A 72,089-nucleotide genomic window follows, 5' to 3' on the forward strand; every position below is an offset into this window, starting at 1 on the left:
TAGTAGGTGTATCAATCCGACTGAATCAATGCAAAGTCATCAAAACACTAAACAATTAGTTTTGCTTCTTTTAGCTCTTCAATTATAGACGCAATCTCAACATCATGTCCAGTGTTGCCAGAAGCTTCTGAGGAATAGAGTAAATTTAATCTTTCCACTAATTCGACAAAATTATCAAAGTATTGATAAATTCTATCATGAGAATTATTTTTTGCAAATTTCAATAAACCCCATCCCTTCTTTTTACTAATTTTTTTCTGGGAAATAACTTCTGAATCATTTGCGATTTGATTCCCTGATTTTGTTTAACATAGCCTCTTTGATCTAAATGTATGCCTGTAAGTGTTAAGATTTTTTTGTACTTATCCAGATCTCTCTGATTATAAAGATTCGAATTCGGTCTTGAACTGAATAATAACTCAAGTAGACCATGTGTTGAACGAGATCTTCCATTATAAATATCTATATAACCGTTATCAAATATTACTTGGTGATTTCCAATATAATACACATCATCTTTAGAATTGTATGAAATTCCATAACTAATTGAATTATTCAATTTTTCCGCATGAAAAGTTTTTAGATATTGACCCAACAGTTCATCGTTTTTACTAGAACCAAGTAAACTGTTTTCAAATTTAGTTGAGCTTAAAAGATTGCCTGTTGAACTCCCATAGCTTTTATCATAACTCGACTCCTCATCATCAATCTCCATACTCTCTTCTTCCTCTTTTACTTCTTCCTTTTTTGGTTTTACACCATGATTAGAGTGAAAACTAGATTTGTTTTTTCCCAGTTCAATTACGGGCTCTATCAACGGTGAGAGCGTTTTCCTATTGTATTCCTCCGATCGTTTTTCAAAATTAACTAAGCTTTTATGCTTGTCGCTCATTACTTTTCTCAATTTCTTAATCTTATCGATTAAACCAATGTTCTTTCTATTCAGTTTTCTGCTGCGTGTTTTAGACAACATGACTGCACAAAGAATTAATCTCTACTGAATGGTAAGAAACGTATCGAGCAAATCTCGGTACTTGCCACTATCAATTCCACACTCGGTCATAATAGTTACAAAATTATGAGATTTACAATTCCAAACTTTATGACAAAGTTTACTGAAATCTTTATAAGAAATATCTCCTCCAACATGATCTCTGTGAAATTATTTTAGACTCAATAAATCTATCTTGAAGATTATAATCATATTTGCATTGTCCCTAGTGAAATATTTCTGTGTAGCTCCATAACTCTGAATTAAATATGCCGTGTCAATATTACGATGTCGCCCCATAGTAAAATATTCTCTTATTTGAGGTACATGATTAAGTTGTAAATCGTCAAATATAACTAAAGAATATTCTGATATTTTGTTTGGATGAGGTATAGATTCAGAATTGTTGTTTATATGAAATTCAATATCCTTCATTTTTGAAAAGACTTTTCTCAAAAACAAGTACTTATCTTGATACTCGCTTTTAGTATGCAAGTATATAGTTTTAAATCTCAACCCATTCTTTGAAAAAATTAAATTAAATAGCAAATTGGTCTTACCACAGCCTGAAGAGCCTATTATAAGGATCCTTGCATTATGAGGTAACAACTTACCATTTTTACACCATGTTGGCATTTCTTTCTGTCTTATAACATTGTCGAAATTAACTATCGGGATATTACTCATGTTAGACACATGTACAGCATGTGATCTGATAAGGAACTAATCATTTTTTGTAAGTTATCAAGGAGGAGGCTGTGCGCCAGCCACCACATGGGTATCTGAGTGTGTATGGCTTATGACATCGGAATGCAGTCGACAGGTGCTCGCTGTCGCTCTCCCCTTTCACAGCAATGCACTGATAAAAGTTTCTCACTTCAATATATCGTTCCCTCTCTCTCCCGCACCCTCTTTACGAGAATGCATCTGCTGCTCCTCCTTATCTAAGCCTTAGCGAAAGCACATTACGAAAATGAAACTACAGATTGAAATGAGAATGAGAAGCATTTTTTGATGAAGACGTATTATATTTACACCAAATCTTTGTCATATTTACACTGAATGGAATGTATTACAATATGATATTACAATAGATTATTTTTTATCTAATAGTTGACTTCTACTAATATAACTAGGTGTTGAAAATCCAATCCACTTAACAAGCAATCCTTTTTGTCTCGCTTTAATATTTTTTCAATCAGATATACTTGTCTCTCCGATTCGTTTTATTGTGTTTTTTTAATTTCTTCTCCGTAAAACCTACCACTAATTACTTCTCCGTTTAGATCTCACAAGCTGTACGTTACAGGTTGAGAAGGGAATATAGAATGAATCACAAAATACTCTGTGCTCCAATTTATGTTATAAGATTTATCAAAAAGAACCCTTTTCTTTGAGATTCGTACAACATCTCCTAGCTTAAATTTTGGTTTTGAATTTTTCAATTTATATCATCTATTGAATGCAGAATTCAAAGACATTAAAACACGATTACGATCTTTTTTCCTCACATCTTTAGGTTTCATTCTAATTGAAGTGTGCATTGTTGCATTATAATCACAAACCAAACTGTCTAGCTGTGATATCCAGTTTTTGGTTCCACGTTCAGTTAAATATCTATAAATTTTTGCTTTAATTGTTCTATTAAACCTTTCAACTATGGAAGCTTTCTTATCGCTAAAAACATGGTAATGTTTAATACTGTATCTATCCAATAGCGCTTTAACTTTTGAATTAAAGAATTCTGTTCCCTGATCTGATTGAAACAACTTAACTCCCTTATTTTTAGAAATAATTGGTTCGAGTGCATCAAATACAGATTGACTCGACTTGTCTTTTAATGGTACACAATATGCGAATTTTGAAAAACAAATAATAACAGCTAAGATATACCTATAACCTTTATTAAAACGTGATAAACTGCTCATCTTAATGAGATCGGCTTGAAGCAAGTCTTTTTCACTTTTCAACTCATATTTGCGAGTGGGATAGTTGACATGTGGTACACTATGAAGTTCTAACGCTATCTTAGATCTAATAATATTCATATTTTTAACACGAAATCAAAATTAGTGGTGATGGATGATCGTTGTAGGACATACTGAGCAATCAGTTCAGAGCGTTGTTTGCACTCTATAATGTCCAAAAGGTAAAGTGTCCACACCGTTCTCAGTAATATATCTCTTATCATCATAAGGACTCAAACAGATTTTTGCACATTCAATCTGATACATGGTGTGATTATAGGACCTCATCATATTAAATTTTTCAATGTGTTCACTACGTTCAATCAAGGATTTCTTATATAAATTAAAATTAAGTTTTCTACATTTCACTCCAGTCTGTACACCCTTTGCTACACATTTATTTACAGGTTCTTCATTCTCGTTACATACTAAATACAAGTAAAGTTTTGATCGAAGCCCTACAAATTTATGGACAGGTCTTGAGGCTGTCTCATACTTGAACTTTCCTATAACTTTATTTCTCTCCATGGAGAAGCATGGGTGGTAAGGAGGGTAATTACTAGTGTCGAAAAGGTTCAAATTTTCTTTAATCAACTGATACACATCTTCCACTTTTACGTTTAAAAGAAAACTATCGGTATCGGTCATACAGAGTTCTACGCGATCCCACGGTATAATTTTTTGTAATTTACAATAGAAAAAATCATACATATGGAATTTACTCAACTCCAGTACGGAAAACCCGGAATAGACAGGCTTGTTCATTTTTAGTTCCAACTTGCGAGAGAAAACCACGATCACATTCGGACTAATTATTTTCCAGCGTTTGCATAACGGATTTGAAATGTACTTATCTAACCGTTTTTCATCTGTGATAATTTTAACATTGATATGCTTGCAAACAGATTGAATAGTCTTACCAAAGATAAGATTGCAACAGGCCTTAAAGAAGGATATTTCAAATTTATTTTTCGCGTTCTGTCTATTCCGGATATTGAAGTTGATGTAGCTTTTCAGCCAGGGAGATTGGGAAAAGCTAATGATGCGATGTACTTTCGATAATTGCAAACCGAGTTGAAGGTAGAGCTTTAAATTGAGGTAATGGACAATGTACTTTTCACGGTCAAAAAGTGTGTTCATGAGCTTTTTGGTTCCAGTTTGACCGTTCTCATTTGTTTGATAGTTTGACAGCAATTTGTGCAGGGGTGTTTGGTGGAGAGGCGCGAGTGGGAAGCTGGCATGCTTATCATGTAACTCTTTCGGATACTTGAGATCACATTCTATTATATATCCAGTTTCTGAATTGCTGTCCTAATTCGCGAAATCAAGCTTGGAAATTTCTTCCTCTGAGAGGAGTTTGAAATTTCCAACAGGTAAGTTTCGGCTCATAGCTTCCGAGTATAAACTGTTTGCATCGATATAAAGAAGATAATTACTTGGTTTTGAAGGGTCGTATGTCTCGGGTAGATGTTTGTTATTCGCCTCACAATAACGTTTACCGATAAATGACACCCCGCCCCTCATCACTGCCTAAAACATGAGATGCATGTCAGGATGAGTAATCAACTCTAGTTCAACTTTAGTGTGTTTCAACATACAATTCCAGGTGAAGTGCGCAAGGGAAGCAAAATGAGTGACATCAATGCCATATGAGCTAAAAAGCGTAGACCTCATAGATTCAAAAACTCCCGCTAATAGCATCACATCCAAACATAAATAGAAATCGTTATTTTCACCAAGCGATTTCAGCTTGAATGTCGAGAACACTCTTTGTGCATGCTCATATTCTTCGGGAGACAGAGGTGTATCAGTTAAATCATTATGAAAACATTCGATGGGAGGAAGCGATGTTTCCGTGAATTTTTCGGGACAACTCATGTATGAGTAAGGATATATTCCTTTTTTCAACAAGAGTTGCCTGTGTTCGTGTGGTGGGTGATGAAACACTGAAAATAAATGTTCAAACTTCTTTTCCATGTCTGTACCTTCCACCAAATTACGCACCAATACTTCCAAGGATTCGTTCATAAACTTGTAGGAATCTAAAAATTTAATTTTGCCTACTGAAAGTATCAAAAATCTCTCTGACGTATTTGCGATGCAGGAAATTTCTTTTTTGCATTTACAGAGTGCTTTCAGAATGAAATGTGAATCAAACCCGGAGAAATTGTGAAAATAACACGAAATGTACTCCAGAGTACGAGCCGATAAATTACAAGAAACGTGTGCCGCACATAGGTAATTTCCGGTTTCATGCGTGTGGTGACAACATTTAATATCGGAGTCTAAGAACGGCTCAGCGCAAAGCCTGCAGTTTACCAAATTTTGAAATTCGCGCTCTTCACTTTTGGATAAATGTTGCATTGGAATTTCACATTTCATGTCCTCATACAAAATGTCGCCGAGATCTGTAATTTCCTGAAGAAATTTCTCCATGATTTTTTCATCTAAACTACTCGATCTATGGAGTACAGGTCTGTAAGCGATTTCCCCGTTCACATCGATAACAACAAAACAATACCCGCAGGGAATATGTCGTGCTGTTTTCTTTGTATAGCTATGACTGATTTCATCCGAATCGGATTCATCATCATCATCATTATTATCGATATTAACAACGTAAGTTTCTAAATCCACGTGAATGGTATACTTTTTCTTCAACGTGGCACCTAGTTTCTTAAATTTAATTGTCTCTCCGCGTTTAGGATATGAAACACTCTGTGATTGAAACTTGGAACAAAGCTGTTCATGTTTCATCAAATTTGCTTTACCATCATAATTTTCAGATTTGTTCGATATAAATCTATGGAAACAGAAATTGCAAATGTGTACTTGACCCTTGTGTTTTGAAAGGTGGGAGAAAAGACGCGATTATCCGTTTTTCCTGTTTGCGGTATTAATTAAACAGAAATGCGTTTTTCCTGCATTGGCTTTCAGCATTAAAAGATTAATTTGGTGCTGACGAGTGCGGAAAATGCTTGTGCGGTAGGGGAAAAACTTTTTGTTGTCATACGCGATGACGTGAATTGCAATATCCGGATTCAGTATTTCAAATTTCTTAATATCGCGTGTCATCACCGGAAAATTTACACCTCGCATATTAAGTTTGTGAGCAAACTTGCTCAAATACTTTACAGTCAGGTGTGAGTCCTTTGGTTTCTGATGGAAATACGTGAGGACTGACCATGAAAAGCATTATTCGTCAGACAGATTTTTGACATTTATAATGCAATGTTTGTTTTTAAGAAACTGTGGTGTTTGAATGAAACTGGATGTGAATATTGGATTAAATTTAATTACGTTCACATTCAGTGAGTCAATTCTCTTCAAAACCCAACCGCTGCCATGTCGAACAAAGTTGTCAAAAGATGACAGGATTCTTCTTATGGCCAACATGAAATGATTGTTAAAATCTTCATTATTCTCAAGCATGTTTAGCGCTATGTTCGAGTAACTATGAAGATTTATTAGAGATCAGACAGTCTCGCTAACATCATCATCCATCACCACTAATTTATACAACAAAACATTCAACACGATGAACCATTTCACATTCGCATCATGGTGCGCTGCGTGCTCCCTAATTATCTCAAAAACGTGCCGTTTCGATCTCTTGAGCACGTTTTCGATACTGATTTCCTCGAGATTTTTGATGGTTATGCGATGGCAGACCGCTGCAGAATTGACGCCATGTACTCTTCTTTCCCTCGGCATGATGGTGATGTTAGATTCTGAAAAACGAAAGAATAACGATCATGATGACATAGAATTAGAGTGATAGAGTACAACTGTATGTTTTTAAATCAGTTGTGAATTGGCATTGGTAGAAGAAGGCTGTGTGAAAATGATATCTCAAGATCACATAATTATGCATGAAAGATTAAGATTATTATCTTTTGATAAAAGATGGACGAAATCTTCTCCACATTTGTCCGCGGAAAACATGGCGAAATAGGGATTTATATTCGCATGTGCGCCAGACATTGTGCGCTGTGTATTTTGTTCAATTTGTTTGGGAAAATGGGAAGAAAGTGACATACCAGCAATAGAACATGCAAGGTATAGTCCGAACTGTGCATTGAGAAGGAAATATAATATAACAATTGAAGAGGAGAATTTCGATAATAATATTCCATGCCAATATGGAGAAAGATATTTAACTTTCAATCGTGTAGAAGATTCATCCGTTCAAGGAGAGTATTTTGAAAAGCATCATCTACATTGTGACTATTGTAAATCATTATCTGATAAAGCAGAGTATTTTGCGAGAAATGGTTATTTCTTACATAAAAATCACTATCTGCAATGTGTCTATTGCAAATATATTATCGAAAATCCATTTGAAAAAGTAATACATTTACCGTTTTGTTTATATGAAGAGTGCAAGAAAGAAGCGCAGGGAGAGGATTATCCAGATATACCACATCATAAAGATGAGCTAAAATCGCATGCATGCAGTATACTGTAGAAGGTTTTTTGTCCTCTGAGGACAAAAATCCTCCCTCCGAGGACAAAAACTGTCCTCCGATGACAAAAATCCTCCCCTCCGAGGACAAAAATTGTCCTCCGAGGACAATTTTCCTCTCTTCCTCAGAGGATAAAATCAAAGTAAAAATGTACTTACATATTGTGCTGGTTGATGCTGCGTGAATGACAGGTATCTCCTCGACTGTAGATGTACAGGTGTAGATACCGAGTATGCTTCCTTTTGGACTGTGTGCTGACCTCTCAGCTATGTTGCCTCGACAAGAGCTCAACTGGTTATGAGTTGAGAAGCTGAGTTGTGAGGTGAGAAAATGCTGTGAAAACAATTAAATATTTAATAACTGATAATATTAGAAATCAATAAGCATCACAAGAGGCGGGAATGCTATTCAAAATATAGAATGTTTAAATGTTGAGATGTGGAGGAGAATTCACCTTCTAGCAGGTGTGGATATCACTCAGCAGACACCGTCCCATGCTGAGTTCTAGAGGAGATTTTTTTTTTTGTCTTCTAACACATGTCGCTCATGCGAGGATGCTATTCGAAAATATAGAATGTTTGAGTGAATGTAACAGTTTTTTATGATAGGAGAGATTACTTACAAATCTGAATGATGTTGATAACGATGTGGGAGCACGTGTTGTTCTGTGCCTAGGGGAGAAATTTTAATTTTTTCCGCCTTGTAGCACGCTTCGCTCTCACTCGCACGAGTCTGGAACAGAGAGAGAAATGCATGGTATATAAACAGAAGTAATGAGAGTAAAATTGTCATTTACATCAGAGTCAGATTTGAGTATACTTCACACATCATACGAGATGAGTTCTCCATCATCTTCTCCATCGTTCATCTTACCAGATAGCCCACCAGCCCACCAACGCATCCTCAACTACTGGCAACGGAAAGCTGCCCTCGCTGCTGAGTCGTCCGCTCCTGCACCCGTGCCCTCACCCCTCAGCGTGGAACCACCATCGCCGGGCGGCGAGATCGTGCTGGGGGACAGTCCTCTTCAACGTCTAGCTCCAGCTGCTACCTGGGGACCGCGGCGAGCGGTGCTAGCTACCCTGTCAAACAAGATCAAGCAGAAGCAGGGGAAGAGGAAGTTGACGTTTGAGGAGGCTGAAGCTAGTGGGGAAGAGGACGAGGAGACAATCTACTCACAAACAAAGGTTAGTTTCAACAAATATTATCAACTTGTATGTGTACAGATTTTTTCCATGATCGATTGTTAAAAAGAAAAAAAATCTGCCTTTGATTATTATTATTTGATAGCAAGGAAATATTAGAAATTGAACTGATTAGAAATTGAATTATTGTTTAAAGTATTTGATCATGCATCAATTATTCGATAGCAAGGAAATATTATTTGAACTGATTAGAACAAACATGCATCAATTATTTGTTACCAATGGATATTATTTGAACCAATTAGAAATTGAATTATTGTTTAAATTATTCGAAGTAGGCATAGTAAGAGACTTTGAAGCCACTTTTTTGCTCCAAAACCCCCCTCCCCACTCTCCCCCTCGTCAATCCCGCCTCCCCTTCCCCCCGCCCAGAGGGTGGGGGGTGTTCTAAAAATAGATTTCCCCCCTCACTCTCTCTCTCCCTCCCCCTCTCTCTCTCTCTCTCCTTCTCCCTCTCCCTTGAACCTCTCTTGGTTATGTCGAGTGAGTAAACGTGTGTCAGTTCGGCTCCGTCTTCTAACAGATATTTCGTAGGGTTATACAGTACAATTCACTTCAAATTATACATCCAGTTATTCAGTTTCTCGAGCTTAATTCAATAGTAAAATTATATTTTTGATTAACTCACACTCTTTTTATTTATCTTGAAAAAACATTTCTAATTCTTCAGTCTACCTTCTCGCCTGTAAAAGTGTAAATCCACCTAATGGTACACGATGGTTCGACTGAACAGAGGCACGCCGAGGAATGAGGTCAATGCTCCGAAGCCAGGGCCAGCTATTTCTGGATCACTGTCTGAAGAGACCCTCCGAATTATTCGACAGCAAATCGAAGAGTCTGTCCATTGTGCTGTATCAATGGCAGTGAAGTCTATCTTTGAGGAACTTCAGGCATTGAAGGAGGAGAACAAACAGCTGCACGATAGAATTCGTGAGCTAGAGGTGTCTTGTCACCTGAAGGTCGACGACCTTGAGCAATATGGGCGCTGACATTCCATACGTATTTTTGGGATCCCGGAGAGCGACAAAGAAGACACGGACCTGCTGGCGCTCGATGTCTTCAACAAGAAGCTGAACGTGCCCGTGACTCTGGCGGATGTCAACCGCTCGCATCGCGTTGGAAGGCGTCAACCACCTCAACAAGGGCAAGCTAAACCCAAGGACCGACCCATCATAGTACGACTCTGCAGCTACCGGACCAGGAAGATGATCTTCGACGCTAAGAGGAAGCTGAAGGGTTCCGGCGTCACCATTCGCGAGGATCTGACTGCGGAGCGTCTCAAGATCCTCAACGCTGCGGCCGACCGTCATGGGCATAGGAATGTCTGGTCATCGGACGGGAGGATCAAGTTCTCTATCGGCGAGGGAGGATCCAAGAGGGTCCACACAGTCGAGAGGATGACCGACCTTCAAAAAATAAAGGTAAATTAAATCATTTCAGGATTCGATGACTAAGGTGCCCTTCACTACAATAATAGGAAATTCGTATTAATACATTTCACAGTAGATATACCTTGGCATTTTTCATGAGCTGGCTTTCTGTTCTATAAATGAATCTTTCCACTGCTATTTATGATTATACATGAGGCAATTATTTCAAACTAAGGAGATCCACATTTGTTAATACTGATTAATAATTTATCTTGATATTAATTCCCAAAACTACGTTCAATGCATCAACTACTATACTCCAGAGGGTACTTAGAGAATCATTATCTCTATTCTTACTAATAATTATTACATCTCTTACCAAAATTATTTCCATAATTAATAATTTTCGAAATGCTGAATTTCAAATCAATTGGATGATTAACATACGTTATAGATATGGATGTAATCTATAGGTAAAGATAGTAATCTCTTCTATATAATGATATATTCTACTGTTGCCACAGCTTGAACAATAGAAGCTAATGTGTGAAGAATTATTGATAGAACAGAGGGGTGGGTAGTCTGTTCATATGCTTATATAGGGGCTGTGTTTCATTCAACGTTATCTTAGACATTCATCACTAAACTATTACAGTTTTCAATTTACTACTTTTATCGTTATTGCAACTCCCAATAGTTAATTATACTTCTAATACTATATAATATTTTTCATACTTCACCATTCAATACTATTTAAAACTCATCTAAAATAATCTAGCACTTTCTCCATCGTCTCCTCTACTCCTTATTTTTTCTTTCTTGTTTCTCTTCTTGATCTTATATTTATAATGATTACTTGAATATTGTTGTTTGCAATGATGATTATTATTCTTTTCTATTCTTCTTCTTCTTCTTTTTCTTCTTCTTCTTTTTTCTTCTTCTTTTTTTTCTTCTTCTTCTTCTTCTTCTTCTTCCTCCTCCTCTTCTTCTTCTTCTCTTCTTCTTCTTCTTCTTCTTCTCTTCTTCTTCTTCTTCTTTTCTTCTTCCTTTTCTTCTTCTTTCTTCTTCTCTTCTTCTTCTTCTTCTTCCTCCTCCTCTTCTTCTTCTTCTTCTTCTTCTTCTTCTTCTTCTTCTTCTTCTCTTCTTCTTTTCTTCTTCTCTTCTTCTTCTTCTTCTTCTTCTTCTTATTCTTCTTCTTCTTCTTCTCTTCTTCTTCTTCTTCTCTCTTCTTCTTCTTCTTCTTCTTCTTCTTCTCTTCTCTTCTTCTTCTTCTTCTTCTTCTTCTTCTCTTCTTCTTCTTCTCTTCTTCTTCTTATTCTTCTTCTTCTTCTTCTTTTCTTTTCTTCTTTTCTTCTTCTTCTTCTTCTTCTTCTTCTTCTTCTTCTTCTTCTTCTTCTTCTTCTTCTCTTCTTCTTCTTCTCTTTCTTTTTCTTTCTTCTTTTCTTCTCTCCTGATTAATTCAAGATCACAATGCGATGTTCTATTTCTTATTCTATAGTTCAGTTTCATAAGTTCTTCGCGATTTGTGCACATTCCTTCTTTCTCTTCTTTTCTTCCCTATTATTATCATTATTTTCCCTGTGATTTTTCCACTAGCTATCCAGCATGTTCAAATGTTTATTTTTCTTTCTATATCTATTTATCTTTCTACCTTCTCTCTTTCTATCTGATTACCTTCTACTAATATCCATATATTATATTATAATATCCATATATTTATCGATATAATATTCGATTCTTTCCCACATTGAATCATACTATTCCTCTTCAATTTTATGCGAATATTATTCATTATCAGTTATATTATGTATCTTTCCTCTATTGATAACCTTCTTCAAAGATTTTTCGTTTTTTGCTGGCTTCTTCTTCTCTTTTTCAGTTTTTACTGGATCCCATTTCGCTCTATCTCCACCATGAACACGATCTTCCACTACTGGATTTCATCTCTCTCTATCTCCACTTGGACTCGATTTTCCACCACTGGATTCCATCTCTCTCTGTCTCCACTTGGACTCGATCTTCCACTACTGGATTCCTTCTCGCTCTACCTCCACTTGGACCCGATTTTTCCACTACTGGATACCTACTCGCTCTATCTCCACTTGGACCAGATCTCCCATTACCAGTTCTTCCTCAATCTTCATCTTATTCACCATTAGGATTATTCATCACCGAAACTCCACACATCTACATCTTATTGTGTTTAGTGAATTTCTGAACTAGTGCTTTAAATAGTGAAGGGAGCCGAACTGTCAAGGCATACTGAATGCACTCGAATCAAGAGACTTTTTCATTTAGGTTAAGTTTTATCAGTTTCATCCCCATTTCCCCCGTCATGTGTCGTTCTGAGGTCGGTTCACGATTGGTCTGCTGCTTCCATGATGCCTCTTACTGACACGTCAGCTCGCTCGCCCTCAAGTAGGTATGATTATTTCAATAATAGTAATAATGACGCAGGTATGTTTCTAGCAAATAAGCTCCACTCTTTCAAAAAACTTTTCAAGGCTGCTCACCTTAACGTACAATCCCTCAGTTGCCACATTGATGAACTCAGAGCAATCTTCCGTTTTCAGGACTTCAATATAATCGGAATTTCCGAATCATTTTTGAAGCCTAGTATTACATCAAATTTTGTTGCATTGCCTGGATATAATCTTTTCCGGAATGATAGATTGAATGAAGCTTGTGGGGGTGTAGCAATTTATGTGAAAGATGGCATCAAAACAAAAGTTTCAATCACATCTAAACAAGAGTATTGTTCCAGACCAGAGTTTATGCTACTTGAATTATCCTTATCTAGTAATGATAAATTACTCGTTGGTATCTGTTATCGCCCACCAAAAATAGGTCATTTCACAGATTTCGAAAATGCCTTGCTTTCTCTTATGCCTTGTTATAACCGTATACTAGTTATGGGGATATGAACACCGACTTGAACATGACGAATCGTAACTTTGACTACTTTCAACTGACTACAATTTTCCAATGCTTAAACATGACTATTTTACCCCTCGATCCAACTCATCATACTAATGAATCAGACACACTCATTGACCTTCTCATTGTTAGTGATCCCAATGAGGTTGTTCAAGCAGGCCAAATCTCAGTCCCAGCTATTTCTAGACATGATTTGATCTACTGTGTACTTTCCCATAAGATACCCAAGCCAGAACAGAAAATTATCACTTATAGAGACTTCAAAAACTTTGATTTCCTGACTGATGTGGCTCAGACTCCATGGCATCAAATTGAAGCATTACCCTCAGTTGATGACATGGTCAAGACTTTCGAGAATTGGACTTTGACTTTGTATGACAAACATGCACCTTATGTGACAAGGAGGATTAATAGAAAACGACGAGTACCGTGGATGACTGAAGACATACTTAAGATGATGGGACGTAGAGACAAGGCACATAGAAAATTTAAAAAGACATTTGACTTGGACAGTTTGATAGAGTATAGGAGCCTTAGAAATAGGGTTAAACAGGAATTACGGAACTCAAAGATTAGGTACTTGAATTCGTTTATGACAAACAATAGACAAGACTCTAAATCACTTTGGCAGGGAATAAAAGAATTCGGGCTTGGCAAACAGAAATCGAATCCACAAATTGACTTACCATTGAATAATATAAATGACCATTTCGTTTTACACTCTAACCAACGCAACGAAGTTGTCATTGCTAATCATATAGATGATCTTGAAGAGCAGGTTACAAACTTAGATTTACCAATCACTGATCAATTTCATTTCCATCCAATCTCAGAAGAAGACACTTTCAGAGCAATTCAACGTATTCATAGTAATGCTACGGGTGTAGACAAAATTCCTATTAAATTTATCAAGAATATGTTATTTGCTGTTTTACCAACCATTACATACATTTTCAACAAGTCACTTGAAGAAGGCATTTTCCCTGAAAACTGGAAGTTTGCTCTGGTTCGCCCTCTAAATAAAGTTCCATCACCCAATAAAGTTGAGGATTTTAGACCAATCAGTATTTTACCTGCATTGTCCAAAGTGCTAGAAAGACTCATTCATGCTCAAGTTGTAAAATTTCTAGACAACAATAGTAAGCTTCATAACTTTCAATCAGGCTTTAGAAAATTCCATTCAACTGAGACAGCTCTGCTTCGTGTCACTGATGATATAAGGTTAGCTATGGACCAAAGAAAATGCACCATCCTCACCCTATTTGATTTTTCTAAAGCATTCGATACTGTTGATCATACAGTCCTTCTGAATAAGTTGGCTATTCTTGGTTTCAGTCACAACTCGTTAGTTTGGTTTAAATCCTATCTATTAGGTAGGAAACAATGTGTATCTGTCGGTGACAAAAAGTCAACTTGGAAAAACGTTATGCATGGAGTACCACAAGGTTCAATTTTAGGCCCTCTCCTCTTCACTTTGTATGCTAATGACCTTTCTTCCATTATCAAATTCTCCAGTTTCCATACTTATGCAGACGACCTTCAAATCTATTTAAGCTGTCCCATAACAAAAATTAATGAAACAGTTGGAATAATGAATCAGGATATCAATTCGATAGTGGAATGGACAAAGAAAAATGGCCTTAAGCTTAATCCCATCAAAACACAACCCATTATAATTGGATATTCTCGTCTTATAAACAATATTGACCTTGAATCGATTCACAAAATTAGTGTAGACGGTAATGACATTCCTTACTGTAGCTCAGTTAAAAATTTAGGCATTATTATGAATAATACTCTGACTGGTCAGAACAAGTGAACAAAACTTGTAAAAAGGTATTCTCAGCCATGCATGCATTGAAGAAAATGCACGATATCCTCCCTAGAAACATTAAATTATTATTGGTTCAATCTCTCATCTTCCCACATTTAATGTATTGTAATTCTGTTCTTAACGATATGCAAGTCACTCTGAATGATAAACTACAGCGTTGCCAAAATTATTGTCTACGTTTCGTCTACTCTCTCCAACGCCATGATCATATCACCCCAGCCCACATTGCTAGTTCAACATTAAAGCTTCCCGATCAGAGGCTTTTTCGAATAGTCAAGCTTGTTAGAGATATCTTGAAATACGGTAATCCGAACTATTTTAAAGATGATTTCAAATTTGTCTCTGAAGGTAGGAGGATAGATGCTTCACATACTAGAACCGGAGAAAGTACTTTAAGGATACCCAATCATCGAACTACTATTTTCACAAAATCCTTCTTAGTCAGTGCCTGTTGTGCATGGAATACACTTCCTGTTTCTATCAGGTCTATCGAGAGCCGAGCGAGCTTCAACCTGACTTTAAAAAAACATCTTTTGGAACAAATGACTGAAACTGTCCGGCCCTAGAGCGATCACATGACAACCATCCCTCACCCATTCCACCAATATAAACCTTTAAATCATGTTATAGTACGAATTGTATATATATATATATATATATATTATATAAACTCATGTTATTTCAATTATCCACTGCATACTGCTGTATATTACTGAAATTTGATAACCCTGATCTACTTTCAGCCTACCTGATTTTCTGTAAGGTTATGTTGTTTGGCTTCTATCCAGTTCATATGAAAACTAACCCAGGCATATCTGGACACAATATCATGTGCTATCCTGTGTATGAATAAATGAAGATAATCTATGAATGGAGCCAAACACTGCAGTCTCATGACGGAGCCCTCTTCCGAATTTTTAATTGCCTCAGCTATTTCATCACGAACGCTTTTCACAACGACTTCCATCTCGTTTTTCTTAATAAAATCTCCAATATCATTTTTAGTTGCATACTTTTCTGCAATTTGATTAATCAGAATAGCAATGGCATCTTTTGTAATGAATTGTTCAATACCATCCATAATATTAGCTTTTATTGCACTCGCCATTTCAGATAATCGTTTTTCAAACTCTTCCTTTGTTAATGAAGAACTAGTCAATTTCTGCAAAGTAGATTCTAAATATTGCTTATCAATTAGCGATGGCTGTGTTTCATTTACTTTAGTAAAAATTTCTGTACTATGCTGTTTCAATTTAGTATTGAGATAGTTTCTGTCCAGCACCTCCAAATTCTTAATTTTATCTGATATGGCTTTTAATTTCTCATCTAAATAAGCTTTATCAACTTTATCGTTGTTAATACTCACCAACTGGGATGAAAAGCTGTCTGTTAAAGTTTTCACTTCTCCTAGAGCAGATTCTAAAGTTAGAGTTCTCTCTCCAATAGCTTTATCAATATTAGCAGTAAAATTTTGTAATGTACTTAGAATATGTTCTCTTTCAATTATGCTCACTCCAATATTCTTTGTATTTTCCAAAATGAGTTTGGTTATTTGCGAATCTAAATAAAATTTCACAGCTTCACTGATTCCTTGTTGATTTATCGATTCGATTATCTTCTGCGTTATCGAGTCAATATCACATGTAAGATTAGCAACAGCAGGCCCAGCACTTGGTGTATCAATTCGACCGAATCGACGCAGAGTCATTGTAACACTAAACAATTAGTTTTGCTTCTTTTAGCTCCTCAATTATAGACGCGATCTCAATATCATGTCCAGTGTTGCCAGAAGCTTTTGAGGAATAGAGTAGATTTAATCTTTCCACTAATTCGTCAAAATTATCAAAGTATTGATAAATTCTATCATGAGAATTATTTTTTGCAAATTTCAATAAACCCCATCCCTTCTTTTTACTAATTTTTTTACTGGGAAATAACTTCTGAATCATTTGCGATTTAATTCCCTGATTTCGTTTAACATACCCTCTTTGATCTTAATGTATGCCTGTAAGTGTTAAGATTTTTTTATACTTATCCAGATCTCTCTGATTATAAAGATTCGAATTCGGTCTTGAACTGAATAATAACTCAAGTAGACCATGTGTTAAACGAAATCTTTCATTATTAATATCTATATAACCATCGTCGAATATTACTTGCTGATTTCCAATATAATACACGTCATCTTTAGAATTGTATGAAATTCCATAACTAATTGAATTATTCAATTTTTCTGCATGAAACGTTTTTAGATATTGTGACAGCACATCATTGTTTTTACTAGAACCAAGTAAACTGTTTTCAAATTTAGTCGAGCTTAAAAGATTGTCTGTTGAACTCTCATAGCTTTTATCATAACTCGAGTGTTCATCACCAATCTCCATACTCTCCTCTTTTGGCTCTTCCTTTTTTACACCAGAGTGAAAACTAGATTTGGTTTTTCCCAATTCAATTATAGGTTCTATCAATGGTGAGAGCGTTTTCCTATTGTATTCCTCCGATCGTTTTTCAAAATTAAGCAGGCTTCTATGCTTGTCGCTGATTACTTTTCTCAATTTCTTAATCTTTTCGATTAAACTCTCCTTCTTGTTATTTACTATGTTCCTTCCTGTCCTCCTCCTATATGTTTTAGACAACATGACTGTACAAAGAATTAATCTCTACTGAACGGAAAGAATCGTGTCCAGTGAATCCCGATATTTTCCTTCCTTTATATCACATTCTTTCAAAATTGTAACAAAATTATGCGGTTTACAATTCCAAACTGTATGACAAAGTTTACTGAAATCTTTATAAGAAATATCTCTTCCAACATGATCTCTGTGAATTAATTTGAGACTCAATAAATCCATCTTAAAAATTATAATCATATTTGCATTGTCTCCAGTGAAATGTTTCTGTGTAGCTCCATAACTCTGAATTGAATATGCTGTGTCAATATTTCGATGACGTCCCATAGTAAAATATTCTCTTATCTGTGGCACATTGCTCAGTTGTAAGTCATCGAAAATTACTAAGCTATATTCGGGGATACGGTTCGGATGGGGAATTTGGCTCACATCCTCTTTCATGTGAAATCCGATATTTTTCAAACCTGCAAATACCTTCTTGAGAAAAACATATTTTGGTTGATATAAGCTCTTGCTAAATAAGTAAATGTGCTTTAATCTTAAGCCATTTTCAGCAAATACTAAATTAAATGAGAGATTTGTTTTTCCTCCAGCACTGGGAGAAATAATTAACATTCTTGCATTATGAGGAAGTAAGTCTCCATTTTTACAAAATGCAGGCTTTTCTTTATCTGTAATTAATTTATCAAAGTTAACAATTGGTATTTGACTCATGATTACAAACGTACAGAACGTGATCTGATAAGCTACTGAAAATTTTTACAAAAGTTAGATCAGTGCCGCTATGAATGAGAGCAATGACCGAGCACACATGCATTAGCATAGAGGGGCGTATCAAGAGATTGGAATGTAGACACCACTCTCCACCTCCTGTCATCATCATCAGACAGAGGATGGATGTATCTACCTTCTCTGTTCCTCACCCTCTTTTCTGCTTATCGGCTATTGAGTGTGCAAAGATTCTTATATTACGAAATGAAACTATGGATTGAAATGAGAACCAATGTTTGATAATAATACTTCTATTATATTTTCAACGAATGTACATTATGATATTTACAATAGATTATTTACAATAAATGTACATGATATTTACAATAGATTACAAAAGATTATTTTTCATCTAATAATTGATCTTTACTAATATAACTAGATGTTGAAAATCCAATCCATTTCACTAACAATCCTTTTTTATCACGTTTTAATATTTTTTCAATCAAATACACTTGTCTCTCCGATTCGTTTAATTGTGTTTTTTTAATTTCTTTTGCATAAAACCAACCACTAATTACTTCACCGTTTAGATCTCTCAGTGAGTAGGTTATAGGTTTAGAAGGAAATATAGAGTGAATCACAAAATACTCTGCGCTCCAGTTTATGTTATAAGATTTATCGAAAAATAATCGTTTCTTCGAGATTCGCACGATATCACCTAGCTTAAATTTTGGTTTTGAATTTTTCAATCTATATCGTCTATTGAATGCAGAATTCAATGACATTAAAACATGATTACGATCTTTCTTCCTCACATCTTCAGGTTTCATTCTAATGAATGAATGCGTTGTTGCATTATAATCACGAACCAAACTGTCTAGATTGCTTATCCAGTTTTTGGTTCCATGTTCAGTTAAATATCTATAAATTTTTGCTTTAATTGTTCTATTAAACCTTTCAACTATGGAGGCTTTCTTATCGGTAAAAACATGGTAATGTTTAATACTATATCTATCTAATAACGCTTTAACTTTTGAATTAAAGAATTCTGTTCCCTGATCTGTTTGGAACAGCTTAACTCCCTTATTTTTAGAAATAATTGCTTTGAGAGCGTTAAATACAGATTGGCTTGTCTTGTCTTTTAATGGTACACAATATGCAAATTTTGAAAAACAATTAATAACAACTAAGATATATTTATAACCCTTATTAAAACGCGATAAACTTGTCATCTCAATAAGGTCGGCTTGAAGCAGGTCTTTTTCACTTTTTAGTTCATATTTGCGAGTGGCATAGTTCACACGCGGCACGCTATGAAGCTCTAAAGCTAGCTTAGATCTAATAATATTCATGATATTTACAACAGACAAATCAAAATTAGTGGTGTTGGATGATTGTCACGGAACATACTGAGCAATCAGTTAGAGTGTTGTGGGCACTCTATAATGTCCAAAAGAGAGAGTGTCTATCTCATTCTCCGCAATGTATCTCTTATCGTCATAAGGACTCAAACAGATTTTTGCACATCCAACCTGATACATACTATGATTATAGGATCTTAACATACTAAATTTTTCTACATGTTCACTACGTTCAAACAATGATTTCATATACAAATTAAAATTAAGTTTTCTACATTTAACCGCGGTCTTTACTCCTTTTGCTACACACTTATTTACAGGTTCTTCATTCTCGTTACATACTTAAAAGGAGTAAAGTTTCGATCTTAGGCCTATAAATTTACTGATAGGTTGTGAGGATGTCTCGTCCTTGAACTTTCCTACAACTTTATTTCTCTCCATGGAAAAGCAAGGGTGGCAAGGTGGATAGTTAGAAGTATCGAATAGGCTCAAATTTTCTTTAATCAACTGATACACGTCTTCGACTTTCACGTTTAGAAGAAAACTGTCGGTATCAGTCATACAGAGTTCTACGCAGTGCCAGGGTACGATTTTTTGCAACTTGCAATAAAAAAAATCGTACATATGGAATTTACTCAACTCCAGTACGGAAAACCCGGAATAGACAGGCTTGTTCATTTTAAGTTCCAATTTACGAGAGAAAACCGCGATCACGTTCGGCCTAATTATTTGCCAGCATTTGCATAACAGATTTGAAATGTACTTGTCTAATCGTTTTTTGTCTGTAATAATTTCAACATTGATTTGTTTCCGGACTGATTGTATCATTTTTCCAAAGATCAAATTGCAACAGGCCTTAAAGAAAGATACTTCAAATTTATTTTTCGCGGCCTGTCTATTTCTGATATTGAAGTTGATGTAGCTTTTCAGCCAGGGAGATTGGGAAAAGCTTATTATGCGATGTACTTTCATTAAACCAAACCAAGCTGAAGGTAGAGTTTTAAATTGAGGTAGTGTATAATGTACTTTTCATGGTGAAAAAGTGTGTTCATGAGTTTTCTGGTTCCAGTTTGACCGTTCTCATTTGTTTGGTAGTTCGACAGCAATTCCCGCGGCGGTGTTAAGTGGAGAGGGGCGAGGGGGAAGCTGGCGTGCTTATCATGTAAATCTTTCGGGTACTCGAGATCACATTCAATTATGTAACCAGTTCCTGAATTGCTGTCCAAATTCGCGAAATCAAGCTTGGAAATTTCTTCCTCTGTGAGGAAATTGAAATTCCCAAGGGGCAAAGATCTGCTCATAGCTTCCGAGTATAAACTGTTTGCATCAATATAAAGGAGATAATTACTCGGTTTTGAAGGGTCGTATGTTTCGGGTAGATGTTTGTTATTCGCTTCACAATAACGTTTACCGATAAATGAGACCCTGCCTCTCATTCCTGCTTCGAACATGAGATGCATGTCCGGGTCTGTAATTAATTCCAGTTCGACTTTGGTGTATTTCAATATGCAATTCCAGGTGAAGTGCGCGAGAGAAACAAAATGGGTGACATCAAGGCCGTATGAGCTAAAAAGTGTAGACCTCATGGATTCAAAAACTTCCGCTAATAGCATCATGTCCAAACATAAATGAAAATCATGATTTACACCCAGATTTTTCAGTTTGAATGTTGAGAACACTCTTTGTGCATGCTCATATTCTTCGCGAGACAGAGGTGTATCAGTTAAATCATTATGAAAACATTCGATGGGGGGAAGTGACGTTTCCGCGAATTTTTTGGGACAGCTCATGTACGAGTAAGGATATACTCCTTTTTTCAACAAGAGCTGTCTGTGTTCGCGAGGTGGATCATGAAACACCGAAAATAATCGCTCGAACTTCTTTTCCATGTCTGTACTTTCTACCAAATTACGCACCAATACTTCCAAGGATTCGTTTATAAACTTATAGGAATCTAGAAAATTAATTTTGCTTACCGAAAGTGTCAAAAATCTCTCTGACGTATTCACGATGCAGGAAATTTCTTTTTTACATTTACCAAGCGATTTCAGAATAAAATGCGAATCAAAACCGGAGAAATTATGAAAATAACACAAAATGTACTCTGGAGTACGAGCTGTTAAATTGCAAGAAACGTGTGCCACACACAAGTAATTACCGGTTTCATGCGCGTGGTGACGACATTTATCCGTGTCTAAAAATGGTTCAGCACAAAGCCCGCAGTTTACCGAATTTTGAAATTCGCGCTCTTGACTTTCGGATAAAGCTTGCATCAGAATTTCTCGTTTCATATCCTCATACAAAATGTCGCCGAGATCTGTAATTTCCTGAAGAAATTTCTTTATGATTTTTTCGTCTAAACTACTCGATCTATGGAGTACAGGTCCGTAGGCAATTTCCCCGTTAACATCTATAACAACGAAACAATACCCGCAAGGAATATGCCGCGCCATTTTCTTTGTGTAACTACGAGTAATTTCATCAGAATCGGATTCATCATCATCAAGCTTCACAACGTAAGTTTCTAAATCCACGTAAATGGTATACTTTTTCTTCAATGTGGCGCCTAGTTTCTTGAATTTAATTGTCTCTCCGCGTTTAGGATATGAAACACACTGAGATTCACTTTGGAACAAAGTTCCACATGTTTCAACAAATTTGCTTCACCGTCGGTATTCTTAGTTTTGTTTGATGTAAATCTATGGAAACAGAAATTGCAAATGTGTACTTGACCGTTGCGTTTTAAAAGGTGGGAGAGAAGACGGGATAATCCGTTTTTTCCGTTCGCGGTATTAACTAAACAGAAATGAGTTTTTCCTGCATCGCCTTTCAGCATTAAAAGATTGATTTGGTGTTTACGCATGCGGAAAATGCTTGTACAGAAGGGGAAAAACTTTTTGTTCTCGTACGCAATCACGTGAATTGCAATATCCGGATTTAGCATTTCAAATTTCTTAATATCGCGTGTCGTCACCATGAAATTTACTCCTCGCGTATCAAGTGTGTGAGCAAACTTGCTCAAATACTTTACAGTCAAGCGCGAGTTCCTTGGCTTCTGATGGAAATACGCGAGCACTGACAAAAAAAAGCATTTTTCATCAGAGAGATTTTTGACATTTATAATACAATTTTTGTTTTTCAAAAACTGGGGTGTTTGAATGAAACTGGATGTGTATATAGGATTAAATTTAATCACGTTCACATCCAGTGATTCAATTTTCTTTAGCACCCATCCACTCCCATGTCTTACAAAATTTTTGAAAGATGAGAGGATTTTTTTCACAGCCAAGAAAAAATGCTCATTAAAGTCATCATAGTTCTCAAGGACACTTAGCCCTATGTTGGAGTAACTATGTAGATTTATGAGAGTCGAGACAGTCTCACCAACCTGCTTGTCATCCAATACCACTAATTTATACAATAAAACATTTAATACTATGAACCACTTCACATTCCCATCATACCGTGCCGCATGTTCCCTAATTATGTCAAAAACTCGACGTTTCGACCTCTCAAGCACGTTGGTGATGTCGATATCCTCAGGCTTGTCATCGAGGGTGATGCGATGGCAGACTGCTGCGGAATTCACGCCACGTAGTCTGCGTTCCCTCGGCATGATTCTGAAAAACAAAAGAATAACGATCAGGATGAGATAGAGTACAACAGCATGTTTAGTTGTGAATTGGCATTGGTAGAAGAAGGCTGTGTGTGAAAATGATATCTCAAGATCACATAATGTTGTATGAGAGATTAAGATTATTATCTTTTGATAAAAGATGGTCGAAATCTTCTCCGCATTTGACCGCGGAAAACATGGCGAAAGAGGGATTTATATTCTCATCTGCACCAGACATTGTGCGATGTGTATTTTGTTCAATTTGTTTGGGAAAATGGGAAGAAAGTGACATACCAGCAATAGAACATTCAAGGTACAGTCCAAACTGTAGAAGGAAAGATAATATAACAATTGAAGAGGAGAATTTCGATAATAATATTCTACGAGAATATGAAGAAAGATATTTAACTTTTAATTGTGTAGAAGATCCATCCGTTCAAGGAGAGTATTTTGAAAAGCATCATCTATATTGTGACTTTTGTAAATCATTATCCAATAAAGCAGAGTATTTTGCGAGAAATGGTTATTTCTTACATAAAAATCCATTCTTTCTGCAATGTGTCTATTGCAAATATATTATGGAAAATCCATTTGAAAAAGTAATACATTTACCGTTTTGTTTATATGAAGAGTGTGTGAAAGAAGAGCGGGGGTTGGATGTTCCAGATATAGCGTATCGTGAAGATGAGGTAAAATCGCATGCATGCAGTATATTGTAGAAGGTTTTTTTATCCTCTGAGGACAAAAACTGTGCTCCGAGGACAAAAACTGTGCTCCGAGGACAAAAACTGTGCTCCGAGGACAAAAACTGTGCTCCGAGGACAAAAACTGTCCTCCGAGGACAAAAAAATTGTCCTCAAAGGATAAAATTAAAGTAAAAATGAACTTACATGTGTTGATTTGACGAAATGACAGCTATCTCCTCGGCTATGCTTCTCTCAGCTCAGGTAGCTCCTCGACTGTGCTTGTCTCAGCTCAGGTATCCTCTCAACTTAGCTATCTCCTTGTCTATGCTTCTCTCAGCTCAGGTAGCTCCTCGACTGTGGTTGTCTCAGCTCAGGTATCGTCTCAGCTTAGCTAGCTCCTCGGCTATGCTTCTCTCGATGCAGGTATGTTTCCCTCAAGAGAGCACAACTGCTTATGAGACCGGAAACCGAGTTGTGAGGTGAGAAAATGCTGTGAAAAACAATGAAATACTTAATAACTGCAACCAAATATTAGGAATCAATAAGTAAGTGTTATTTCAAAAATATCAGAATGTAACGGATTATACTTACTTACAATCAAATGTCAGCGTTGTGCTGCTGGTAAACCTTTGGGGAGTTGAGTACAGCACACTCCAATTGCACACGCCCCCTCGTATGCTCTCTCTCACTCATACAAGCCTGCAACAGACAGAGAAACGACTTGGTATAAAATCAGTTGCCTCAGAGGAAAATCACCATTTACATTAGAGAAGAGTTAAGTGAACTTATATACCCTACATGAACTTCTCCCTAATCATCATCTACACAATGGATTCATCATCATCTTCAAGCTTCATCATACCAGACAGCCCACCAACAGAGCAGCAGCTCAACTACTGGCAGCAGCAGCAGAAAGCTCGCAGCTCGGCTGCCACCTCCGCTGCCACGGCTGCCGCCTCCGCTGTCTCCGCTGCCTCCTCCTCCGCCTCACCCCTGAAGAGAAAGGGAATCTTCGTTCAACGAGAGAGGGGTGAGGAGATCATGATTCCGGACAGTCCTCTGCCACAATCTACACCGGCTACCTGGGCGCCGCGACGAGCGGTGCTGTCAACTCAACCCAGCAAGCAGCCGGTGAAGAGGAGGCTAGTTTTCGAGGACGAGGCCGTGCTCACTCAATCAAAGGTTAGCTTAAAGAAATATTATTTTTGTATTAACATGTAATGTGCACAAAATCTTTATAAAATGTGAATTAGTTTTTTTAAAACTAATTTCCAATGGATAAAATCTTTTGTGCACATTCCAAGTCATTACTGATTCTTATACTGTGAGCGAAGTCAAGACTGAGCTTCACTTCTAATTGTGCTATCAAAACAATCCAAACACAGATAAATTTTCATGATGGTTGCATTGAAATTTGGATAAAAATTCAAAATAAACATGTTTTAGTAATTTCGATAACAAATTCGAATATGTTGCATGAAAGATTATACTGAAACAATTCAATTATCTAGAAATTTGAATTGAGTTCAAGTAATTGGAGAATTTCCTAGTTATTACTTATATATCATTATTATTACTTACTATATCAAATTACTGATTCAAATAATACATTGTTATTTGAATTACGAAAAATCCAATCACATGCATAAACTGTTTATAATATTTCGTGTGAAACAAAATTATTGTTGATAAAAATGTCCATGTAATGAACTGAAATATTGATTCGAATAATACATTGTTATTTGAATTATGAAGAATCCGATCACATGCATAAACTGTTTATAATATTTCGTGTGAAACAAAATTATTGTTGATAAAAATGTGCATGTAATGATCTGAAATATTGATTCGAATAATACATTGTTATTTGAATTATGAAAAATCCGATCACATGCATAAACTGTTTATAATATTTCATGTGAAACAAAAATATTGTTGATAAAAATGTGCATGTAATGAACTGAAATATTGATTCGAATAATACATTGTTATTTGAATTATGAAAAATCTGATCACATGCATAAACTGTTTATAATATTTCGTGTGAAACAAAATTATTGTTGATAAAAATGTGCATGTAATGAACTGAAATATTTTTCGAGTCAATTTTCTAGCAATTTGAATTGAGTTCAAGTAATCGGAGAATTTCCGAGTTATTACTTACTTTCAGTTTTGAGTAGTGAATCTGTTGAGCAAGTTCTCTCTCTCTCTCGTATGATTTGATGATGAAAAATCTGAAACAAATAAGAGTCTAATGAAATATTTTTTCAACAGAATGTGTGCCAGAAGAGGACAGCTCGATCGTGCCTCTCTTGAGGGAGGAGGAGGAAGTGGAGACAGAGGACGAGGACTTCCTGAGATTATTGAATAGCCGCACCGAGAAGCCATGGATGCCTTTCCGCGAATTGGAAGAGGGGTTGCCATATCCGATATGTGACGTGAGAGAGGCGTCCAACCAGCACGGGCGGCGAATTGTGCTCAAAATCTGGGTACCTGGACTACGTATAACAGATGTTTATCTTCCAGAAAGATTTAGCCGGATTTTGTGCACAAAAGACATTGAAAATTTTAAATTAAAGTGCAAAACCTTATCTCTGTTTGTAAAGCATGTTAATGCTTTTATGACTGACATAAAAATTGTTAAATGCTAAATTAGCATTTAGCATTTTTTATGTCACTGACCATCTAGCATTAACATGCTTAATATGTATGTGTCAGTAGTGTTCAATAAATAGTTTTTTTGTTATTCTATAAAAATTGTTCTCAATTCTCACCTGTTATACACAGTTCACTAGAAGTAGTAGTAAAACACGTACACAACCAGACGTTCAGTCACCACTATGCACTTTTATTATGAGGAGTGCTGTGAAATGAATGTCTTTTTATAGCTTGTTGTACGCACGCACAAGGGCGAGCGTCAGACACATCAGGCACAGCAGTCAAGGCCGACTTCAGTCAAAGGTCGGGCTTTGCTCCCTCACATCTGTTTTGGCACACGCTCATATCTGTATCTGCTTCCTCCTTTCAAATTGTGTTTGGCTTTTCAGATTCGCTATTTGAAAAGAATAATTCTTTTAATGAAAGAAAATTCTTTTCAAATAGCAAATCTGAAAAGGTGAATTCGATTTGAAAGGTGAATTCATTTCTAAATTAATAGAAAATTCAATTTTCTTTTAGATTAAGTTAGTGTAATGATTAATTAACTTTAGTTAATGTTCAACCATTGAGTTGAAAGGTAATGAAAAATGGTATGTAGGAGAGAGCAAACTCCAAGGAAACGAGGCAGAGGTATCTTAAGCTCTGCTGCCAGAGTACTTAAGGGGGCGGCGGGTGCTACTACAGGTATTACTTCAACTATTTTAAATAAATTGATCGATATTACACCTGTGGAGATCCCAATAGCCCCTGGCTACCAGTATTGTGGCCCTGGCACCAAACTTGAAAAGCGATTAGCAAGAGGTGACCCGGGAATTAACAAACTAGACCAGGCTTGTAAGGCACACGATATAGCACATTCACAAAATAGTGATAATGCAAATCGATCGAAAGCTGACAGAGCACTAGCGAATGCAGCGTGGGAGATTTTTAAAAATCCGAAAACTCCTCTTGCAGAGAGAGGACTCAGCTACCTAGTTACAAACGTGATGAAAGCTAAAAATTACTTTGGTGGTTCTTTGAGAAAGAAGAAGAAGAAGAAGAATGAGGGGAAAAGTTATAGTAATGATATTAGGCGCAAAGCTATAGCTCAGTTAGAAAAGCATATTGCAGGGAAAGGGTATTTCTTGAAGCCTTTTCCTAGTATTAGTGGGGGCAGAATTTTAATTCCACCCCCACCACCATCATCATATGGAGTGAGTTTATTCCCCCAAGTTAAGAAACGAAGAACAACAACAAAGAAGAGTAGGAAGAAGACAAAGAAGAGTAGGAAGAAGTAAAAGACATGAATATTGAAGGAGAATTGAGTAATTATGATTTGATTGATTGGTCGAAATTATTACAGATTCAGCTAAGAGGTATATATGCTAGATGCATTACCCAAAAAAATTCTAAAAAACGAGAATGCCATTGTGAATTTAGCAAGGGAAAGCGAGGATAGGACACATTGGGTAGCATATAAGGAAGTTGGCTCTAATGTTTGGTATTTTGATCCAATTGGAAATTTACAACCGCCATACGAATTGGACAAATATTGGGAAAAAGAAAATGGAGTAAATATATTTTATAATGTAGAGCACATGCAACCATTAAATAGTGATTTTTGTGGTCATCTCACATTATTGTTTCTTGCAAATCAGTTGTAATTAAGTGTTTGTGCTGAACGCACACACACACACAAGATGGTTGTTATTAAATTAAGATCTAACACAGGTAACCTCTATGAACATTTACAAGAAATAATAGAATTGGATAAAAATCGTGAATGGGAAATTGGATTGATTAATTTTTGTAGTTACAATAGTATTGCAAACATTAACTAAGGAACAAATTCCAGCTTCTAATATGGTGATAGATTAATCGAGTTGGATATGGGTGCATATGAACTTGAAGATATTATAAAATCTCTAAAGAATAAATTGAATATTGATGAGAAGAAGAATAAACTTATTATACATGTAAACGTAAATACTATGAAGATTGAAATTCATTCTGATAAGCCTATTGATTTAACATATTCTGATTCGATTGCTAAGATACTTGGTTTTGATAATGTTGTTTTGCAGCCAAATAAATGGCATTATTCTCAGCATTTGGTTAACATAACAAGCATTGTTAGTATTGTAGTTGAGTGTAATTTAGCATGTGGTAGTTACTCTGATGGAAACCAAAAACATATAATCTACAAATTTTTACCAAAGGTTCCTAGCGGCTATTTAATAAATGAAGTACCCTCTCCAATTATTTATGTACCTTTGAATACGCATCGAATTCAAACTATTAATGTAAAGGTAACGGACCAGAATGGATCGTTTATTGATTTCCGTGGAGAAACAATTACAATTAGGTTACACATACGTGAAAAGTAATGGGTTATCTTGTTTTCAATCCACGTTCAAATAAGACGTGTACACGTGATGTCATTAGAGAGACGAACGTGAGAGCGTCAACACCTAAAAACAAACGTGCTTTGTTGGGTAAAAGTGCAAGAATATTAGAAAAGTTGGGTTTCATAGTTGATTGGCGTCATGTACAGCGCAGCAATTAGTGAAATTCTGGATGTGGAGACAGACCTTCAGTTTTATAATGATATTACTAAATTCCAATTTCATACTCATACAGTTTATTCGGGACAGGAGATAAAAAACTCTGACGAGGCGCGTATTGGCATAAATTCTTTAGATGTCTATTCTTTACCTTGCAAATCATTCATATTTATTGAGGGAACAGTTAACTGTACAAAACCGGGAACAGACCCAGCCGATGCACCAGTTGCAGCAGACTATAAATTAAGCAGTAACGTAATCGGCAACCTTTTTGATGAAATACGATATGAATTAGCAGGTCAGCAAATTTCTAAATCAAGATTGATTGGATTAACATCCACAATTAAAGCTATTCTAGTGAAGAATACGTTCGATAAAAACACATATCACTTGGCTGGTTTTGACAGAGCAGGATATGAGCTAACGGATAATAAATTCACTTTCTGTGTACCGCTCAAATTAATCCTCCCGTTTTTTGAAGATTTTCAAAGAATAATTTTAAATTTGAAACAGGAACTCGTCTTATTGAGGTCGCCGACAGATCTAAATTGTGTTGAGTTGGCAAGTGGAACAAATGTTAGTGTGAAAATTACATAACTGCAATGGAGAATGCCCTACATAACTTTAGAAGATCATGTAAGACTGAAATTTTTGAAACTGCTCGATGCTGACACTCCACTGAAATCAGGTTTCCGACATTGGGAAATTTGTGAATTACCAAATTTGCAAAATTCACTTAACCATTCTTGGGCAGTTCGCACCACATCGAGTTTTGATAGTCCAAAATACGTTATAAATGCATTTCAAATAACACTGACACGTCAACAATAACAAAAGACGCTTTTAAAAAATTGATATTGGACTTAAAAAACGAGATTCTTAGTGGTCAAGCCAAGCTAGAGAAATCGCTTGATGCGTGTAAGCAGCAGCTCAGTTCGAACGCCGTTATTCTTACAACACAGAGTGAAATCATTAAGGCACAGGAGGAAATTATCTCATCTTTAAAAATGGATAATATAGAGCTGAAAAAGAATGTCGAACTTTTGACCAATAAGTTGGATGCACTCGAGCAGTATGGCCGGAAGAATACGCTGGAGATTCGAGGTGTGCCGGTTGCTGATAACAAGAATGTGGCAGATTTGGTGATAGCGACATGTAAGGCGGTTGGCGTGACTGTGGGAGCCGAGGCGATTGACGTATGTCACCGCCTAAAGAAGAGTGCAGCACAGCCGACGCCCGCCATCGTCGCCAAGTTTGTGCGTCGCGACGTCGTTCACCAGGTGCTCGCAGGCAAGAAACAGTTGAGGAAGCTGTCCTCTCGAGTCTTTGGCAATCAAGGTGACGATCAACCAATTTATATTAATTTGTCATTAACTCTAGAGCGGAAAAGGTTACTAGCTCAAGCTAAAAAAATTCAGAAGGACCTGGGGTTCAAGTATGTTTGGGTTGACTGGGCTGGAAATCTAAAGGTCCGAAAGGTGGATAAGGAAAGGTGTTTACTATAAATACAGATAATGATCTAAACGCTCTTATGGCCACCTGTACTTGACTCCTTAATTTTTCGAAAGAAGAATCCAACTTAACTGACTGATGGTACCTATTTTAATTTGATAATGTAGATTTTTTCCCAAATAAGAATAATTCTAATATAATTAACAAAATATAGAAATGCCGTACAGAAAGATGATTAAGTTTACCTGATAAAATTTCGTTTGAGGCATGGCTTGAATGTGCCTATACCACTTCTTCTCTATACCTAATTTAAGTAACTTTTAAAATTAAAAACTAACAAATTTTCATTTAACGTTAATTTTTCTTTTATCACATAGTTTTTCAAAGAAATTAGTAGCTTATATCTTTTCTACTTTCTCTTGTCTATTTTTTCTCTTTCCTTTTTAATCTTTTTAATAACCTTTCATGGTAATAATTGATAATTTTGACAATGAAGCTGCACAGGAATGCTACAATACAATTGAGTTAGATAATATTCTTCCACCCCTACCAATTAATTTTGTTAATGATGTGGAGAGGAGTTCAATGAGTGCTCTTCACATGAACATACGAAGCCTAAACAAGAATTTCGATGAATTCGCCTACACAATTGAAAACTGTTCCTTAAAATTTAATATTATAGTATTGTCTGAGACGTGGATGAGCGAAGACGAGCCTTTCAACTATGTTTTGAATGGTTACTCGTCAATAAATCAGCCAGGTAAGAGAAATAGAAAGAATGGTATCTGTGTTTTCATCAGTAATGAACTGTCTTTTAACAAATTAAACATTGAAATTATGGAATCAGACTCATTGATACTTAATATTAAAAATCCTATCACTAAAAATGAGATCAATTTAATTGCAATATACAGATCACCCTCTCTATCAGCAAATCTTTTTTTGAATGCTTTGGAAAGTACTTTAGAAAGACTGCTCGCACATAAAAATATAATTCTAATTGGTGATATCAATATCAATCTAAAACAGACTACCGCTATTTCTATTGATTATTTCAACATATTGTCTTCAAACGGTTTCGTCTCCTATATAAATAAACCTACTCGAGTCCAAAATCAATCGGAATCGTGCATTGATCATATCTTTTTCAAAAATAGTTCCTTCAAAGCTGAAGATTTGATAGGTGCTATTTTCAAGACCGATATAACTGACCATTACAGCACCAGTATCCATATTAAAACCGCAGACGGTGGTTCTGATAGGCCTAATTTAGCAAACACTATTACTGAAAAAATTGTTTTCAATAAATTAATTTCAAATCTTGAAAATGAAGATTGGGAGGAGGTAATAAATAATAATAACATCCATACACTAGTACACTCTTTTGAACAAAAACTTTCAACCCATATTGAAAATGCAACTATCAAAATAAAGACATCACACAGAAATAAACCACTAAAGAACTGGATCACCACCGGACTAATAAGAGCTATTCAAACCAGAAATAAAATGCACAAAAAACTACAGAAGCAACCACATAATAACGAAATGAAACAATGCTACACTCGCTATAGAAACGTCCTAAACAAATTACTGAAAGAAACCAAGATTAGGTATTACAGAAATAAATTGGAGCAAAGTAGAGGTAACTCCAGGAAGACATGGAATACCATAAATGAAATACTTGATGTAGAAAAGAAAAATTCAAAGACTGATATTGATCCTGAAATTTTAAATAAACATTTTTCGTCTATCGGGAGAGTACTCGCAGAAGAACTGAATAAAGAAAATAAAAACATCCCTCCTCCAACTGGTCAAAATTCCCGTTTTTCACGAATAGGTTTCCCAAATTCCTTTTTCCTTTTCCCGACAAATGAGGAAGAAATTATCAAAACAATTAAAGACCTCAAATCCAGCTCAGCACCAGGAATTAATAACATAAATAATAGCTGTCTAAAAATCATTGCCCACTATATTGCTAAACCTTTAAAAATTATAATTAATAAATGCTTTGAAGAAGGTTTCTTTCCGGAGGAGTTCAAGGTGGCTAAAGTCATACCTTTACATAAATCGGGAGATGTTGACGATCCCAATAACTACCGCCCAATAAGCTTGCTAAGTGGATTTTCAAAGATCATGGAAAAGCTTATTAAAAAGCGGCTAGTACAATACATGATTGTGAGTAAGGTGATTCACCCTAACCAGTTTGGATTTCAAGAAGGAAAAAACACAGAAGACGCTATTTCGTTATTAGTAAAAATTTTAACTGAAAATTTTAGTAATAATAAAAAATCTATTGCAATTTTTATTGACTTGAAAAAAGCATTCGATACTGTCCCACACACCAAACTGTTGGAAAAGCTCAATAGAATTGGAATTCGAGGTTTGCCCCTGAAACTTTTTACAAGCTACCTTGAAGGTCGCTCTCAAATATTATCAATTGAAAATAAATCCAGTACTGAAAATCTTTTAGATTACGGCTTACCGCAGGGGACTGTACTCTCACCAATTTTATTCATACTATACATTAATGACCTCCTGAATCTCGACTTGCAAAATGGTCAAACAATCTCATTTGCCGACGACACCACTTTAGTTTTTTCGGGTGATAACTGGGAGAGTACTAAAATATCAGCTGAGAAGGGTATTTCCAGGGTCAAGAACTGGCTTGACTATCATACCCTGACTCTGAATCATAAAAAATCTTCATTCATGACCTTTACACCAAATGCTGCTACTCAACCTGTAAACCGAATAAACTTGAAAATTCATAATATCAAATGTAATAAAATAGGTTTGAATGATTGTGACTGTCCTAAACTAGAGGACTCTAAAACCGTTAAATACCTGGGAATAATTGTTGACCGTCATCTGAGATGGGATTCCCAGATCCAAGCTCTATGTCACAAGGTCAAGTATCTAACAAATAAACTTTACAAAATGAGCCAGTTGAAAATGCAACAAATTACTAGAATGGCCTACTTTGCTTACGCACAATCTGTGTTGCAATATGGAATTAGGGTATGGGGGGGTGCTGCTGAATGTCATATAAAAAAGATCTTCAATGTTCAAAAACATATAATAAAAGTGGCACTAAGCAAACCAAGACTGTATCCTACTAGAATTCTCTTCCAGGAATCTAACATACTTACAATCAAACAGCTCTACTTGAAAAATTTAATTTCATATTTATTAAAAAACAAAAATCTTTTCAATACCCGAATTACTCCATATAACACGCGCCAAACTTACAGGAGATCTGACTTACCTGAAACTAATCTAACAGTATGTAGAATGCAATTTCCGTATAGATGTGACAAACTAGTAAATATTATACCACAAGACTTCATATCAGACAATCAAAATTGCTATAAGAGAAAAGAAATCTTATCATGGATCAAAACATCACCTGACGTTTTCAGTAATCAAAGGCAGTAGCTTATAACAAATTCTAAATTTACGTTTCTCCACTCACCTCTTCTCATCACCAGTTGACTTGTGCATTCACTGTGCTTCTTCTCTTTCTCAGGTTTTCCCTCTTATATTTTAAAAAAAAAACTGTTCTTCATTTCACTCTGTATTTCAAATTTGTTTTACCATTAGGCTATTCTTAGTCATTTATTATATTCTATTTTATAAATATTTTTTCTTTTCTACGTTTCTCAATCTTTATATTCTCTTACTCATGCTCGCGAACAGACGAAAGTCTTGCGAGCTACACATTCTTTTGTACTCTTTATTTATTTTTGTATTTTTGTGTATTTAAACTATGTAAAATGTGCAAAGAATGAATAAATTGAATTGAATTGAATTGAAATTGAATTTCAAACTGATCGTAAGAATAAAATTAAAAAATCAATATCTAATTTCGATAGCTGCGGTATTTACAATGTCAAAGTATATTTGAACAGCGAGTATTATCCATATGAAAATCTGCTAGGTAAAAAGGAGGTATTATACCGCATGTTCCTGGATTTCGTGCCCTCGTATTATAATCATCCAATCAATAGCGAACTCGGAACAGAAATTGACTTTAAAACGTTTTGTGAATCAACACCGCTGATTGTTGTAGATTGTTCACACCAAGCAAGTCATTTGAAATCATCGACAGATGTTCGTATTGAAATGGAATTTAATAGTGCAGTACCTGCAAATACTTCCACATATTGCGTTTTAATTAGCGATCGTGTGATGGAGTACACACCTCTGACGAGCATGGTGAAAGAAGTTCAGTAATTTGCGCACCGGCTATATAAGGTGTGCACTCTGACAAATTTGGTTCATTATCAGTTTCACCTTTGAACAGACTACATGTCCTATTCTTTGTGTTCTGATATTTTGGACAAGCCACAGACTCACTCTATTGGTATTCAGTGTGATCTTGATTCTGATAGTTTCTATTATGAAGCAAGGTGCAGTACACCGAAGCCGCTGCAGGTGGAGGAGGAGAAATGAGAAGAGGAGGGGAAAGACGAAGGATTCAACAAGCCTGCCGATGATAAAGAAGTGGACAAGCAAGCGAGTGCAAAAATTGCTACAGTTGATCTTCACTGGTTTAAACAAGATTGTAATCAAAGCATTGTGAAAGAACTTGCCATAATTGATCAGTTCAATAATTATATTGTATTCCATTTCAAATCACCATTTGCAAAGACAGAATTGAGTGCAAAATTGTATAATGATGTAACATGGTTAGAACGTCACTATCATAAAATAAAATGGGAAGATGGAGATTTAGAATACAGTGACTCATTAATACGTGATTACCTTGCAGGTTATGAGAAAATTTCCACAAAAGGAACTGAGAAAGCAAAGTTTTCAAGAAGATTACATACTAACGTTCAATGTATACCAGAGGATTTTCCAAAACCCGATTTCAGCTTTTTCACTAGTTCATGGTGTTATGCTGTGTGTAACATTCATAAAAATAGACCACATTCTCGCTGTGCTTTATTCTCTGCGCAACATTATAATTCTTTGTTGTTTAAAAATATGTATCAAACAAATAATTTCTTGTGCTAAAACAATCGAATGCAAAGTATGAAAATGGCGCCGATGTACACGAATTCACAGAAAAGAAACTTTGCTCGTTATGGATTCTTCTACAACGGAAAAGAGATTCAGTGTGTTTATTGCATGCATGCATTGAGACTGCATAAAGCACGTACATGTTGTCTGTTGTCAATTAATGAAGAAAGGCCGCTTAATTACTCTATAATAGTACCTGCCTACACATAGTTTTCTTCATTCGCTCAACAACATGGATCAGACAAAGTGGTTAGCTGCCGACAACGAGTCTGAAGTGAGGTTGAAAAACTGTATTGATTGGTATGATGAATGCAAAATTGCTATTAAGAAATCATCTCATGAAAATTATAGTTTGGCGAAACAATTGAAAGACATTTTTCTAAGCACGGTTGATTTAAATGACATAAGAGACTATCTATGTTATTATCATCCTCATAATTTGTCTATAGATAAGCTAATTAGAATTGAAGATGAAGTTATGTATTGTTGTAGTGAAATGTGTAAATAAACTTTTTCTATGTTGAAAACAAATTTTTCATTCAGATATTTCCTTGTGCATTTTGGTTTAGTTTCAGTCTAGACTTGATTGAGCAAGCACGTATCAAAAAAGTTATGCCCACCTCATTTTGCTGTTAGCACACGAGCTGCAATTAATTTTTTTAGAAGCGAGATATGCCCACCTCATTTTGCTGTTAGCACGCGAGCTGCAATTAATTTTTTTTTTTAGAAGCGAGATACGCCCTCCTCACAGACATCTGTTACAGCTAAGTGCACCTCGTGCCTTATCAATTATAGTTTATAGCAATCAAGGACATGCAGTGTTTTAGCTTTGCAAAATTCAAAAAATTAACTCTCCTCTTGATGTCAATTTCATTTAATGAATTTGATTCAATTGCAAAGAATATTAAATTTTCAACAGGATTCCAAGATGTTGATTTACCGTTAACAAAAACAGAAAATGTACACTTTCCAATTTTATCTGAGATTTTCGAATTGCTCGATATTCTAGACAGCGGTCATCTACATTATTGTAGTGCAAATGATTTGTCAACTATTGTTACAAATTCCGACGAACTTTGGAAATGCTTGTATGACATTGCAGATAAAAAATGTAAAAGAACAACTTAGATCATTGACCTCTCTCTGTTGAGATATGTCAGACATCAATAGAGCTTGAGTATGACCCCCAAGTGAAATGGGTCTGAGGATATCTATACCTATTTTTGGATATGCTAGCTCATTCTGAATTTACTATAGATATCCTCGGAGAAACACTTAAACAATAATGCCTGCGGTTTGTACAGCACATGAAAATTCAATATAAATTGATTGAGTTTTCTTAACTGTCAGGTGGAAAGCAAACCATTATTATTGTTAAGCATTAGATGTAGAAATATGCATTCACTTTAATTTGACAGTATAGATGTAGTAATATGGATTCACTTTAATCTGGCAGTAGAGTACGCTCGATCAAAGGAGAGTTTAGAAAGGTGTTGTTTGAATTCTCCTTCTCTAGCCTTTCGTAACGCAAAGATCGCTGCGTAGAGAGAAGCATATGGTTTCACTTCAATCTGACAGTATAGGAACGCTTGATCAAAATGGAACTTAGTTAGTCGTTGTCTGTATTCTTGCTTCACTCGCCTTTCGTAATAGAGAATAGCAAAAAAGGAATTTAGAAGGAAGGGTGCCAGTAAGAGATGGAGTGAGTAAAAGAAGGAGAGAGCAGATGTGGCATCTGGCTAGACGGGTGAGTTGCTCAATCTCCGTCTGCTACTTGTGAGAGACAGAGAAGCGAGGGGCGTATCCTGCTCTCTCTAAAACCTTGAGCCGAGCGCTACCCATTAAGTGTTTGTCATCACCATCATGATAAGGAAAGCGAAGTAGCACGCTTTCTTATCCATTAAGTTAATACCATCAACATGTTGATAAGGAAAGTTTGTGTAGCACGCGATGTACTTTCATTAAGGACACACACTTGCCACTTGCCTCTAATCGCTCAAGCTAATAAGATCAAAAATGAGTGAGAATTTGATTGTACAAGTTTCAATGAATTCTCAATTGAATTCTCAATTCCACCTAGTCAGGTGGAAAGCAAACCATTATTATTATTATGCATTAGATGTAGAAATATGCATTCACTTTAATTTGACAGTATAGATGTAGAAATATGGATTCACTTTAATTTGACAGTATAGATGTAGTAATATGGATTCACTTTAATTTGACAGTAGAGAATTTGAGAATGGATTCACTTTAATCTGTCAGTAGAGAATTTTTCCCTTAAAGGGAAATTATTTTTTCCCTCACAGGGAAATTATTTTTTCCCTCACTGAGAGAGAGAGATCACTCTCTCCTTCTTCATCCCCCTCGTCCTCACTGGGGGAGGGGAAGATTAGATTAGATAAGATAAGATAAGATTAGATTAGATAAGATAAGATAAGAGAGAGAGAGGGAGAAGGAGAGGGTGAGGGAGAAGGAGAGAGAGAGAGAGGAGAGAGGGAGGGAGAGAGAGAGAGAGAGAGAGAGAGAGAGAGAGAGAGAGAGAGAGAGAGAGAGAGAGAGAGAGAGAGAGAGAGAGAGAGAGAGAGAGAGAGAGAGAGAGAGAGAGAGAGAGAGAGAGAGAGAGAGAGAGAGAGAGAGAGAGAGAGAGAGAGAGAGGAAATCTATTTTTAGAACACCCCCCCACCCACCGGGCAGGTGGAAGGGGAGGCGGGATGGACGAGGGGGGAGAGGGGGGAGGGGGTTTTGGAGCAAAAAAGTGGCTTCAAAGTCTCTTACTATGCCTACTATTCGATCATGCATCAATTATTCGATAACAAGGAAACATTATTTGAACTGATTAGAACATTCATGCATCAATTATTTGTTACCAATGAAATATTATTTGAACCAATTAGAAATTGAATTATTGTTTAAAGTATTCTATCATGCATCAATTATTTGATAGCAAGGAAATATTATTTGAACTGATTAGAACAATCATGCATCAATTATTTGTTACCAATGAAATATTATTTGAACTAGTTAGAAATTGGATTATTGTTTAAAGTATTTGATCATGCATCAATTATTCGATAGCAAGGAAATATTATTTGAACTGATATTGCTCACTTTATGTAGAGAATGTCTTGTCAATCTGATGATGTCAAGTTGAGATTATGACAATAATCTGTTGATAATCTGATGTAGAGATTGTGTAGTGAATCTATTGATCAAGTTCTCTAGTATGATTTGTCGAATCTGATTTGATGATAATCTGAAACAATTAAGACACTAATCAAATATTTTTCAACAGAAACGTGCTGGAATGGAGGACAACTCCTCCATGGTTCCACTACTAGAGGAGGTGCGGCGAGCGGGGGATGAGTTGGACGTTGTGCAACTAATCAACTTGGAGACATAAAAGTGTGTCAAAAAGACATAAAAAAGGGGATGTGCTTGCAATTTATATTGTAGTTCTGATTTTTTAATATATTATTTGGGTACAAAAGAGAAGTCCAGAACCAATTTTTTCATGCAAGATTTCCTTGTGCTAGATACAAGATAGCCCTAAAACCTCAAATTTTCAGCTCATTTTCCAGTTTTCAGCTATTTCTGCCAAATCTCTCCCAGATTATATAATTCTGAAAAAAATGAGATCACTCGGAACTCTCTATCTCCAATGTGTACTTTGTTATAATTTTTCAAAAATGAGTAAAATTTCAAGAAAAAATCAATTTTGATGAATTTTAGTTTTTAATCAACAATATCTTCCGATTGTTACAATTTAGATGTATATTTCAAAATCCCTCTGGGCATATTTTTGTGCTATACAATCTGAGATCAAGTAGAGCGCTTTATGTCATATAGATTTCCAGGTACACCTGACAACAATGCTCCTTGTATTGTGGAAAACACCTAATTTTCAGCTTCAACCATCATCACCATCTACTATGTCCTCACATTGATATTTCGCACAATGACATAAGTTCATGGGTAAGAATCACCCGTTAGATGCACTTAATTTCAGTATTTCTTAGTAGAGGCACGCTTAAGGACACCTCAAGGATCAAAATTTCAAACACTTATAATTTACTTTTGACGCAATGCTCAGATCTCATCGTACTACACTTCATTCTTCTCGGCTCGCCAAGGCGGTTCAAAATCATGCATCAACAGTCAAATTCGGTCAAAAAATAGAAAATTTATTGTTTAGTGTAGGTACTTATTCATATTCAATACATTTTATCTGGAGCTATTGTTCCAATATTTCAACAGTTACTAACTGGAATCACAGCAATTTTGGACTTGTGGTATTCAAGTAACAGTCTTTCGAATAATTTAAGTCAGGTTGTGACTAGAAAGATACATCAACTCTAGTTCACAAGATTTGTCATCTTCATGGTTTAGTCTGAAACCTCTCGGGATATCCTTGAAGATTCGGTCTTGAAATTTCACTAAGCTAATTTTAGCAATCATTGATACTCATATCGTATTCATTCAATACCTGATAGATTTTTTAGGAAATGAAAATGGATTAAGTATTTTTATATGGATTTTCTGCACTCCTTAAAATACAAGGACCTCTTTTCCAGAGCTAGATTAATTAGTGTTAAACACATGTTGAGGAAATAATTGTAGGAAGAAGAAACTCTTTCTTCCTAAGAAACGAAGAATCCGACCTCTTATTCAATTCTAAATAACTAACCATCTGTTCTGAACAAAGCTCAGGCTAGAGCTACTAGAGGACTGTAATTTACTATTCAAATAATCAAATACAAACAAGGGGCAAAATTTAATCTTCAATTTGAGCCAGGTTATTTGTACAGTTGAACTCTGCATTAATGAACAATAAAAAAGAGCAAAAACTCACCAGATTTAATCCAAGCTTGACTACTTGCCCTTCGAAGCCTTTATTAGGTGTTTTGGTCAGATTCAGGGTGGAAAGAAATCTGGGAAAAGAAAGGTTTGCTTCCGGGCTGCCTTTTCGCATTGATTCGGTGTTCAATTTGGAGGTCATACACTGTGGTTTGAACAAAGCTCAAACTGGAGTCTTTATAAATTCAAATCTGATTCAAATTAATTCAATACTATTTACGCTGTTATATTCATAATTCACACACACTACACTCAAACGATTATTTACAAGAAATTTCCGATCAAAATTACATGACAGAATACAAATTTGATCTTGCACAACAATGGGGTGACAAGACGAGACAAACTGAACGACTGAACAAGAATGACTGGGGCCTTTTTTCTCGACAAGCCAAACAGCTGGACGGTCAGCACTGGTGCCAACAAGCCTGCTATTGGCAGAACTGTAGTCAGGGATTTGGCGCTACAATTCGAATGCTCTGGCCGGACCATACCCCCACCTCTGAAAAACTATTTTTCAGCCAAGTTACAAAAAACTGAAAAAACCAAGGAAGGGAAAAATCCAGACATGACAAAAGAACAAAACACCAACACCAAAAAACAACACAAAGAAAAAAAAATGCAACAAGCACAACGACTATTGAGTTGGGAGTGGATACAATTTTGTTACTGGTCTTTTATAAATACCAGTTTTTAGGCGAACACTCGCCACTCGAAACTCGCCGTCACTTCCCGGAAACACTTGCTCAATGACACCCAGTGGCCACTGCAATGGAGGTGTGTTTTGTTGGTCCACTACCACAACCGTTCCCACACTGATAGAAGTGGGTGATTTCAAACATTTTTTACGACTTTGAAGTTCGTGCAGGTACTCTCTTCTCCATCGGTTCCAGAACGATTGAATAAGTTGACCAATCAATTCATACCTGGTGAGACGATTCACAGGGACACTGTCCACATCCCGCATGGGAAACGATTTCAATGGTGTTAGAGTCAAAAAGTGTGCTGGGGTTAAAGCCAGCGGTTCACACGGATCCTCACTCAGTACACACAGTGGGCGGGAATTCAGGACACCTTCAATCTGCACCAATACAGTGTTCAGTTCCTCATAGTTGAGAAGTTGATTGCCAATTACTCGGAACAGATGCAACTTTACAGATTTGACATTTGCCTCCCACAGACCTCCAAAATGCGGTGAACCAGGGGGAATGAATTTCCAATCAATTTTGTGTTCGGCGAGTTGACTAGTCAATGTGGTTTGAAACTCGGATGAGTTCAAAAGTTGAGATATTTTTCGCAACTGTTCCTTGGCACCTACAAAGTTAGTACCACAATCGGAATACATCACACAACAGGGTCCACAACGTGACAAAAAACAACGAAACGCAGCTAAAAACATGGGCGTTGATAGATCCGATACCAACTCAATATGTACCGCCTTTGTTGCCATACACACAAACAGACAAATGTAGGCTTTCAAAACACAAGGATTACGAGGTCTCGTCATAGTAATATGCAAAGGACCAGCGTAATCCACACCTAATTTCCACAATTTCTGGACAAGACATTCTAGAAATAATGTAAACGGTGACAAGAGACCAAGTGGATCATAGATACGAGCCATCACTGACAGAATAGAACGCTTAGTAGCGACGACCTCACCACTCTTGACTGAAAACTGAAACAGATCAGTACTAGGTTGCCAATTCAATCCCAAGATAGCCAAGGAGTTGTCTGCTTCCAAATCCTTGTACGAAAACGATTTCTCTTCCTCCGAGAATTTCTCCAACATTGATGGTGAATTTGAAGTCCACTTTCTGAGCAAGAAACCTCCTCCCTCAAACAGCTGCTTGGACTGACAATACAGCTCCGCGGCCTCTGACTCTGTGGCGACAGATGTGACTAAGTTGTCCATGAACATGTCTCTTGGTATTCTCGCCTTGGCTGCTGGAAAACGATTTCCATCCTCCTCTACAAGCTGGTGGATGGTGCGAAGCGCCAAATATGGAGAGCTTGAAACACTAAAAAACAACACAATTGAGCTGATAAATCTCGATTGAATCCTCCGGCGAAAATCTCCACAATACACGCTGATAACGATGGCAGGAATCCTTCACTAATATCTGTTGATAGATTTGTTTAATGTTGGCAGTTAGTGCGATTGGGAACAAACGAAAATTAACTAACAAAACAAAAATGTCAGTCTGCAATTTGGGACCAGCATGAAGAACCTGGTTCAATGACAAACCCGATGATGTTCTGGAACCAGCATCAAATACAATTCAGATGGGCGTGGTAGTGCTGCTTGCTTTCACGATGGCGTGATGCAGTATGTAGTAACCACCTCGGTCTGTCTGATCTGCTACAAACGACATGTGACCCTGACATAGGTAATTGATCAATATTTCATGATATGAAATACGAGTATTGCTGTCAAGCTCTAGTCGTCTCTCCAAAGTCAGCAGTCTGCGTTCGGCGACAGCATACGAATCTCCCAAGCTGCTGGGCGGCTCCTCAAATCACAAGGCAACAACAAAACGACCAGAATTCACACAATGTACAGACTTCCGAAAATTTACCTCACACTCCAACTCTTCCGGTTTCAGTTGACAGCTTGGTGCAGGGCACGATTCCAACTCCCAAAAACGTTCCACAAAACTATCCAACGATGGACTATTAACGAATGGACTACAGATGGCTGTAAAACAATTCACAACATTCTTTGTTGAAGTGAGAATCGGCGCTCTCCCCATCAGAATGTGACCAAAGACACTATTAACAGTCATCAATTCATGTGATTCACCAATACTAGGACTCCCATGTAGCAAGTGAGGAACTAACTCCGCACCAATGATGTCATCTATTCTACTAGGAAGGTAGAATTTGTCGTCAGCCAGTGTGAGATTTTCAAGATGATGAAGTTTGGATCTGTCGATTTCACAAGAAGGCAACTTGTCGATGACTTTATCTACCACTGTGGCATCCATCGAAAACTTTACGGTAGGATCCAACTTCGACTGAATCGACACACAAGTACGACCTCAAACTTCACTAGTACCACCACCGAATCCACGAACAACGGTTCTCATGGGCTGGAATGGTAGTCTCAAACGCTGACACAATTTGGCTGTAACAAAATGACACTGACTCCTGGTGTCAACCAAGAAACAAACATCACAAAGCTGATCATTACAATCTCGAATATGTGCAGTGACGGTCGACAACACAACGGTCGAATTTTCTACATCGTTGGATGTAGAACAACAACTAATAGGTGATGTGCCACCTGCCTTGGAGTTCGACGAGGACGCAACACCTTCATTGGAACTTGATCTGGAAAAGTGCAATAAAGAATTATGAGATTCTCGACATTGAGCACACTGAGTTTTACTATGACAATCTCTACTCAAATGATCCACATCAAGACAACGAAAACAACAAAACTTTCCTTTAATCAAACAATAACGATCCCAAGGAGTCATTTTCAAGAAACTAGCACAATCTACTAACCGATGACCCGGTTTTGAGCACTTCAGACAATTGGGCTTTTTACTAGATGCATCGTTAGATGAATCATTAGATTGAACCACAAACACCTTCGATTTATTATCCTTCTTGTGCCTCATATTAAATGATTCAGTCTGTTTCTCATCAGAAGGAAGTGTCTTAATTTGCTTTTCAATGAATTTGACATAATCAGCATAAGTTGGCATAGCCTTGTCACGTACGGCCGATTCAAAATTTCTACGAGAACTTGGATCCAGCAATCTCAAGCCATGATAGAGGAATATCGAGTCTGACAAATCAGTGAGTCGCAATCTCTTCACTGCATTGATTGAACTGCAAAACCCATCCAAAATCGCAATACAACCTGCCTTTGATTCTGATTTTATTGGACGAAATTCAAAAATTTGTTTGAAATAGGCATTGACTTGCACCCGTGGATCATTATAGGGGGTCAATAATGCCTGCCAAATTATTTGATAATTGTTAGCCAATGATGGCAAATGATGACAAATATTTGCTGCTTGTCCAGTAAGTCTACTTACAAGATATTGGACCTTCTGCTGATCGTTCAAACTCTTGTTGTCATGTACCAATGCCTTAAATAGTTCATAGAACACCGACCATTGAGTCTGGTTCCATCGAATTTCGGAAGGTCGATTTTAGGCAGTACCGACTCGGACACGACCGGCTGTGCACTAGCTGCTGAAGCTGCCGAAGATTGAGCAATAGCATCAGTCACCTCTCTCTGTTTGAGAGTGTTAGCCGCTACTTCAATATACTGAAACAGATCTAGGTGTGAGTCGTTGAATGCTACAACATAATCTTTATTCAACTCAAGTTCCAACTCATTAACCACTAATTCTGTCTTTTCATAATCCGAAATGGTCTGAGACACCCGAGGATACAAGATTAAAAATTGCTCAGCAACCTTTGGATCAGAGACATTTTTAGACAGTTCATAAATCCTTTGCAATCTGGCATACAATTGTTCCAGTTTAGCGTGATGCACCCTGATTTGTTTATGTAATTTTTCCTCCATCCTGAACTCATACACAAAACAATTCAGCCCTGACAATACAAACAACAGACAAAAAAAAAAACAAGAATGAGTTCAAAACTAAATGGAAGGAAGAATCACGACTAGTAAGTTATCAAAGTTAAACTTTGATTATCAATTCACAAGATAAGTTACTGCTGAAGAAAAACTATATGATTAGATAATGTTCTTCCAACAACTCACAAACAAACGATAACTTGTTGAATTGAACAAACAAATTCATGCTGGTGATTAACCTTCACTAACATGTATAACAAAATGGACAATACAAAATCCAACAAACAAACAAATTCCCAAAAAAGAGCACAATGAGCCTAGCTTCAGGAAAATTACAATTTTAACTGAAATAAATTTAATTTCAGACAAATACAAATTGACAAGAAACCTTGCTCTAGAACAAGGCTACAACAAACTCAAGTTGAGCATAGATCAGACCATTCTGAACATGCCAACATTGGACAAATATGAAACTGCTTAAATCCAATGTGTGTGAATTAATCAATAAATTACAAATTTAAATTCATTCCAGCCTGGCAGGATCAAGAAATGTTCTGTATAAAGCTCAGGCTAGAGCTACCAGAGGACTGTAATTTACTATTTAAATAATCAAATACAAGCAAGGGCAAAATTTAATCTTCAATTTGAGCCTGGTTATTTGGACAGTCAAACTCTGCATTAATGAACAATAAAAAAGAGCAAAAACTCACCAGATTTAATCCAAGCTTGACTACTTGCCCTTCGAAGCCTTTATTAGGTGTTTTGGTCAGATTCAGGGTGGAAAAAAATCTGAGAAAAGAAAGGTTTGCTTCCGGGCTGCCTTTTCGCGTTGATTCGGTGTTCAATTTGCAGGTCATACACTGTGGTTTGATCAAAGCTCAAACTGGAGTCTTTATAAATTCAAATCTGATTCAAATTAATTTAATTCAATACTATTTACGCTGTTATATTCATAATTCACACACACTACACTCAAACTATTATTTACAAGAAATTTCCGATCGAAATTACATGACAAAATACAAATTTGATCTCGCACAACAATGGGGTGACAAGACGAGACAAACTGAACAAGAATGACTGGGGCCTTTTTTCTCGACAAGCCAAACAGCTGGACGGTCGGCACTGGTGCCAACAAGCCTGCTATTGGCAGAACTGTAGTCAGGGATTTGGCGCTACAATTCGAATGCTCTGGCCGGACCACTATCTACCTAACCTTGACACGGGCCACAGAAGTAATGTGAATCTTCAATAGTAACCAACAGTCTCACATAAAAATACAGAGAGCTTGATTGAAAAATAGAAAAAGGCAATCTGCAGGGAATCAAAACTTATGCGAGATCTTTTACAAGAGTGATCTATATTCACAAAAAACACTAAAAAGAATACTACACTAAATATGATAGAGATAATGATTGTAATTTTGTTACCTACTATTGCTTATTGCTCTCAAGATAATCCTCTTCAAACAAAAAAATAAAAAAAACTTTTATCAAATTAAAAAATTAGAATTGTTTTTACTTTTTAGTTGGGAAAAACATCGGATGACCGATGTCTAGGTAAAACCATCATTGAGTGAAAAACATCGAACAGTAAACATCGATGTTGAAAACATCGATGTTTGATGTTGAAACATCGATGTTTTTAAACATCGATGTATCGATACCCATCCCTTGTTTTAATTCCACCCCCTCCACCACCGCCATTTTTATATGGAGTGAGTTTATTCCCTCAAAAACAAGTTAAGAAACGTAGAACAACAAAGCAGAGTAGGAAGAAGAAGAAGAAGAAGACATGAATATTGAAGGAGAATTGAGTAATTATGATTTGATTGATTGGTCGAAATTATTACAGATTCGGCTAAGAGGTATATATATGCTAGATGCATTACCCAGAAAAATTCTAAGAAACAAGAATGCCATTGTGAATTTAGCGAGGGAAAGCGAGGATGGTACACATTGGGTTGCATATAAAAAAGTCGGCTCCAATGTTTGGTATTTTGATCCAATTGGAAATTTACAACTGCCATACGAATTGGACAAATATTGGAAAAAAGAAATTGGAGTAAATATATTTTATAATGTAGAGCACATGCAACCATTAAATAGTGATTTTTGTGGTCATCTTACATTATTGTTTCTTGCAAATCAGTTTTTATTAAGTGTTTGTGGTGAACACACATTACAAGATGGTTGTTATTACATTAAGATCTAACACAAGTAACCTCTACGAACATTTACAAGAAATTATAGAATTGGATAAAAATTGTGAATGGGAAATTGGATTGATTAATTTTTGTAGCTACAATAGTATTGCAAACGTTAACAAAGGAACAAATTCCAGCTTCAAATATGGTGATAGATTAATTGAGCTGGATACGGGTGCATATGAAGTTGAGGATATTATAAAATCTTTAAAGAATAAATTGAATATTGATGAGAAGAAGAATAAACTTATTGTATGAGCAAACGCAAATACTATGAAGATTGAAATTCATTCTGATAAAGCCATTGATTTAACACGTACTGATTCGATTGGAAAGATACTTGGTTTTGATAATGTTGTTTTGCGACCAAATAAATGGCATTATTCTCAGCATTTGGTTAACATAACAAGCATTGGTAGTATTGTACTCGAGTGTAATTTAGCATGTGGTAGTTACTCTGTCGGAAAACAAAAACATATAATCTACGAATTCTTACCAAAGGTTCCTAGCGGTTATTTAATAAACGAAGTACCATCGCCGATTATTTATGTACCTTTGAATATGCATCGAATTCAAACTATTAATGTAAAGGTAACAGACCAGAACGGATCGTTTATTGATTTCCGCGGAGATACAATTACAATTAGGTTGCACATACGTGAAAAATAAAAGTAAACATAATGGGTTATCTTGTTTTCAATCCACATTCAAATAAGATGCGTACACACAATGTCATTAGAGAGACGAACGTGAGAGCATCAACACCTAAAAACAAACATGCTTTGTCGGCTAAAAGTGCGAGAATATTAGAAAAGTTAGGTTTTATAGTTGATTGGCGGAATGTTAGGAGGAGTGGCCACAATTAGTGAAATTCTGGACATGGAGACAGACCTTCAGTTTTATAATGATATAACCAAATTCCAATTTCATACTCATACAGTTTATTCGGGACAGGAAATAAAAAACTCTGATGAGGCACATATTGGCATAAATTCTTTAGATGTCTATTCTTTACCTTGCAAATCATTCATATTTATTGAGGGAACAGTTAACTGTACAAAACCGGGAACAGACCCGGCTGATGCACCAGTTGCGGCAGACTATAAATTAAGCAGTAACGTAATCGGCAACCTTTTTGACGAAATACAATATGAATTAGCAGGTCAGCAAATTTCTAAATCAAGATTGATTGGATTAACATCCACAATTAAAGCTATACTAGTGAAGAATACGCTCGATAAGAACACATATCACTTGGCTGGTTTTGACAGAGCAGGATATGAGCTAATGGATAATAAATTCACTTTCTGTGTACCGCTGAAATTAATCCTCCCGTTTTTTGAAGATTTTCAAAGAATAATTTCAAATTTGAAACAGGAACTCGTCTTATTGAGGTCACCGACAGACCCAAATTGTGTTGAGTCCGCAACTGGAACAAGCGTTAGTGTGAAAATTACAAAACTGCAATGGAGAATGCCCTACATAACTTTAGAAGATCATGTAAGACTGAAATTTTTGAGACTGCTCGATGCTGACACTCTACTGAAATTAGGTTTCCGGCATTGGGAAATTTGTAAATTACCAAATTTGCAAAATTCACTTAACCATTCTTGGGCAGTTTGCACCACATCGATTTTTGATAGTCCAAAATACGTTATAATTGCATTTCAAACCGATCGTAAGAATAAAATTAAAAAATCAATATCTAATTTCGATAGTTGTGGTATTTACAATGTTAAAGTATATTTGAACAGAGAGTATTATCCATATGAAAATCTGCTAGGTAAAAAGGAACTATTATACCGGATGTTTTTGGATTTCGCGCCCTCGTATTATAATCATTCAATCAATAGCGAACTCGAAACAGAAATTGACTTTAAAACGTTTTGTGATTCAACACTGCTGGTTGTTGTGGACTGTTCACACCAAGCGACTCATTTGAAATCATCGACAGATGTTCGTATTGAAATGGAATTTAATAGTGCAGTACCTGCAAATACTTCCACATATTGCGTTTTAATTAGCGATCATGTGATGGAGTACACACCTCTGACGAGCATGGTGAAAGAAGTTCAGTAATTTTATTGATAGAGTGCACCGGCTGCAATATTATATAAGGTGTGCACTCTGACAATTTGGTTCATTATCAGTTTCACCTTTGAACAGGTAACATCTAAAATGTCCTATTCTTTGTGTTCCGATATTTTGGACAAAGCGCAAACTCAGTCTATTGGTATCCAGTGTGATCTTGATTCCGATAGTTTCTATTATGAACCAAGGTGCTGCACACCGATCCAGAAGCTACTGCAGGTGGTGGAGGAGCAGAAATGGGAGGAGGAGGAGAGGGAGAAAGACGGAGGATTTGACGAGCCCGCCAAAGAGAAAGAAGTGGACAAGCAAGCGAGTACGAAAATTGCTACAGTTGATCTTCACTGGTTTAAACAAGATTGTAATCGAATTATCGTGAAAGAACTTGCCATAATTGATCAGTTTAATAATTATATCGTATTCCATTTCAAATCACCATTTGCAAAGACAGAATTGAGTGCAAAATTGTATAACGATGTAACATGGTTAGAACGTCACTATCATAAAATAAAATGGGAGGATGGAGATTTAGAATACACTGACTCATTAATACGTGATTACCTTGTAGGTTATGAGAAAATTTTCACAAAAGGAACTGAGAAAGCAAAGTTTTTAAGAAGATTACATACTAACGTTCAATGTATACCAGAGGATTTTGCAAAACCTGATTTCAGCTTTTTCACTAGTTCATGGTGTTATGGTGTGTGTAACATTCATAAAAATAGACCAGATGGACGGTGTGCTTTGTTCTCTGCTCAACATTATAATTCTTTGTTGTTTAAAAATATGTATCAAACAAATAATTTCATGTGTGAAAACAATCGAATGCAAAGTATGAAAATGGCCGCGATGTACACGAATTCGCAGAAAAGAAACTTTGCTTGTTATGAATTCTTCTACAATTGAAAAGAGATTCAGTGTGTTTATTGCATGCATGCATTGAGACTGCATAAAGCACGTACATATTGTCTGTCTGCAATTAATGAAGAAAGACCACTTAATTACTCTATAATAGTGCCAGCCCACACTTAGTTTTGTTCATTCGCTTATCATGGATCCGAGAAAGTGGTTGGCAGCTGACAACGAGTTGGAAGTGAGGTTAAAAAACTGTATTGATTGGTATGATGAGTGTGAAAGTGCAATTAGGAAATCAACTCGTGAAAATTATAGTTTGGCAAAACAATTAAAAGACATTTTTCTAAGCACGGTTAATTCAAATGACCTAAGAGACTATCTATGTTATTATCGTCCTCATAATTTGTGTATAGATAAGTTAATTGAAATTGAAGATGAAATTATGAATAGTTGTGGTGAAATGTGTAAATAAACTTTTTCTGTGTTCAAATGATTTTTCATTCCAATATCCCACTCACTTTTTAGTTTAGTAGCTGGTCAGAGCTAGACCTGTCAACAGCAACGCATGTGGTGTGATCTTTTTCATACAAGTGAGACACGAGCCCCTTCAAGCAACTGTTGTTCCTAATAAGTACAACACGTGCACATTGTTAATTTATAGAACAGAGACACATGCCAAACATCTGGGAAGCCGTTAACATGCAGTGTTATGGTTTTTCAAAATTCAAAAAATTAACTCGTCTCTTGATGGGAATTTCATTCAACGAATTTGATTCAATTGCAAAGAATATTAAATTTTTAACAGGATGTCAAGATGCTGATTTACCGTTAACAAAAACAGAAAATGTGCATTTTCCAATTTTATCTGAGATATTCGAATTGCTCAATATACTAGACAGCGGCCATCTACATTATGATTGTACAAATGATTCACCATTATCTGTTGTTAAAAATTCCGATGAACTTTGGAAATGCTTGTACAATATTGCAGATAAAAAATGTAAAAGAACTTAGATCATTGACCTCTCTGTAGAGATATGGATTCACTTTAATCTGACAGTATAGCAATAGATTATTAAGCAATAGATGTAGACGATATTGTAGATAAAAAATGTGAAAGAACTTAGATCATTGACCTCTCTGTAGAGATATGGATTCACTTTAATCTGTCAGTATAGCATTAGATGTGAGAGAGAGATAGGGAATTTCTCAATTCACTTTAATCTATCAGTATAGCATTAGATGTAGAGAGAGAGAGAGAGAGAGAGAGAGAGAGAGAGAGAGAGAGAGAGAGAGAGAGAGAGAGAGATAGGGTATTTCTCAATTCACTTCGATCTGTCAGTATAGCATTAGATGTAGAGTGATAGGGAATTTCTCAATTCACTCCAATCTGTCAGTATAGCAATAGATGTAGAGAGTTGGATTCACTTTAATCTGTCAGTATAGCAATAGATGTAGAGAGAAGGATTCACTTTAATCTGTCAGTATAGATGTAGAGAGAGGGAATTTTTCCCCTCAAATGGAAATTTTTTTCCCTCACTTTCTTCATGCCCCTCATCTATACTGGGAAAGGGGAAGGGAAAATCTATTTGAGAGAGAGATATCTCTTTCTCTCTTTTCATCCCCCTCATCTCCACTGGGCAAGGGGAAGGGAAAATCTTTTTGAGAGAGAGATATCTCTTTCTCTCTTTTCATCCCCCTCATCTCCACTGGGCAAGGGGAAGGGGAAATCTATTTTTAGAAAGAGAGAGAGTGATATATATATTTCTCTCTTTTCATCCCCGTCATCGCCACTGGGCAAGGGGAAGGGGAAATCTATTTTTAGAAAGAGAGAGAAAGAGAGATATCTTTCTATCTTTTCATCCCCCTCATCTCCACTGGGTGAGGGGAAGGGGAAATCTATTTTTAGAATACCCTTCACCCTGTGGGGGGAAGGGGTGGTGGGATGGTCGAGGGGGGAGAGGGGGAGGGGATTTCGAGCAAAAAAGCTTCCTTAAAGTATCGTTTTCCCTCTACTGTGCACTTGTAGTTACTGATTTCCGAGCGCCTGCGAAATGCTCTTTGAGAGCTTGACGCACGTCCACCCAAGTTGAACTGAAAGATGCTCCTATATCTATCAATACAGAAAAATTAATTCTTGATAGGAAATATGTGTGAATATTAGCATTGGTTATTTCGTCCATACTATTCGCGACGATCTGAGCATAGACCGCATTCATCCATTCTAGAAACAATTCTAGTTCTTTTATTTCTCCATTGAACAGTTTAACCGAGTCTATCATACTCATAAGATATTGAGTATGTGCTGTTTTCACTTGTTCCATTTTCATTGAAAGCTCAATGTCGGAGGTTGAGGCAATATTTGCATTGACACCTCCTTGTGTATTCATTTTTTTGACTACAAATTTATCCACCTACAATTTATTGTGAATCACTAATTATGGTATTATTCACTGTCGCGTAATCCACTGTGTGAAAAAAAACGTACACAAGTCTCCCGGGTTTCGGCACCAGTTAAATAAGTGAGAAATGAAGTGGTTTTTTGATAAAAAAGAACGAAGTTTCTATCTCAAGAGTTGACATTAGAATGTCTTGACTCGTTTATTTTGAAAAACAAACTCTTATCAGGTGATAGTAAAGACGTAAACAGATAAGGAGAGTGTAGCTCACCTAACTTATATATATATATAAATATAAAATATAATTTAAAATAAAATAAAAATAATTTAAAAATATATAATATAATTTATATATATATATATATATATATATATATATATATATATATATATATATATATATATATATATATATATATATATATATATATATATATATATATAAATTAAAACAGGAGACACGATATAAATAGATTGAAAACACTTAAAAACTTACATTAGAAATGGGGAAATTTTCGGAGACTCCTGTTTTCCTGTTTTAATTTATATTACAAATTTTAAAGTGTCTTATGTTATGTGCTATATATATATATATAGGAACAATACTGAAATCAGAACAATATATGAGTCATATGGAAACAAAACCACAATCATACAATAAATCATCAGAATAGAAGAAACTTATACTGTAGTTATATTTTTATTGAGAAAGAATTTCAAGTCAAATAAATGTGAATAAAATATTCATCCATCAAAAATATAATTTATTGTCTTATAACAGCTTCATTATGAATTTCCATCAGTGAACGTTTAAAAGTAGCCATAAAGCTTGTCACTCAATGAACAACCTTGCCCTGGATATGAATAACAAGATTGACAACTAAACAAAAATATGTGACAATTGCACTTTCTTTAATGTAGGTCACATCAGTTCAAATGCAAAACAATGAATTACATTACTGTAGTATATTACTTTTTCGTGGCACCAAATAACAATGCAGCATGATTTATCATGAAAAAAAGTAATATTATTCATTACCATACAAGAATGCAATCAGAATATGTGATTATATGAATGAAACAAGACCATTTGGTTATCATATCAAAACTGAAACTCTGCTATCCATAGCTAAAAAATTCCCCTATAACCGTTTATTATAACCCATGAACAATAAACTTGGTCTATATTACCATTGAAAAATATGGACTTCACCTTCAGCAACAATAATCAGTAATAATATTTTAATAAAATTCTACAAGGACTTATAATTATAGGCTTAAATCACAAGACTCCATCGAAAACAGATCAAATAAATAAAATATAACCCTATTATCTAACCACTGGATGATAAACCCATAAATATTATAATCAATTCTGATAAACAATGATGAAATGTTGAATAATTACAAATAATATTTACAAAAATTTTCTTAAGGACTTTAATATAGCGAATAACTTCAGAAAAATACGACTTTAAAAAATGACTATCACCATTAAACCTTAATTATCAATACCTTATGATAACAAATTCAAATATTTCATTCATGAAATCTATCAACAATATATCTACCTTTGATAACCCTCAAAAATATTTCAATAAAACTTATTCGTAACCTTAATATAATGAAATATAAAATCCAGAGGGCCAAAATTTTAAAGCGAAATATCTCAGAACCCTTTGCCCTGAACAAAATTATAAATATCGCAATGTTAAAATCTATGCTAAGAAAATATGAAACTGCAATATTTTTTTTTTTGAAAATCAACTTTTTTCTGAAATTTCTAGTCTAACAATCAAGATACGCCGCATACCGTGTAATCGGACAATGATATTAAATTATAGCATTACTAGAAGCTATAGGCTAAGCGAGGAAAAACATTAGTCTGCTAGCGCTGTTACAAATAAAACGCTATTATTTATGTGGTGTTTGAGATGTGATATTAAAAAAATCCAAGATATTATGATTTTAATAGACTGGCCATAATCGAATCTTGAAGAAAATAAAAAAATAACATTTATCCAAAATTCAATTGTATTTCTAAATATAAAAAAAAAACTCAACTTTCCTACTTTCAATGATAAAATCCTTCTAATAACCCGTAATCCTTATTCAACCATGGAACCCCAAAATATCATGATTTATTATGAAAAATGATCAATAACACCTCATTGATCTTCACTATATACTAAATATAAAAGGAAAAGAGTAATTAATCTATCTATCTGAATCAACAAAGTAAGCTGAATATCCTGTAATCCAAGGTATATGACATATACTTGGATAAGGTTGACATATACAAGGTAACCTTACTTGCAGCTAAAGAATCATATTATTATCAAAACAATCAAAATTATAGTTTCATCCATTCAAAATACTATTCTAATTATCTTATTCTACTCTTATCATTAACCATATTGTAGTTCAATATTTCCTTCACATAGTATCAGTTCATGTTGTTCATATTAGACACAAATTTTCTCCAATTATTATTAGATATCGATTCGTGAATTTCATAGTAGGTAGTACATTAAATGACGACCATAAATTAACTAAATGCATCTATTCTAAAAGCAGTATTTTCTTCTGTAATACATTCGTCGCTGAGTCTGCTTTTCTATTCTCGATTGATTTGTTTGCATGCCTGATTTCTCATTATTATCGTACAACTGGGACACGTCTTCCAAAACATTCTCACAACCTGATTGTAATAAGATATTCGAAATGTCATCATATTTCTGTACCGAACTCTCATCAACAAAAATTCCATCAGTTTCAATTTTATTATTCTTCATATCATTTAGAAATCTATTATGCCTAGATGACGCTCCTAAATTTAGATCAGACTCAGTATTTTCACCTTCACTGTTTACACGAATCGCTGATTTACATTTCTGCAATCGGTTCAATATAATATTTTCATGACCAGGCTCTTGTTTATCGATAATAATTGATTCGTACATCTTGTTAACAAAATTTTTACTATCTACATCACTTTTCAACTCTGAACATGATTCCGTAATTTTTTGTTCAACACCACTATTTGGTGATTCACATCTCTGGCTATAATTCATTTTAATATCTCCAAGATCAATTTCGTGTTTATGAAAGATTGAATACTTCTTATCATCAGTATTAGAATAATTTCTTCCAACATGATATATTCCATTGTGCCTAACACCTTCCAAAGTAAAACCTGATTCAGTGAAAATACAACTTCCTAATTCATTCCTTGAAATATCATTATTTTGACCGTCAATTGTTAGTTTGACCATGTGATTGATCGCCGTCTAAAACATTTTCATCAATATGCGTAGTACTAAATTCCTGTGTCCTATCAGTAATAGTATATTTTACACCTAGGGTCAAAAATGTACGTTTTCCGGCTCGAGAACGCGGTTTTCAAGTTCGAGACGAAGTTGAGAACTTGAAGCGTTCGAGAGCCGGAAAAACAGTTTTGCCCGTGTTGCAAACGCTATTTTCCGCCACACCGAAAAAAAACTTCCCAATATATAAGAAATTGAAGAATAAATAAAATTCAAACAGCCTATTTTGATAGTTTGAATCTTGGTTATGAAAACTCTCACTGTCAATTAATTTCAATATCACTAATTAATAATTTACAATAGTGACAATATATTTATGCTATTAATATTTCAAATAATTGTTTGAATTTTTATAGCTCCCGCTTTGCGCCTGGTGCAATATCTCATGGATAGATGGATGAATAGAATTTTCATTACTATTTTGAAATAAAGTGATTAAAAAATTAATATAATTGCATATTTCACAGTTTTGTCTCAAAATATATCTAAAAAATTGATTGAAATTTAAATTACGGTAACTAATATAAAAAATAGCTAATAAAAGTCGAAATTCATGGACAAAAAAATGTCATTGACCAAGGTTCGAACCTAGATCATGTTTGTAATTCACTGAGCTTTGAGTTCTGATGTATTACGCCTTTACGCTCTCGGCCATTGAGTATTGTTGATAGAAAGGGCCTGTAAGTCAGGTAACGTATGTAGGCTACTATCTCTCTCTCTCTCTCCAATGACGCTACAGCCCAAATCGGGCTCTGGCCTCAACCAAAATATGCCTCCATCCATCTCTATCTAACGCCGCTCTTTTCCATCCCCTTAATTGTAACATTTCATTAGCATCCTTTTGCACTCTATCCTCCCATCCAATATTCAAGTCGTTGCATTTCCTAATTTTTTTCCTTTTATTCCAATCAGTCCGAGGCTCATTTGGTTGTTTCTCAACAATTGAGTTTTTGCAGGGATGAGGGGTCAGCCCATCACCCAACCACCAACCTGGAGGACCAGGTAGTTTTTTCGGGTTTCCTTCCCTAGCCTTTGATAAACCAATACCCAACTACAAGGCAGCAGTCAATTTCCTTTCGGGTTTTCTTCCCTTAGCCTTTGGATATCCACTGATCTCCGTCTGCAAGGCAGCAGTTTTGTTGCTGGTTTTGGTCCGCCCTGGGTGTTTCAATTCCCCGGTACCCCCTATATCTAGGAGGCATCCCCCTATCCGCCACCTGGGGAGGCGCCCACTAGTAGACCAGCAACTCCCATGTAGGCTACAACTATAATATAGTGTATAGCGGCAAACTTGAAGCCGGTTTGCCGGCATTTTCACAACAAAATATTGCCCTGAAAATAGTTAAATCATAGAGAAAACATTTGAAGATTCAATCTTGAGTGGGCCTAATGTTCTCTCTATATGGTTTGATATTGAAGAAAAATTATCTAAAAGTTTTAATAATGAATTACGGAAAAATTACTAGGAATTTTTCAGTCAAGGATGAGTTTCACCATTAGGCTTACTTTAAACTTCAGATCTCTGCTGTATTTTCCTATTATTATTGTTGATTGTATTGCATTAAGAAGTGGAATTCGATAATAAAAAAGAAACAATTATTACTCTACCTCACTTTTAAATATTGATACAATTATTGTATTATGATTTCAAATTCGATTCTTCACTTTTAAATACTTGCGATACGTACCTTTCTGACAATGGACAATGCAGCCAACATTATATTGTTGAGGCTATGGAGATATGATTGTATTCTATTGTTTGATATCAAAAACACAATAATAAATATTAAATTATGAAACAGTAATTTATAAAATATATTATAGACATGATACTGCGATTCACAATACATAATTATATAGATTATTACAGTTGTTATGAGATTATCTCTATGATTTTTGTGAGATCAGACACGATCAGCTGTTATTCAAGGTCATTTTATTGAAGTTTCACCGGCCTGGTCAGAAAACAATCACTTTCGGCCTCCATATGACGCACATAAACCAGCTCATTACATCCAAGTGTGGCGAAAAATATGCTTTCTTACGTCTAGCATTTTCCGAAAACTTTCTGCCATCAAAAGAACACACTCTAATATCATAGCCTTCTTTTTCACAAATTCTATGCATCCTTTTATAAACCCGATAAGCATAATAATATTAAGGTTGTAAAAACAATTCCGCGTAAAATTATTGGGTTTACCACGAACTTTACATTTCTTACGTCTTCTTTTTCAATTAGTCCTATTATTCAAGAGACTAACATTCTGATGCATCTTGACTCCTCTAGATTCACAATCATTAAGCATACCAGAATTCACACAATTTTCAAACGGCCTGTTATCAATCATAAAAGAAAAATCCAAGTCACTTTCCGATAAATACAATAATTCTTCCTTAATCATTTCCATATCTTTATCCTCTTTGTAAATTATATCTTCCTCATTCAAATCACAATAATTACAAATAAGAACTTTATCCAACTCATTTTCAATCTCGAAGTTACTAACATAATAATATAAGTCCACTTCATTTGAAAAAAAAAATTACAAGAATCAAAATCATCAGAGATAATAGTATTTTCAAAACGATTCTCAATTTGAAACTCATTTCCGATTTCCAATAGTTCTTCAAATTCTGGTTCCATGTTATCATAATTACTTTGCCGTGCTACCAATTTCTCCTAAATCGGTTGGATAGCTATTTTTCACCTATTAACCTAAGGAAAGTTATCGGCTCCAACGTAATAGATTCTTGATAAACTATGAATGGATCTATCGCCTATGAATGAGAAATCCAGTTTTCAGAGCAAACCAACTTATAATCTTCAAAATAATTTTGGCAATATACTACACAAATCAACAAAGAACAATACTTTACACACTTAAGCATCTAAAATCATTACGAGCAAAATACTTATCCACTTATGTAGTTGAAAAAACAATGGCTATAGGCTTGTAAACACAAGAAATAATTATAGACAAAAATAGAACACTATAAACTGTTCAAAACTCAATTTAAAACATTAAAAATTCACTTAAACAGAAAAATATTCAGAGAGCACAAAATTAGAACACACAGCCAGCCATCATTTTTAGAGAAGAAGGAAGCCTCCTAGCAAAGAGCAAAAGACACCTCAAACCAGTGACGACTTCATGGACACGTCACCAAAAAATTATAAATTACAAGTTTAGAATTCACATTTTACATTTGTTCTCAATAAAACTTTATTTTGGAACTGTTATGTTAAATTTATATATCATCTCTATTTAAATAATCCATTTATCTGTTAATTCTGTCAACCCAGCCTCGGTGACACCATGGAACATGCAACACAATCATTTATGATAAATTCTCAGTCAAAAAGTTGTCCGTGTATCGATTACTCTGATATTTACTATAAAGTTTTATAGATCTCAAATTGAAGATTCGATTCCAATCGAGAAAAAATGTAATATCACAAATACCCCCCTCTTGACATAAAAAATTTTACTGTTTGAAAATTTAAAGAAAAAAATTACATTGACCCAAATGGAAATTGTTGAATTGTAAATTCGAGAACAGTAACAATGTTTTCTATAAAAAACATTACATGTTGTCCTATAATATTGAAAATTGTTATAAAAATTCATCAATGGCATTTGTTATATGTTTCCAAACAATATTTCAAAATATAGAGTATCAAAATTACTTTTGATTTAGCTTTATAATTTAAAGGAAAATATCTCAACAGAAAGTATAATATATGAAGAATAGTTTTTTGAAATTGCACATAAATTTAATAGATAGAAAAATTCAATTTTTATTGCAAAAAAAAAAAAAAAATTAGTATGTTGAATAGAAAATTTTTTTTTAATGAATTGATGAATTGTTACATTTAATTTTCACATAAAATTCCAATAAATCAAAAAATGTTTATTTCTTTCACTATTGACGCGGTTGATTTTATCGATGCAAATTTTGGAAAACAGTCCGTTAAGGCACTCAGTATGATTTTCAGTTAAGTGTGACTCCAGTGTGATGACGTTAGTGTTGGGCTGATCCGAATACTCGTAGTGTTGGGCTGATACTTCTAGTCGACTGATGCATATCAAACTTGATACAGGTGACATCTCAGTTAGCATTGCCTCATGCTTGTAGTAGACGGCTGCATACCAAACTCGATACAGAGTCACGTAAATTTTGTATCATATTTGTAATTATACAATGTACATTTCAGGCTTGAAATGACAATGTAATTTGTTTTTCGGAAAAGAGATAGACGCTGCATACAGGATTGATTTAGGTGAGGATTAATTTAGGTAAAGTTTGGTTTTTTGATATTTTCAGCTTTCAAGGTTTAGAGTTCTGCATACAGGAATATTTTAGGAGAGGATGTTTTTTTTGAATCAATTCTTTCATGATACTGTGACTGTTATTCTCAATTCAAAGTTGCAAACGTGAATATGGATGGCAATTACCTCCAGGTAATGTGGTACTGTTGAAGTTTGAGATACATGGTCAGCAATAAGTGTTGGCATTGTCATTGGCGTATGCTTTGGTGTCGGCATTGGCATTGGCATAGATATTGGCATTGGCATCAGCACAGGCATTGGCGTAGTTATTGGCGTAGATATTGGCGTTGACATTGACATCAGAGCAGATATTGGCATTGATATTGGCATAGGCATCAGTGTAGATATTGGCGTAGTTATTGGTGTAGACATTGGCGTAGATATTGGCGTTGGTATTGGTGTAGGCATCAGCGTAGATATTGGTGTAGATATTCAATTGATGAGTCACACTAGTTCGAAAATCACCCAAATGATCTTAACACTCTTCATGGCGTTCACTTGTTGCCGATTTCGAGATTCACGTGATAATTATTTCAATGTTAATGTCCATGCTGTACCTGTTATCTTAAAATGCATATAAACTAAAAGGAAAATTTTGATTAGGCTATCAATACAATCTAATACACATGAAAATTATTTCCAAGTATATAATCAATATAAAATGAAATTTGTTAACATCTTATTATACAGTCAGCAATACATATATTGTGAAATTTGGAGACATCAATTACAAAATTTCAATAGAAAAAATAATTCATTTTCATTTATTCATTGTTCAAATATTTTATAAAAAGCAAATTATTCAATATTATTAATCATCGTTTGTTGGATACTATAGTTTATTTCGACTTTTCAATGTTCTAAACACAAACTACATTTCATGACAAAACTTTACTATCAATCATTAAACAAGAAATCATTCAAAACATCAATAATATTTTGCTTCAAAGGCAATCAATATTCATAAGTAATCATCAGCATCTATGGCAATCAACATTATTAATCAACACAAAAAAATATTATCTCATTACTGCCTCTCTAAGTCATAACCTCTGTTATTCCTTCTTTAGGCAATAATGGGTTTCCATCTCAAAAAACAATCACATACCAGCAAAATTCTAATCAACAAACCCCACTAAAAATTCTACATACACTCCAGCATCCATTTCAAGTGATAATCAATCATATCAAAATTTATAGAATGAACAGTTTTTTTTTTAAATTTAGAAAAAGACATCAATTACAAAAACTTTAGTGAAATTTTAACCTTTAACTCATTTCAATTAATAATATGACAAGACGTTTTTATTTAATGAAAACATTATTATTCAAGTTAACTTTCATTAATACATCTCATATATATGGTGAAACAATTCATTAATACTTTCAAATTTTGAAGTTTTATTATTATAACAAAAGAATTTATACATAAGATTAAATTTCAGCATGTTCTCAATTGAACCATTTATTTTTTAAATAAATTCAGAATTTGAAAACTGTATAATAAGTACAAACATTTCAATATTACAATACAAAGATGATCAAGATGGATAATGGGTAAATAAGTTCCCTAGAAAAAATACAAACAAGAGAAAAAGAAAATTGGGTAAATAAATTTCCTAAATAATACAAGGAAGAGAAAGATTAATTAGAGCCTATCCTACATGTCAGTACTGAACTTTCATAAGGAAGTATATTTCATAAAATATACTACTATGGAATTTTGTACATTCCAAGTATGACTCTAATTTGTTATAATTGTGAGCTATAACTCCCACAAAAACAACTGGTGAAGGAAAAAATATGTTGACTATTGTGACTGGGTGGAGAGTTCCTAGATGTCTGTAAGGCAATGTGATAGCAGACTCTAGTATCAGACCACAAAAACAAAAGTATGCAAAAGTTTTTACAAACATTTGATGTTGCAGTCTTAAAGTTTTTATATCGCAAACAAGTAGGTCAGATAATCGAGTCCAGCCATATGTGGTTCACGCCCACACCTCTAAAAGAATCACACCTACTTGTCTACCAAAAATCCAAAGTATTGGACAGCAAAAAAAAAATATAAAATGTAAAATGGGTTAAAAGCCCAGAAGAAAACTATAACCTAATTACATATGGCTTATGGCACGATATGCAATGAAAGATGAGAACATGGGACATAATTTGCTCTGAAAAACCTAATTACCTAACATGATACTTGACAAGAAAAATAGACATAATTAAAATATGTAATACATGATGAAAAAATATACCGCAAGCAAACAATTATTTACACTACAATGGATAGATTTTAGAAAAGTTAAGTTTTATCAACAATTTAAAGATTAGGAAAATAAGCTACTATTTCAACTTCCAAAATTATTCCAGAAAAATACAAATTTAAATGACTATGGACAAGATTGGTTAAGATATGCATCATAGAAGAATTTTACTGAACATTACACAAAGACAGGAAAGAATCGAAATTTGAAAAGATTAAGGGCCAAGAAAAATAGGCTACAGGAAAGAAAAAAGATACAATTATGGACTCTTACCATACGTAGTATTTACGGTCATTGCTATTCTGAATCCCGGCATGACACAGGATTCCTAATCAGTGTGTGCTGGGGAATACCCTTTCATCATGTGATTCACTGTCATCATCTTGTAAGTAAGCAACTTGAAACAACCTTTGAATACTAATACATCAATGGAGACTTTGTGCTTTGTTTTCTTCAAGAACATGATTTTATTCATGGGTTCATTTGTTTCAATAAAGCCATTTTGCTTACAAAAGTCAGTCATGTTCACTAGATAATGCTTTGCATACACCTTTTCAATTTTCAGTTGAAAGTTGAATTCATCAACTTGATTCAAAGCAAGATTCATTTTGTTTACATTGTTCCTAACCTCTACAGAAACCTGTCTCATGTAAATATTGACTTTATTTACTGTTTTCCTAACTTTCAATTTGGCAATACTACTTTCTTTACTGTTGATTTTCAATAAAGACAACTCCCTACCTACTACATTACTCAATTCCACTATCTCACTAGGATTTACTTTTTCAATAACATTAACTAGGCCTACATTATCTGAAACTTGAACTAATTGATCTTGTATCTCAACACTACTATCATCCTGCTTCAATCTGCCTTCATCTTCATGACTTTCAATCAATGTCTCATGTGCATCTTTCAATAGAAGGTTCATACTAACCTGCTCTAGTCTAATTCTAGCAAATTCTTGCTTCATATCATCAAACCTAGCACTTTGATATTGTTTCAAATCATCAAACTTAGCATTTTGCTCATCAAACTTTTGTGTTAAGAATGCTATAAGATTCAGATCATTTTTAATGTTTGCCATTTTGTAATATGCACTGATATCTATTCATTGAAACTTGACCACTCCAGAACTGACCTCCCATTCAGCAGTATACCATTCATAACCCATCAAGACATCTATCCTACCAATAATTTTTTATAACCAGGGATTTCATGGTGTACCATTTGGGACATATTTATTTTGTAATTCGGTCCCACCACAGGGGTAACATTTGCCGTGCTACCAATTTCTCCTAAATCGGTTGGATAGCTATTTTTCACCTATTAACCTAAGGAAAGTTATCGGCTCCAACGTAATAGATTCTTGATAAACTATGAATGGATCTATCGCCTATGAATGAGAAATCCAGTTTTCAGAGCAAACCAACTTATAATCTTCAGAAGAATTTTGGCAATATACTACACAAATCCACAAAGAACAATACTTTACACACTTAAGCATCTAAAATCATTACGAGCTAAATACTTATCCACTTATGTAGTTGAAAAAACAATGGCTATAGGCTTGTAAACACAAGAAATAATTATAGACAAAAATAGAACACTATAAACTGTTCAAAACTCAATTTAAAACATTAAGAGGCGATTGCTGAGATCGGGATTATCTCTTGCGCTCGGCTAAAAAACGGTTTTTGAGCCGCAGATCAAAAATCGGTTTGCTGAGTTCGGGATTAACCACGCTCGAGCGCAAAAGTTGGCCGACCGGCAATTATCACAGGGAAAAACCTGCGGTCTAAAAATCGGTTTGCTGAGTTCCAGTCTAGGCTAAAAATTAATCTCGGTGGATTGCTGAGTTCAAGCGTAGATCAACTCGGGTTTAAAAGATAATCTCGGTGGATTGCTGAGATCGGGATCAGGCTAAAATGTGATAATCTCGGGAGCAAAAATGCTGATTTTAGACTCCAACTTAGACCTGCTAGGAGGCAGGTTTAAGTTCGGGATTAAGCTATTAACTTGCTATTGTTTCGATTTTATCAAAAACCAGTGTCAAATTGGGGTTCGTCTTCAAATTCTGAACAATTTCATTACCCATAAAGTCATATATTTGAAATGTTTTTCTACTGATTTGTAAAATATTATAACATAAGAGAGTGAAAATGAAAACACCTTCAAACAACAAGAAAATTCTTTACCTCTCACGAGAAGGTTGTCCGAGGGGCCTCCCCCAGAAAATTTTAGAAAAGTACCCTCAATTTGGTGTGATTTCAAGCAATTTCTACTAGAAAATCTATATCCTAATAATGAGGTTCCTTTATGTTCAGTGGGCTTATTATTATTCAATTTTTCATAGAAAATAATGAATCATGGGCCTATAATATTTCAGTTCATATATCAAATAGAATGGAAATATAATTTTATTAGTCATTCAATTGTTTCAAAGTTATAGTCTTCAAACCTATGATTTTCATGATTCTTACTCAAGTGCAAAAAAATATATTTGGTGGAGGGATATATCCATGTTCCCAGATATTACTGGAGATTTGTATATCCTCCTGTCCCCGGAGTAAACTACTCTTTAATCATAGCATAACTGGAACATTTTGTGGGTACCATACTAAAAAAAAGGTGCTGGAGCATTGGTTAAGGGAACTACGTTTCAATCACATGAACTGATTCACATACATGATCTATTCATATTCATGCATGAAACTGAATGAACAATTATCAATACATTTTATATTGAACTTTCAATTGTGAAAGATGGTAAAAACAAAACTGACTTACTTCAAAAAGATCTTTCTGAAGTATTCGCTATACGCAGTTCCATAGAGTAAAGATACTGTTTGAAAGTTATCTATTCATCTGTCTCTGGCAGTACACACTAGCCCATTCACTGTGTAGCCCATAATTCTATCATCATTCTCTCAACACTTATATTAAATATTTTTTGGTTAAGACAATGTCTGAAAAAAATATTAAATTGGAAGCCAATTCCTTTGACTCAATTTCTATAAGTGGTCGATTACCTTCTACGAATCTGGGCTATGATAGTATCGATTAATTAGTATTGATTAAATGGATATAATTGGTTTGAACATAATATGGAACTGTACCTACATCAGTAATGAAGGAGAACTGTATTAAATATGTTGTAATTGTAAGAGAGTGTGAGATGATGATATCTATGTGGGGTTGAGTGTTGCTAATTGGAGGCAGCTGCGTTTGCTTGCATCATCACGGGATGCAGAAATAGTCTGCATTGCATAATTGAACTATTAAGTTGAGTCCAGACCGTGATGAGCGACACTTCCTTTATCGTGATCCTTGCTGTGGGAGTGGATGTAGTGAATAATGGATTATCTTTAATATTTGGATTATTACGAACCAATACCTCAATTCGGCCAGTGCGGTGTCCGAATTTAAAATTAAAGAGAAGTGCTGATTGCTCTCAAATTTTTTGCTGATGCCAGTCCACAGAGAGACTGGCGATTAATGTGAGTACTTCAGCATCATGTCGCATTGTACATAGTGTTGTGGCGATAGTTATTATTTTTTAGCAATAAAAAATATTACATTAAATTCCTAGCTGGACAATACGCTAGTAAAAGAATAAATTTTTGAAATAAATAAAAATGAGTTGCAAATGAACTCCAAAAAGGTGAGGAGTTGTTCATGTGTTCACTGTATAACGACATTTGAAATAGTTTAGAAGATTATCTAATCGCAGATGATCATTATGATGACGGTCAAGAAAGGATCGAGACTGAAGAGACTGAAAAAGAGAGAAAATGGGAGTAAGAGGGGGAAAGAGAGAGAAGAGAGAGAGAGAGAGAGAGAGAGAGATTGAGATTGATTGCTTTTTTTCTTCTTCCAGAGAGAGAGATAGATGGATAGATATTTTTCAATTGTTACTAGGCTTGTCGCCTATGGTAACATGGTTACAATAATAATTACAGTTTTACAAATTATCTTAAAGAGAGAGAGAGAGAGAGAGGAGAGGAAAGAAGAAGAAAAAACAAGAAAGAAACGAATGATGGGAGAGTGAGTGAGTGTGAGGGAGTGCAAAAGCAATATGCAAAAACAGTGTGTGAGAGCCAAAGTAGCATTCGAGATGGCTGTTGCCAACATTGCAACAATAATTCCCCATGGATTCCTCCAGTTGCGCCTCAGTCTGGCTAAACTTGAGCGTCGGTCTGGCTAAACCCGCAAATCAAAGTTGCTCTCAACCAAGAGATGACCGACGGCTAAACTCTATCTCAGCAAACCGATTTTTTAGATGAGACCAAAGTTGCGCTAGACCAACGTTGCGCCGGGGTTAGCCAGACCCGATCTCAGCAATCGCCCCTAAAAATTCACTTAAACAGAAAAATATTCAGAGAGCACAAAATTAGAACACACAGCCAGCCATCATTTTTAGAGAAGAAGGAAGCCTCCTAGCAAAGAGCAAAAGACACCTCAAACCAGTGACGACTTCATGGACACGTCACCAAAAAATTATAAATTACAAGTTTAGAATTCACATTTTACATTTGTTCTCAATAAAACTTTATTTTGAAACTGTTATTTTAAATTTATATATCATCTCTATTTAAATAATCCATTTATCTGTTAATTCTGTCAACTCAGCCTCGGTGACACCATGGAACATGCAACACAATCATTTACGATAAATTCTCAGTCAAAAAGTTGTCCGTATATCGATTACTCTGATATTTACTATGAAGTTTTATAGATCTCGAATTAAAGATTCGATTCCAATCGAAAAAAATGTAATATTACAACTTGCACTTGTCCAAATTTCCACTCATTCAAAAACTGACATGATAATTCATATTCTCAACATTTTTAAACAATTCTATAATGGTACTATTTGATAACATTATAATTCTTTTAAATATATTTGAAGACAAACCTCTTCAAAGCATTAAAACATGAGAAAATCTGTCAATTCATCTGACAAATTCAAGCAGACAAATGCAATACAAGAGCTCAATGTATTCTATTATTGATATCATTCAGACTAATTGATATATGGACAACATTTTGACTGAGAATTTATCGTAAATGATTGTGTTGCATGTTCCATGGTGTCACCGAGGCTGAGTTGACAGAATTAACAGATAAATGGATTATCTAAATAGAGATGATATATAAATTTAAAATAACAGTTTCAAAATAAAGTTTTATTGAGAACAAATGTAAAATGTGAATTCTCAACTTGTAATTTATAATTTTTTGGTGATGTGTCCATGAAGTCGTCACTGGTTTGAGGTGTCTTTTGCTCTTTGCTAGGAGGCTTCCTTCTTCTCTAAAAATGATGGCTGGCTGTGTGTTCTAATTTTGTGCTCTCTGAATATTTTTCTGCTTAAGTGAATTTTTAGGGGCGATTGCTGAGATCGGGTCTGGCTAACCCCGGCGCAACGTTGGTCTAGCGCAACTTTGGTCTCATCTGAAAAATCGGTTTGCTGAGATAGAGTTTAGCCATCGGTCATCTCTTGGTCGAGAGCAACTTTGATCTGCGGGTTTAGCCAGACCGACGCTCAAGTTTAGCCAGACTGAGGCGCAACTGGAGGAATCCACGGGGAATTACTGTTGCAATGTTGGCAACAGCCATCTCGAATGCTACTTTGGCTCTCACACACTGTCTTTGCATATTGCTTTTGCACTCCCTCACACTCACTCACTCTCCCATCATTCGTTTCTTTCTTGTTTTTTCTTCTTCTTTCCTCTCCTCTCTCTCTCTCTCTCTCTTTAAGATAATTTGTAAAACTGTAATTATTATTGTAACCATGTTACCATAGGCAACAAGCCTAGTAACAATTGAAAAATATCTATCTATCTATCTCTCTCTCTGGAAGAAGAAAAAAAGCAATCAATCTCAATCTCTCTCTCTCTCTCTCTCTCTCTCTTCTCTCTCTTTCCCCCTCTTACTCCCATTTTCTCTCTTTTTCAGTCTCTTCAGTCTCGATCCTTTCTTGACCGTCATCATAATGATCATCTGCGATAAGATAATCTTCTAAACTATTTCAAATGTCGTTATACAGTGAACACATGAACAACTCCTCACCTTTTTGGTGTTCATTTGCAACTCATTTTCATTTATTTCAAAAATTTATTTTTTTACTAGCGTATTGTCCAGCTAGGAATTTAATGTAATATTTTTTATTGCTAAAAAATAATAACTATCGCCACAACACTATGTACAATGCGACATGATGCTGAACTACTCACATAAATCGCCAGTCTCTCTGTGGACTGGCACCAGCAAAAAATTTGAGAGCAATCAGCACTTCTCTTTAATTTTAAATTCGGACACCGCACTGGCCGAATTGAGGTATTGGTTCGTAATAATCCATTATTCACTACATCCACTCACAAAATCACTTCCACAGCAAGGATCACGCAAACGAAGTGTCGCTCATCACGGTCTGGACTCAACTTAATAGTTCAATTATGCAATGCAGACTATTCCTGCATCCCGTGATGATGCAAGCAAATGCAGCTGCCTCCAATTAGCAATACTCAACCCCACATAGATATCATCATCTCACACTCTCCTACAATTACAACATATTTAATACAGTTCTCCTTCATTACTGATGTAGGTACAGTTCCATATTATGTTCAAACCAATTATATCCATTTAATCAATACTAATTAATTGATACTATCATAGCCCAGATTTGTAGAAGGTAATCGACCACTGATAGAAATTGAGTCAAAGGAATTGGCTTCCAATTTAATATTTTTTCAGACATTGTCTTAACCAAAAAATATTTAATATAAGTGTTGAGAGAATGATGATAGAATTATGGGCTACACAGTGAATGGGCTAGTGTGTACTGCCAGAGACAGATGAATAGATAACTTTCAAACAGTATCTTTACTCTATGGAACTGCGTATAGCAAATACTTCAGAAAGATCTTTTTGAAGTAAGTCAGTTTTGTTTTTACCATCTTCCACAATTGAAAGTTCAATATAAAATGTATTGATAATTGTTCATTCAGTTTCATGCATGAATATGAATAGATCATGTATGTGAATCAGTTCATGTGATTGAAACGTAGTTCCCTTAACCAATGCTCCAGCACCTTTTTTTTAGTATGGTACCCACAAAATGTTCCAGTTATTCTATGATTAAAGAGTAGTTTACTCCGGGGACAGGAGGATATACAAATCTCCAGTAATATCTGGGAACATGGATATATCCCTCCCCCAAATATATTTTTTTGCACTTGAGTAAGAATCATGAAAATCATAGGTTTGAAGACTATAACTTTGAAACAATTGAATGACTAATAAAATTATATTTCCATTCTATTTGATATATGAACTGAAATATTATAGGCCCATGATTCATTATTTTCTATGAAAAATTGAATAATAATAAGCCCACTGAACATAAAGGAACTTCATTATTAGGATATAGATTTTCTAGTAGAAATTGCTTGAAATCACACCAAATTGAGGGTACTTTTCTAAAATTTTCTGGGGGAGGCCCCTCGGACAACCTTCTCGTGAGAGGTAAAGAATTTTCTTGTTGTTTGAAGGTGTTTTCATTTTCACTCTCTTATGTTATAATATTTTACAAATCAGTAGAAAAACATTTCAAATATATGACTTTATGGGTAATGAAATTGTTCAGAATTCGAAGACGAACCCCAATTTGACACTGGTTTTTGATAAAATCGAAACAATAGCAAGTTAATAGCTTAATCCCGAACTTAAACCTGCCTCCTAGCAGGTCTAAGTTGGAGTCTAAAATCAGCATTTTTGCTCCCGAGATTATCACATTTTAGCCTGATCCCGATCTCAGCAATCCACCGAGATTATCTTTTAAACCCGAGTTGATCTACGCTTGAACTCAGCAATCCACCGAGATTAATTTTTAGCCTAGACTGGAACTCAGCAAACCGATTTTTAGACCGCAGGTTTTTCCCTGTGATAATTGCCGGTCGGCCAACTTTTGCGCTCGAGCGTGGTTAATCCCGAACTCAGCAAACCGATTTTTGATCTGCGGCTCAAAAACCGGTTTTTAGCCGAGCGCAAGAGATAATCCCGATCTCAGCAATCGCCCCTTAATGTTTTAAATTAAGTTTTGAACAGTTTATAGTGTTCTATTTTTGTCTATAATTATTTCTTGTGTTTACAAGCCTATAGCCATTGTTTTTTCAACTACATAAGTGGATAAGTATTTAGCTCGTAATGATTTTAGATGCTTAAGTGTGTAAAGTATTGTTCTTTGTGGATTTGTGTAGTATATTGCCAAAATTCTTCTGAAGATTATAAGTTGGTTTGCTCTGAAAACTGGATTTCTCATTCATAGGCGATAGATCCATTCATAGTTTATCAAGAATCTATTACGTTGGAGCCGATAACTTTCCTTAGGTTAATAGGTGAAAAATAGCTATCCAACCGATTTAGGAGAAATTGGTAGCACGGCAAATGTTACCCCTGTGGTGGGACCGAATTACAAAATAAATATGTCCCAAATGGTACACCATGAAATCCCTGGTTATAAAAAATTATTGGTAGGATAGATGTCTTGATGGGTTATGAATGGTATACTGCTGAATGGGAGGTCAGTTCTGGAGTGGTCAAGTTTCAATGAATAGATATCAGTGCATATTACAAAATGGCAAACATTAAAAATGATCTGAATCTTATAGCATTCTTAACACAAAAGTTTGATGAGCAAAATGCTAAGTTTGATGATTTGAAACAATATCAAAGTGCTAGGTTTGATGATATGAAGCAAGAATTTGCTAGCATTAGACTAGAGCAGGTTAGTATGAACCTTCTATTGAAAGATGCACATGAGACATTGATTGATAGTCATGAAGATGAAGGCAGATTGAAGCAGGATGATAGTAGTGTTGAGATACAAGATCAATTAGTTCAAGTTTCAGATAATGTAGGCCTAGTTAATGTTATTGAAAAAGTAAATCCTAGTGAGATAGTGGAATTGAGTAATGTAGTAGGTAGGGAGTTGTCTTTATTGAAAATCAACAGTAAAGAAAGTAGTATTGCCAAATTGAAAGTTAGGAAAACAGTAAATAAAGTCAATATTTACATGAGACAGGTTTCTGTAGAGGTTAGGAACAATGTAAACAAAATGAATCTTGCTTTGAATCAAGTTGATGAATTCAACTTTCAACTGAAAATTGAAAAGCATTATCTAGTGAACATGACTGACTTTTGTAAGCAAAATGGCTTTATTGGAACAAATGAACCCATGAATAAAATCATGTTCTTGAAGAAAACAAAGCACAAAGTCTCCATTGATGTATTAGTATTCAAAGGTTGTTTCAAGTTGCTTACTTACAAGATGATGACAGTGAATCACATGATGAAAGGGTATTCCCCAGCACACAATGATTAGGAATCCTGTGTCATGCCGGGATTCAGAATAGCATAATTGCTATGCAGTGTATGGTAAGAGTCCATAATTGTGTCTTTTTTCTTTCCTGTAGCCTATTTTTCTTGGCCCTTAATCTTTTCAAATTTCGATTCTTTCCTGTCTTTGTGTAATGTTCAGTAAAATTCTTCTATGATGCATATCTTAACCAATCTTGTCCATAGTCATTTAAATTTGTATTTTTCTGAAATAATTTTGGAAGTTAAAATAGTAGCTTATTTTCCTAATCTTTAAATTGTTGATAAAACTTAACTTTTCTAAAATCTATCCATTGTAGTGTAAATAATTGTTTGCTTGCGGTATATTTTTTCATCATGTA

The 72,089-nt window shown here is 35.2% G+C and overlaps 2 protein-coding genes across 2 annotated transcripts; both read left to right on the top strand.

Annotated features, from left to right (window-relative positions):
* The first annotated feature begins 8,260 nt into the window (after nucleotides 1–8,260).
* LOC120354557 lies at nucleotides 8,261–38,977 on the top strand. The gene is made up of 2 exons (XM_039441901.1): nucleotides 8,261–8,611; nucleotides 38,754–38,977. The coding sequence occupies exons 1-2, from the start codon at nucleotides 8,261–8,263 to the stop codon at nucleotides 38,859–38,861; spliced, it is 459 nt and encodes a 152-aa protein (XP_039297835.1). The 3' UTR covers nucleotides 38,862–38,977.
* On the top strand, nucleotides 23,962–26,479 carry LOC120354989. Its single transcript, XM_039443213.1, has 3 exons — nucleotides 23,962–24,038; nucleotides 24,120–24,959; nucleotides 26,052–26,479. The coding sequence occupies exons 2-3, from the start codon at nucleotides 24,576–24,578 to the stop codon at nucleotides 26,091–26,093; spliced, it is 426 nt and encodes a 141-aa protein (XP_039299147.1). The 5' UTR covers nucleotides 23,962–24,038; nucleotides 24,120–24,575; the 3' UTR covers nucleotides 26,094–26,479.
* Nucleotides 38,978–72,089: the final 33,112 nt, after the last annotated feature.

The sequence above is a fragment of the Nilaparvata lugens genome, chromosome X, assembly GCF_014356525.2.
Source record: "Nilaparvata lugens isolate BPH chromosome X, ASM1435652v1, whole genome shotgun sequence".
NCBI lineage: Eukaryota > Metazoa > Arthropoda > Insecta > Hemiptera > Delphacidae > Nilaparvata > Nilaparvata lugens.

Bases quoted from the DNA above. Each gene is read 5' to 3' on its own strand.
- LOC120354557 (XM_039441901.1), top strand. From the start codon at position 8,261: ATGAGTTCTCCATCATCTTCTCCATCGTTCATCTTACCAGATAGCCCA. The intron at 8,612-38,753 runs GTTAGTTTCAAC...ATTTTTCAACAG, and splicing joins CAATCTACTCACAAACAAAG to AAACGTGCTGGAATGGAGGA.
- LOC120354989 (XM_039443213.1), top strand. From the start codon at position 24,576: ATGAACTTCTCCCTAATCATCATCTACACAATGGATTCATCATCATCT. The intron at 24,960-26,051 runs GTTAGCTTAAAG...TTTTTTCAACAG, and splicing joins CCGTGCTCACTCAATCAAAG to AATGTGTGCCAGAAGAGGAC.